At 33.7% G+C, this 72,089-nt stretch overlaps 4 protein-coding genes across 4 annotated transcripts; 3 read left to right on the top strand and 1 right to left on the bottom strand.

Moving 5' to 3' along the window:
* The first annotated feature begins 1,445 nt into the window (after positions 1-1,445).
* Positions 1,446-2,795, top strand: LOC132747601 (uncharacterized). Its single transcript, XM_060737021.1, has one exon. The coding sequence runs from the start codon at positions 1,446-1,448 to the stop codon at positions 2,793-2,795; it is 1,350 nt and encodes a 449-aa protein (XP_060593004.1).
* A 15,279-nt stretch (positions 2,796-18,074) lies between these two features.
* LOC132747600 (uncharacterized) lies at positions 18,075-19,718 on the top strand. Its single transcript, XM_060737020.1, has one exon. It carries the CDS (start codon positions 18,075-18,077, stop codon positions 19,716-19,718), a length of 1,644 nt encoding a protein of 547 aa, XP_060593003.1.
* Positions 19,719-24,878: 5,160 nt separating this feature from the next.
* On the top strand, positions 24,879-38,704 carry LOC132747602 (uncharacterized). The gene is made up of 2 exons (XM_060737023.1): positions 24,879-25,029; positions 33,734-38,704. The coding sequence occupies exon 2, from the start codon at positions 33,735-33,737 to the stop codon at positions 35,820-35,822; it is 2,088 nt and encodes a 695-aa protein (XP_060593006.1). The 5' UTR covers positions 24,879-25,029; position 33,734; the 3' UTR covers positions 35,823-38,704.
* A 5,290-nt stretch (positions 38,705-43,994) lies between these two features.
* On the bottom strand, positions 43,995-71,342 carry LOC132747599 (T-complex protein 1 subunit beta-like). Its single transcript, XM_060737019.1, has 15 exons — positions 71,237-71,342; positions 61,147-61,215; positions 60,733-60,798; positions 60,057-60,168; positions 59,587-59,663; positions 58,997-59,109; positions 57,356-57,482; positions 56,803-56,878; positions 56,260-56,360; positions 55,631-55,758; positions 54,187-54,338; positions 53,202-53,342; positions 50,518-50,621; positions 49,795-49,894; positions 43,995-44,586 (listed from the first exon to the last, which is right to left on the bottom strand). The coding sequence occupies exons 1-15, from the start codon at positions 71,237-71,239 to the stop codon at positions 44,414-44,416; spliced, it is 1,542 nt and encodes a 513-aa protein (XP_060593002.1). The 5' UTR covers positions 71,240-71,342; the 3' UTR covers positions 43,995-44,413.
* Positions 71,343-72,089: the final 747 nt, after the last annotated feature.

Here is a 72,089-nt window from a genome sequence, read left to right as displayed (position 1 = left end):
TTGCTAAGGACGTACTGGTTGGTTCCAGGAACGGATTCGAAAGTGTGTCTATAAGCTTATAGCTTCCTACACAATCAAACTTAAATCAATTCTGTATGAACCAAAGGTGAAATGTCCTCTATATTCAAAATTTGAAATTTCGGCCGGGGGGAGGGTGGTTTAGTGTCTTGTTCCTTTGCCGATATACCGGTCCGGAATTTTGAGATTTGTAAAGCATTCTGTATGCATTTCTTATAAAGTCATAACGTCCTACGTAGGAAATACAAACTCCTAATTAGGATTTTTATCTCCTACGTAGGAGTTATAAAGTCCTACGTAGGAGTTTAAAAGTCCTACGTAGAAGTTATTAACTCCTAATTAGGCTTTTTTATCTCCTACGTAGGAGTTATAAAGTCCTACGTATGTCCTACGTAGGAGATATATAGTTCTACGTAGGAGTTTAAAAATCCTACGTAGGAGTTATAAACTCCTAATTAGGCTTTTTTTATCTCCTACGTAGGAGTTATAAAGTCCTACGTAGGAGTTAGATAAAAATAACCTAATTAGGAGTTTGTAACTCCTAAGTAGGACTTTTAAACTCCTACGTAGGACTTTGTAAGTCCTACGTAGGACTTTATAACTCCTACGTAGGACTTTATAAGTCCTACGTAGGACTTCGTAACTCCTACGTAGGACTTACAAAGCCCTGCGTAGGAGTTTAAAAGTCCTACGTAGGAGTTATTAACTCTTAATTAGGTTTTTTCTCTCCTACGTAGGAGTTTATTTTTTTATAGAACATTATGAATTGGCACCAAGACGCTTCCGTACATGTTAGCAAAAAAAATGTAAATGGTAATAATACAAGATGATTGTATAAAACAATTTACATCAAACATGACACTTACACACAACAAACAAACTTAATACCAAATACAAGTTTTCCACTGAGAAATCAAATAAGTATATAATGTCATGTAACCTGCCATCAGGGAAAAATCCCATTTACGCGTACATCTTCCTACACAGTTTGTAATATAGACAACACCGATCTAGTTCATATCCGGGTCATTGTATAGACGCATATCTTATGGATTTAAGTGTTACTATCTAATAAACAGTTTTGGATATTTGTTTTCGCCTGTATTACATATAAATGTGCAAAGAATATAGCTGGAAAGAATAATAGTTCACAAAATGTATGTTCGGACGTTAAAACATATTTACATCATGTTCGAAATGTACTAGTCTGGTTCCCGGACATTCTCTAAGACTATCGTACAATGCATTTAATGTGAACACTATTTATTGTGCCTTTAAATTGTTACCGTCGTAACGAATAAATATTACATAAAAATCAAGATATAAGTTGGGTAAATTATCTGAAAAAAACCCACCTGATTTTGGATTTAAATAAATTCCAGTGGTCTTAAAATTATTCATATTGGTTACAAAACATTAAACATAAAATGGCAACAAGTAAAGATCACGGAAAGTCGGTGTTAGCAGACTTTGATGAAGTAAGGGGAGTGTACTGTGAACCGTGCCTAAATGATGGTAATCTGATCATAGCTGAGCGATTCTGTATCGACTGTTCAGAATATTTATGTGAACAATGTTGCAAAATTCACATAAAATTTAAAGCTTTTAAACACCATGTGCTTCAAGATAATGATAAAATGTCACTTGACTCACGAAAGTCTCGTGCTCAAGATGTTTGTGTAGAGAAATGTGCTAAGCATCCGACCAAAATTGTGGAATATTTTTGTTTTTCATGTGACATGCTTGGTTGCAGTGCCTGCATAACTGTTAGCCACCGTCAATGTGAGAATGTCGACCATATACCTGACATCGCTAAGAACTTTCACACGAGTGAAGAATATAAAACTGTTTTAAGCGAACTTGAAAGGAAAGATAAAGCAATCAAAAATAGCAAAGAAAAGATTCAATTCAAAACAAATATGTATTATGATATAAAGAAACGGGGAAAAGCAGAACTGAGAAGACAACGTGATGAGATCAACACATTCTTTGATCACATAGAGGCTGACATGGATAGGCGAATGGGGTATATTAACAAAGCTAACAAGCAATATTTAAAATTTGCTACCCACACCACTGACTTGATCAATGATGATCTTTCCAAGATTAAAACCAAGGTAAAATCAAAGCAGGAAGCAGAACAGAATTGTGAGCTTTTTATAGCAATAAAACAATCAAAACAAAACTTTGATAAATTAGACAAACGATTTGAAAAGTTAACACAGGACAGTAGAATACAACCGTTTTATCTTGCACCTTCGAATCAAATCCAAAATATTAAAGAAAATACAACAGAAATTTGCAGACTTCGGACAGCAAACATTGTAACAAAAATTGATGTTAGTAATTTTAGAGAAAATGATTCAATCTTGATGAAAAGACTAGCCACAGTTCAAACTTGTTTTCTTGCATTATTGGAATGCGATGACAAAGTAGTTAAAGTGATTGATGCACGGAATACACAAGTAGTGGGAGTTATTGCCTTAAAATGTACATATGTTTGGAGATTGACTAATGTAAATTCTAATCAGATAGCTGTGTTGATTTCATCTGATTACCAGTCTAAAATTCAGTTACTATCAGTGGACTTGTCAGGTCACATAAGCAAAGATACAGAGATTGAATTAGATCGAAAGTTTCGTTTATTTAGGTCATTTATTTTCAAAGGTGGAAAGTTCTTTATGGTAGGCTTCAAGGAAATAGTAATACTTGATAAGGTTGGAAATCATTTGGAAACTTTCTCGACACGTTTTGCTACCGATATTGGCATATTATGAATAATATATAGTAAAGAAAAAAAAGCCGAGATGGAGCAAAATGAATAGTTTTAAATAGTATAATTAGACTGATATATGGATAATACTGAGAAATGTATGCCAAACAATAAAAGTTTTTAGAGCTTCACATTCATTTAATAAACGTTAAGATATTTTTATAAATACAAGCTCTGGATAAATGACACAATATTAAATTATCTGTGAACATCATAAGGCATGTAAAAATAAATGCCGATTTTGATATAAACCCATTTATTTATTCATTAGATTTTTAAAAATATCTTCTATTTTAAACATTTTTACTATGTCAAAATAAATTGTAATATTATGTTTTTCCAGTACAATATACGAAAGCACTAAATGTGTCTAGAGCTCCTCACATATTTATTTTCAAGTACTGTTGTTTATCTTTGAACGATTAACAGTGTAAGATGATTGTAATTACATGTACTTTCATTAGTTTAAAGTATATGATATTGACAGAAGAAGAAATATATTATGAATAATATAATCTAAAGAGAGAAAAAAAACGAGATGGAGCAAAATAAATAGTTCTGAATAGTAGCAGAACTCTGAATTATATAGACTGACAATTCAGATATCATTACCTAAGTGCAATAACGGGTTAAGTTTTTATCTAATTTAATAAGATTTAACCCGTTGCTGTACGAATGTGACGATATGCAGTTTAGTTTAGCTCTATAGAAGTGCTAGTAATAAAAGAATTAGGTTAATAATTACTCGAAACAATACATGTATATGGTTCCATTATAAAAATAAACATTGACAAAGTTCTATCAAACTAAATTAAATAAATGTACAAATATTTGTATAGTTGAAATAATTACAATACAAACGGTTTTGTTCTGAATGATCATTCGTGAGAATGACGACTTGGCTAGCGTACCGAAGGCGACTTTTGTGTTTTGCATATCGATATGTATGAATATGAATAATGTTAGAACTGTATATTGCATTTTTGTTTGCTATACTTGTTGCTATTCAGTATACAAAGGCATTTTTCAAGAATCGATTTTTCATTTAAAGATAAGCCGATTTCGCGAAGAATACACCGAAACTACATTGATAACCTCACAAAAAGTAAGGTCATGAATAATAGTTTATCTTCTTCCTTGTACAATGTATTTGGTTTATACAGAATTTGTATTTAAGCTGATTGTGTAGAAAGCTATAAGCTTATAGACACACTTTTGAATCCGTTCCAGGAACCAACCTGTACTGCAAAATGTGTGTAAAATTGCTTGCTCAAGGAAACAACGACTTGCCCCTTACAGGTTGGAACCCTTGCGGCTAGCGACCATTAGTTTACTATTTCGACGTGTTAACCACTCGGATATGCCGAGTATCTATATGACTAGTATTTTTCAACTGTCTACGGTATACCGAAAATAAAACCATAAAGTTATTGTACGAACATAAAAGTTGCATTCAAAACGGTAGTGTTAACAAGAGCTATCAGAGGAGATAGCACGCTCGACTTATTAAATACTGGATGCATTAAAGGAAGACAATACTATGATAATTATAATCAATTATAATATAAATTTATTTCTAAATCAATATCAAGAAAGCACTGAACTGCTTAAAGACTTATGCATCACATACTATGCATGTGACCGTGCCAATAAAAGTTAAACAGACATTTCTATGCTCTTATGAAAAAGCAATACATTATATGAAGTAAATTTCTTCAGTGAAAACAATACGAGCGAGAAGTATATAAGTTTTTAAAGTAAAATTGTAAGTTCAAAGAGTAATTAACTCTAGACATAAGGATGATATGAACGTTGTCATACATGATGTGAGTAATTAAAAAAGTTACTTATCTCAATATTTTAAGACTAAAGGAGATATCACTTATAATAATTAAGATAATACTAGGTGCTTTAAAAGAATATTGATATCAACTCAATTCCAAGTTCAAAAACTAATGCAGATAATACTGGAAATGCAGGAGTATGCATTATGAATCACATAATTATGTAAAACATGTTAATAACATATTTTTGAAATGTGAATTAAATCCCTAAAGAAATAATATAGATATAACCTACTTTACATCGTGAGTTTGAAATTTCGTAATCTGATAATGGTCTGGTGCATGTTTTAGATGAGTGCTATTCCATTATAGCAATGCAGCCGGGTTAGCAGTCCAACTATAAAATGACGGTACTGATATTTGTTAATATCATCTGTATTTAGATTGAATCTTACTAAATATTCCATTTACCGGATTCAGGATATACTTGTACGAATGTTGCTATATTACTATACTTATGTTTATATGTTTATATTACTATATTTGTCTCTGAGTAATTTGATATTTTCTGTGATACTTGTCCGTCCTGGATTACATTCTTTTTTGTATTTATTTGAACGTTATTTACATGAATTAATTATGTATGTAATGATGGAAATAAAATAGTTTAGAAAACACGTTTTTCTCATACATCTTTAAATTTATAACATTATGCTGAAGTTGAAGTCCTATGATTGTCCCATGTACAATGTGTCTTTTGTCAAACAGTATCATTTGTTTGAAGTTACAGATGATTGCATAATCTTATGGAATATTTTAGCATGATAATTTATGTACCTTGTTTGTAATAAATGAATAATCTGCAACAAAAACAAGTTAACCTTCATATGTAGTGTTCTACCTTTACTAAATGTATAGTTTATTTCTACTATTTTCAATATGCAATATGATGCCTTATAAACGGTTATGTACTGATGACAGTTAATAAACATTATCTGAGTTTGAGGACCCAGATAGTCATGTGACCTGAGTAAAAAGCATCTTGGTAGACATGATCAACAGAGGCATTTATTTTTTGCTAGAGGCATATTTCTGGTTTGATAAATTTTCATTTTCAAACAATTTGAGAATTTGGTTGTACCCAAGATAAAAAAATCACGTGGATCAGAATACACCTTAGTAATCCGTTTTCCCAGATTTCTCACCTGTATCATCTTTATAAATATGGGTCAGAATACTCCTCAAGATAAAATGCACGTCAATTTTGAAGGTTATCTTTACATATAACAGGTCATTTAGATCACATAATAGAAAACCATAAGAATTTGATCTCTATTTAAACTTGAATATTGGCCATGTAAGGTAAAAAGTAAATAGTCACTTTGAAAAAATCAGTTTGAAATCAATAAGATAAGATACTTAGGCGCGTTATGCCTCAGAAATCCATATATTTCTTTCATTATTTAGAAATGTGAAACATGTGTTTTAAATGTTAGCATGAATTTAGAGCATGTTAGATGTTTTGACATATGAAGAAAGTAGGGTTGAATGTGCGGCAATGTGTCATAAATTTAGCGAAATGTAAACAAAGTAGTATTTTGACTTTGCAATACAAAATACTATTTCATTATAATTATACAAATTGCTTATACAGCAGAAGAAGCAAATGTTAGTTCATTTATACTGCAGATAAGTAATGTTTTGGAAACTGTAAAAAGATGCCAAAAACTAAAAGAGAACTAAAAATGATCTGCGTATCTGCGGCATCAATGGCCTTTAAATTGTACTCTCAGAAAAGAGTCATTCCTAAGATCAAAGCGAATGTTTATTGAACAAAGGAAATGTCCCAGCAAACACAAGACGTCATACTGACGTCAGATTTAAGTCAGGTACTGACGTCGGATGACGGTCGGAAAAACGGTTGGATTTGAAAGTTTTTTTGACGTAATAATCTGACGTCAGGTAGATGTCAGAATCTAACCATTATTTAACCTTTTTCTGACCAAAATCTGACCATTATCTAACCATTTTCCGACCTCAATCTGACCATTTTCCGACCTCAATATGACCATTTTCCGACCTAAATCTAACCAGTTTCTAACCATTTTCCGACCTCAATCTGACCATTTTCCGACCTAAATATTAACCCTTTTCTGTCCTAAATCTGATCATTTTCTGACCTTCATCTAAACATTCCCCTAATCTTTTTTGTTTCACCACGTCATAAATATTTTCTGGCTAATCCTAATTTGATCGAATTTAATGTAACTCATTCTATTAAGTAACTTTCCCTCCAATAAAATGTATAACAGTAGTATATGCGTCTCTTTAGGGCCACGAATGCGCATGCGCTGCGGCCATTTTGTTTTCTATAAATAGTAACTCATTTGCATAGAAGAAATGACCTTACTACACATGCACGGCGGCCGTGTTGAATAACAGACGTGCGGCGGCCATTTTGGATTCTTTTTTAAGAATGACATTATTACGTTATAAATAGAAATAATATCTCCCGGAAGTATACCTAGCTGACTTGTATACACGATCTTAGGGCCTGAATCGCGGACATTGAAGGTCAGGTCCTCGGCCCTAGACGGGGAGATAATCACCATTATTATAACTACAGATAACCTTTGTATAAATACGTGCTTAACTACACATATCAATTAATAAAAATCATTGTTCGAATAAAGTCTCTTAAAAAAATGCAAACGGCTTGATTATATTTTTAATTAGTAATAAAAACTGACTAAATATTAATATATTATTTTTAATGTGTTTTTCTATAAACATTCCAAATAAAAGAAAAATACATAAGTTAATAAGATATAATTGAAAAACCGACTGACTAATTGACTCTCTATAATACTATAAATAAGACAATTAATTTATTACTTTAAATTTGTTTCTTTATAAAATTCTTAACATATAACAAAATATGTGAAATTTATTTTCAATTTAATTCGATATTATGACTCTGTCAAATAATGTTTCTATATAAAATAATAATAAGGACATTTACTGTAAAATAATTCAATAAATATCTGCGTAAAAACTGACTTAATATTAATATATTATTTTTAATGTGTTTTTCTATAAACATTCCAAATAAAAAAAATACATTAGTAATAAGATATAATTGAAACCCGACTGACTAATTGACTCTCTATAATACTATAAATAAGACAATTTATTACTTTAAATTTGTTTCTTTATAAAAAATTTAACATATAACAAAATATATGAAATTTATTTTCAATTTAATTCGATATTATGACTGTCAAATAATGTTTCTATATAAAATAATAATAAGGACATTTACTGTAAAAAAATTTTTAATAAATATCTGCGTAAAATACATACATACGATGTTGACTCCTCGGCGGTCCGAATCCAAATGACACAAATCATCAGTGTATTATTTCTAAATGCTCTGATCACGAGTGTAAAGTCGCCACAATGTATGGCGTGTGTTAATTTTAGGGACGGAAACACTAACAATGGCCTATTGAAATGTTAAAGTTAATCCCTTTAAAGTAGCCACTTGGTCTGGCGTATGTTTATTTAGGACGGATATGCGGACAATGCTCCATTCAACTGTCAGTGTTTACCCGTCTAAAGTAAAAAGCGGGTAATTAATTATTTATTGAAGTGTCAGTTTACCACTGGGGCATAATTTTAAAACTCATTTTGGAAAAAGAAACGTTTTAAAACTGATCATCACGAATGTGCAAAATTATAAAAAAAAAAAAACTATCATAACCGAACAAAAATACAACAGAAAAAGCGTTTTTCGTCTTTTGTGCAACATTTTACAATATACATTTTGATTTTTTTCGCATCAAATGATAGACCTGACAGAATGCTTCAAAATAAACCCTAGGTTCTCGATTCGATTTTTAACCGTTATCGAGTTATGGCCCATTAGTGGTTTTTAAACCATTTTTTTTAAAGTTCATAAAACCTTTAGATTTATATGCCGTTTGAAAGATCTCTGCCAGTAGATACAGAAAATGTATTATTATATAGATCTATCTTTTTACTGTTTCTGAGATAGGAGAGTTTCAATATGGCAGACAAAATCACTCATGCGGAAAAACGCGCATAAATTTTTCGTTTATGAACGAAACATAGTCATGTTTGTTATTAAATTGAAGGTCTTGATGAGTACATTCTGACGCTGGCGATAGTAAAGTTCATACTGGAAGTCAAAATCACTCATGCGTAAAAAATATATATTTTGGTTACTAGAGCAGCCGAATCCGATATGATTTTTAATTGTTGACTACCAATTGAAAGAACAGTTCATTACCTTTTATTTACACCCCCATTGTCGATTCGATTTTCAGCCGTTTTTTGAGTTATGACGCAAGAGCGATTTTAAACCCTAAATTGCGAAAGTCATTAAAAACGTTACAACTGTTTACCAATCGATTTGTCTCGTCGCGCTGATTAAGAAATTAATATAGTTTTATGGGTTTTTTTTTTTTATCTTTTTACCGTTTTTTTTTGAGTAATTTTTCGAGTTTAAAAAAAAAATTCACCGGAAGTGACGTCACAGAAATTTTCAAAATCGATTTCTTCGTTATTACTTGACCGATATATACGTGTTTGGTATCGTTTGGAAAGGCATTTTACCCACACCTGTTACCTGACGCTATTCAAAAAGCCATTGGACCGGAAACTGAAATCACTGAAGCGTAAAAAAAGTGTTTTCTGTACCAGCCTGGACCGATCTAAGGCGTTTTTGGTATCAAATGAAATGTCTTCAAGCCGCTCTTTTATGAATAAGGACTTAAAAATCGAAATTAAAATCACTCATGCGTAAAAATCATTAAAATAACTAAAATAAGCTTACCCCCAAGTCTTTTACTCCTCGCAATCTAAATCGGAAATGAATGAATCGCTACGGTTAATCGTAATAAATGGAATAAAAGAAGCGTTCTGATTGGTCACTGATAAGACAGTACTTGCACATTTTCATTAGTCTAACTGCAACATGATTGGACTAAACAGAGAGAGGCGGGGACTAGTTGTCTTGTATTTACGGGGGCAATAGCAGTAGCATAAGGCTATATTATGGGAATAAAATAAAAACAAAACACATGGTATTTTATATTTTATTTCATACAGAACATTGTTTTTAAACTAGTGATTTATACTTGTTTTGTCACTTCTTTTTTTCTAATTAGTTTCTTCATTTTAGACACTACTGAACGATCATTGTGCTTCTTCTGATATGGATCAAATTTCTTTGACGATGTTTTTTCAAAGTCTTTCCCTGATATCGTTTTTTATGACATAGTATGCGCAGTAGAGGCCGCACACATTAGACGAAAGTTGTTGTAGTTGGCCGTAATTTCTGAGATATTTCTTGTTAAGTATCTTCTCAAATCCCACGCCATTAGCTATTTCTGGACTATTTCCAACCGAGTCGAAATATTCGTAAGGTCCGTGTCTAGGAAAATAGAAGGCTACCCAATGTTTTCCCGGTCCGTTACTCGTATCTAGACTGTGTTTGAAATCACAAATCTTCCGTTTTGTTTACGAATTTCATCAGCCGCACACACTGTCACTGGGGTATCTTTTCAATATATTTTCTAGCTGGTAATTATCCATTTTTAGAAAGTTGAAACCGGAGTCCAGTCAATATCCGTTTTACGCTTCTTAGGCGCCAACGTTTCGTATATTGGAATCACGTAATCGTTTTACTTCCGACTTTGCCATTTCAACCGCTTGTGTTACTGGGCTAACCATGTATTAACCCCACAGGCTTGTGCATTTTTGAAGCTTTCTCTTTCTGTTTCTTTTAAGCTTTTTTCTCCGTTCTTTTGAGCTTCGTTTCTAGTGTCAACGGAGCCCCTTCTACGCAAAAATTACCGCTACCTATAATGTACCGGCCTCTATGATTCGGGTGTCACGTAACCGTCTCTCAAATCTTTTTTAAATGCTGATACCATTTATCGGGTCATTTTAATTACGGCACCCATTTTTGTTGTTTTGTGATCGTTACACCTCTATGGAACCCATGAGTTGGTCTGTTTTGAAAGTAAAGGGAGCAAAGATCATTCTTACGGTATTTTTATTCTCCATTCTGATATGTGATCTTCATTGTCATCATCTTTTATTATTCTCACCATTAAAATTCCTTGATGTCGTGATTGGGCCATAACATCTCAAACCGGTCTTTTTCTAAGTTTAATGGCTTGTCGGATAGATTCTTCAATGGTCATGTTTGTGCTGATGTCTAAGTTTCTTCGCTGACTGGAGAATTTTTGCTGAGTGAGTGGGGTCCTCTTGTAATGCGTAAAAGGTCAATCAGAAAACTGGCATAAATTTTGTCTCATCTTTCTTTCTCAAATGTGGCAACGCATCATTGGCAGTGCGAGCATAAGCCTCATCAAAAGAGTACTCTTGATCTATGTAATTGTTTAGCCCGTCTTTAAATTGTTTTTTTACAAAGACCTGTCGTAAAGGCTTTCTGAAATTCTTTATCCCCATATGTCATGACGTTTGCGTTTTTCTTCTGAGCTTTCCCTTTTATACGCTTACCAGGAAGGGTTTTCACCGTAAAGAAAGACTTTCTTTCATTCCATTTTTCGTCTCCGATCTATTCCATCTCCTTCCTCCATAATCATCATTCAACATCTATTCATTTAAAAGTATTGTCAGGACAAGTTTTCTTCTCAATAATTCTCATTTTCGGAATCATCCGCAGGCTGTCTTTCCTGTGTCCTTGACTTTCAAAAATGTTTTGTTTCGCGTGCAAATTTAACGGTCATTGTTCTGGAGTAGAGGATTTCAAGTCTACCAACTAGAATAACCGTGCGGTCTTTCGATGTGCGGCTCGTTCGAAGCGTTTAATAAAGATGTTATAATAGGGAGGAAGGAAATTATATTCTCCCTCCGCAACGTAGCCACCTGTGTATCTGTCAATCTAGGGTTAAATTGAATAATACTGATCCTGCGTATTCAACCGCCCGAATATCTCTGCAGTTTTTCCTTGAGGAAATAAATTTTGAGTTAAGAACCCGGGTAGAAATTTTCCCGTTGATAAGTTTGACTGCCTTTTGGAAAAAGATCAAGCCAATTTCTTTGATCGCATTATTGGCTTCTGTCCATTAAAATCGTCAAAAAAAATCAAGTTCCTTTTTCGGGGTTTTAATATACTTTTGCTATTCAAGTTAGTCGGGGATACCTCGTACAAATTCTATCCAGGGTATTTCTTAGTTGAAGTTCATCGTACCAGCAGGGCTGCCCATTCTGCCCGTAACACAATTTGGGATGCGCTCTTGGTGGCCCGGATTTACTAGATCGGAAAAAAAGCGGGGTTTTTCCATTCATTTTTTCCATTTCCCCACTAGCCCGGAGACGACCAGGGAAAAAAGGGGGTTGTTAAAAATTCACCCTTTTTTTGAAGTGTCCCTATAAAGTGATTTGTTTGCGATAAAAAATCACATTTAAAAAGTGCCCACCCACCCCCAAATGTCCCATAATTTGATGTCTAAACCCAAACGCCCACGTCTTGAAAAAGATTTGCCCCAAACAAAACCACTGATTCTTTAATTAAAAAGTGGTCAAAAAAGGTCCCTTTTTGCGTTTTTCCATTTATTGTTTATATCATCCTTCTTACGCTTTTTAGACAGTTTTCTTTTTTGTGTGGCGCGGGTGGGAGGTGGGGGCCCCCCCGGGGGCCGGGGCGGCGGCGGGGGGCGGCGGGCGGGGGCGGTTGGGGTTTAAATTAATTCATTAATCACTCCGACGGGGGTGAGCTTTTTAAGTATTTTTTAATTTGTTTTTTTAACGCATGGTGTTTTTTAAATTTTCGATTTTTGTCCGTATTCATAAAAGCGGTTTTGGAGACATTTCATTTGTCCCAAACACCCCCTTAATCGGCCCCGGGCGTGGTACAGAAAACATTTTTTTTAAACCTTTCAGTAATTTAAATTTTCCGGTCCAAGGGCCCTTTTTTAAATTTTGGTCGGGGTAAAGGTTTTGGAAAAATGTTTTCCCAAACCCGATCCAAACACGTTTTATATCGGTAAAAGAAAATTTAAAGAAGAAATCGATTTTAAATTTCTTGTAAGTCCCCTTCCCCGGTAAATTTTAAAAACTCAAATTACTCAAAAACGGTAAAAAAATAACCCAAAAAAACTATTTTTATTTTCTTAAAATCAGCGCGACGAGAAAAATCGATTGGTAAACAGTTTGTAACGTTTTAAATGACTTTCGCGCAATTTAGGGTTTTAAAATTCGCTCTTTGCGTCATTAACTCAAAAACGGCTGAAAATCGAATCGACAATGGGGGTGTAAATAAAAGGTAATGAACTGTTCTTTCAATTTTGGTAGTCAACAATTAAAAATCATATCGGATTCGGCTGCTCTAGTAACCAAAATATATATTTTTTACGCATGAGTGATTTTGACTTCCAGTAATGAACTTTGACTATCGCCAGCGTCAGAATGTACTCATCAAGACCTTCAATTTAATAACAAACATGACTATGTTCGTTCATAAACGAAAAATTTATGCGCGTTTTTCCGCATGAGTGATTTTGTCTTCGCCATATTGAAACTTCTCCTATCTCAGAAACAGTAAAAGAGTATAGATCTATATAATAATACATTTTCTGTATCTACTGGCAGAGATCTTTCAAACGGCATATAAATCTAAAGGTTTTATGAACTTTAAAAAAATGTTTAAAAACCACTAATGGGCCATAACTCGATAACGGTTAAAAAATCGAATCGAGAACCTAGGGTTTATTTTGAAGCATTCTGTCAGGTCTATCATTTTGATGCGAAAAAAATCAAAATGTATATTGTTAAAATGTTGCACAAAAGACGAAAAACGCTTTTTCTGTTGTATTTTTTGTTCGGTTATGATAGTTTTTTTTTTTTTATAATTTTGCACATTCGTGATGATCAGTTTTTAAAACGTTTCTTTTTCCAAAATGGAGTTTAAAATTATGCCCCAGTGGTAAACTGACACTTCAATAAATAATTAATTACCCGCTTTATACTTTAGACGGGTAAACACTGACAGTTGAATGGAGCATTGTCCGCATATCCGTCCCTAAATAAACATACGCCAGACCAAGTGGCTACTTTAAAGGGATTAACTTTAACATTTCAATAGGCCATTGTTAGTGTTTCCGTCCCTAAAATTAACACACGCCATACATTGTGGCGACTTTACACTCGTGATCAGAGCATTTAGAAATAATACACTGATGATGTGTCATTTGGATTCGGACCGCCGAGGAGTCAACATCGTATGTATGTATTTTACGCAGATATTTATTAAAAATTTTTTTACAGTAAATGTCCTTATTATTATTTTATATAGAAACATTATTTGACAGTCATAATATCGAATTAAATTGAAAATAAATTTCATATATTTTGTTATTATGTTAAATTTTTATAAAAGAAACAAATTTAAAGTAATAATTGTCTTATTTATATAGTATTTATAGAGAGTCAATTAGTCAGTCGGGTTTCAATTATATCTTATTACTAATGTATTTTTTTTTATTTGGAATGTTTATAGAAAAAACACATTAAAAAAATATATTAATATTAAGTCAGTTTTTACGCAGATATTTATTGAATTATTTTACAGTAAATGTCCTTATTATTATTTTATATAGAAACATTATTTGACAGAGTCATAATATCGAATTAAATTGAAAAAAATTTCACATATTTTGTTATATGTTAAGAATTTTATAAGAAACAATTTAAAGTAATAAATTAATTGTCTTATTTATAGTATTATAGAGAGTCAATTAGTCAGTCGGTTTTCAATTATATATCTTATTACTTATGTATTTTCTTTATTTGGAATGTTTATAGAAAAACACATTAAAAATAATATATTAATATTTAGTCAGTTTTTTATTACTAATTAAAAATATAATCAAGCCGTTTGCATTTTTTAAAGAGACTTTTATTCGAACAATGATTTTATTAATTGATATGTGTAGTTAAGCACGTATTTATACAAAGGTTATCTGTAGTTATAATAATGGTGATTATCTCCCCGTCTAGGGCCGAGGACCTGACCTTCAATGTCCGCGATTCAGGCCCTAAGATCGTGTATACAAGTCAGCTAGGTATACTTCCGGGAGATATTATTTCTATTTATAACGTAATAATGTCATTCTTAAAAAAGAATCCAAAATGGCCGCCACACGTCTGTTATTCAACACGGCCGCCGTGCATGTGTAGTAAGGTCATTTCTTCTATGCAAATGAGTTACTATTTATAGAAAACAAAATGGCCGCAGCGCATGCGCATTCGTGGCCCTAAAGAGACGCATATACTACTTATAACAGAAAACTAAAAGCAAAAATATGTTTTATGCTTTTTTAATTTAAGATAAAAGTTGCAATTTTAAGCTGATACATACAATTTTAGTAAATTCTGCAAGGTTAAATAATTTTCATAAATTAAACAAAATAAAACATAAAATAAGTTAATTACAAAACAAAAAGTATTACAAAAACAATGACATAAATGAAACTAAGAAAACATGTACAAATATTAAAGAACAAAACAATGTATGCATATTTCTATCAAAGTTTGCCTTATCAAATAAATTAATGAAAATATTATAATTTTAAGAAAAGTTAAAAGATTGTGATAATAATGTTTCAAACAATTAATGACTGATTTTCAGTATTTTAACTATATTTCTACAGCATTTCTAAAACATTAGTGCCATTTTGCATATTTTGACCTCCTTTGATAATTGTCAGTAATGTATAAATTGCTGCCTTTTAGTTACTTCACAAAGTTATACTTTTAGATATCCATGAGAATTAGCACGAATTTTGAGGTGTGATTCTTTAAGATATGACCTTCTTTCAGCACCCCTCGTCTGTCCGGAGGATATGGTAGCGTTTGTAGCGTCCAATAGCGTGTGTGTGACATCATTTTCACTGAAAAAAAAAGAAATTTATGAAACATGTAAAAATAACAAGCAAAAAATGTTTTCATGTTATCTAAACTTAATGAACAATTTTGCCAACTTTTTATAGAGAGCTTTAACAAAAATTAAAAGTAAACATAAATACTGAACATTTAAAAAGCCGCTTTTAAACTCCAGTTTAGTATGGATTAAAGTATGTAATAGAATTTACAAAAATCTTACTTTCATATGTTTCTTTTTACATATTCATGTGTTTCCGTCCCTCGGACCTTTGAGAGCATGTCCAACACTTTAACTACCTGAAAAGAAAATTATATTCTAACTAATGTATATATTCTACGTTTGAAATAGAACAGTTACGCAAGTCTTCAATATTTCATAGTTTTAAATTAAAGATTTAATGCCGAAATGTCTGGAACCTAAACGTCTTGGGTTATTTGGGACCGGAACGTTTTGGGTTATTTGGGACCGAAACGTCTTGGTCCGAAATGCTCGAAATAGTACAAATTCATTCTCAATTCTCAGATTTTAACTGACAAAAACATCACAGTTTAAGAAAAATATGAAAACTAAGCATTCTCTTTGGTAGTACTGAAAGGCATATTATAAACTCTTCACAAGCAGAGTTAAACATGTCAATTTTAAAAAGATTTATTATTAGACTTTATCGCGAATTTGTGTGATATTTTACTTCAGCTGTTCAAATAACGATAATTAAATTTAAGAGTGCTTGCAATCATGCAATTATTTATCAAATACAAAGTAGAAATAAATCTAAATAAATTGAACTGACCTTTTTGTTCAAGAAAATCTATAATATTCACTTTATCAATGCATCCCGATTCCTGACCGACAGCCAAAACGTAACGCCTACGAATTTGAATTTCCATCCACGTGACTTTAGATTCGAATTATAGGTTAATTATGTTTTCTTTCCCTTTACTGTCACTATGATTAAATGTTAAAGCACCATTAAAAAACTCGTGATTTTGATACATATAATGTACCGCAGATGATAAAATTATAACGTTAAATGATTGGAACTTGTAAACAGATCTGTGGCTATAAATAGATTTCATAAGAATAACACATGTAACTTGCCTATATACAGCGCAACCTATAAGTTTTATTAGGTTGCAGCGCCGCGATCTTGGTCTGTATTTATATAAGAACACTTCATATGTAATCCAAATAACATTTGAAAAAAAGTTTAAATGATTACAACAGCGAATAAGGATTATTTTTTGTTATTTTTTTTCCTACCGTCAGGACACCGACCAGAACCTGACGTTAGTACGACGTCAAAAAGAAACGTCTATTAGACATCGGTATTTTAACGTCAGATTTACGTCGTTTTTTGGTCGCCGACGTCGTTACCAAAATCTAACATTAATCCGACGTTATTTTAACGTCATGTGTTTGCTGGGGTTACTCTCAACAGACTGAATCATACTAAAGCAAGAGTTGTCAATAGAAATCGTGCTCGACTTTTCTCAGTCACAAGCGCCTGGATAATGTAGGAAAAGTGCCATAATTATGATCCCTCATGAATCCGTCAATCTGCGAGATTCTGAATTATTATTATCAAGACTGTACTCAACGGAAGTAAATTGATACAGTATACATAAAAGTTCCAGGGATGACTGGCTAGATAAACAAAAATGTATCTAATCTACATATAAGGCAGAATTTCATAAAAGGGTTATTGGAATTCATAAGGCACATAAACATAAACTTCAATTAATTTTTAACAACGGTAAAAAAAACCAACATTGGGCAAATTGTATTAAGTGATTATCAGCCTATGAATCTGATCATATGTTCAAAGGTCGCAGGTCTTGTTTATTTCACAACAATTTCAAAAAAAAACACACATTGGTATCCTTATATTATTCAAAAAGTATTTTCTCCTATGTCAACTGTACCAGAACCTAAAGGATGGGAGGTCGCATAGCATATTCTGTTACAGTCATTTTTGACCGTAATAGCTATTACCGTTGGTTTTAATTACAGTAGTTATATGGGGAAGTTGGCAATTACTTTTTAATTACTGAATAAAACCAGATTATTCTGTAAAAACCATTTTTGTTAAACTATCAAATCTGTTAAAAGTATCAACTCAATCAAATCATGGCCTAAATCCCTTACCAAAGTTTAGTTTACAATTATTGGAAAACATTGACAAGTACATTACTTTTAAGACGTTGAAATAATATGAATTTACAACCATTTTATACGTGATATATCATTTTTACGTTTAAACATGAAAACTTGTCTGGTTCCCGGACTTTCTCGTAGATAACAGCGAGTAAACAGAAGTCCAGTCTAAACAGAACAAGGAAGTTGTGATTGTTTCTAAGGAGAGGGTTTATTTGTCGAGCCTTAACAAAGTAAATACTTCGCTTAAAAGTGTTTCTTACAATCGGATAAATATAAAAGTACCATAAAACATTTACTATGTTTGTGAATTTCCTATTAAACGCTAATGGAAATGAGGGGAATCTGGATTTAAAAAGAAAAAAGTCAATGGTTTATAGGTAATCGACTTTGATAGAAATTTCAAATGGCAACCTGTAAAGATTTAAGCAGATCTGTGGTAGCAGCATCTGATGAATTAAGGGATATTTACTGTGAACCATGTCTAGATGGTGGTAAGCAAATCGAAGCCGAGGGATTCTGTGTGGACTGTGGGGAATATTTATGTGGAGAATGTTACAGAATTCATACAAGGTTCAAAGCTTTTAAACACCATGTGCTTAAAGATAAGGGTCAGATGCCACTTGATTCACTGAAATCTCATGCTCATGATGTTTGTGTAGAGAGATGTGGCAACCATCCAACCAAAATTGTGGAATATTTTTGTAGATCGTGTAACATGCTTGGTTGTAGTGCCTGTATAACTGTCAGTCACCGTCAGTGTGAGAATGTCGACCATATACCTGATATCGCCAAGGACCTTAACTCGAGTGAAGAATTCAAAACATTTTTAAGCAAATTGGAAAGCAACTTTGGATACATTGATCAATACATAAGCAAGATTCAATTAAATACAAATATATCTGATGATATAACGAAACAGGGAAAGGCAGAGTTAAGAAAACAACGTAATGAAATAAACAAATATTTTGATCAATTAGAGGCTGATGTGGATAGACGAATGAGAGACATTGACAAATCTAATAGAAAATCTTTACAAGCTGCTAGTGGCACTGCTGACTCGATTAATGATGTTCTTACCAGGATAAAAACCAGTATAAGATCAAAAAAGGAAGCGAATCAAAATTGTGAACTTTTTATAACAATGAAACAGTCAAAAGAAAGCTTCGATAAAATAAACAAACAATATGAGAAGTTAAGCCAGGAAAGTAGAATACAACCGTTTTTTCTTACTCCTACGAAACAAAAACAAAATACGATAGAAATTGGCAGACTAAGAAAAGCAAACTTTGTATCAAAAATTGACATTGGTGAAGATATTGGTGCGAGCTGGATAAACGGAATGGTCATAATTCAAAATCATTTTCTTGCACTTCTTGAAAGCAATTCCAGAACAGTTTATGTTTTTGATACACGGAATACACAAGTAGTAGATCAAATTAACTTACAATGTAGGTTAGCTTGGGAAATAACTAATGTAAATACTGATCAACTGGCTGTGTTAATTACTGGCCCTGATTGCCAAATTCAGTTACTGTCAGTGGACCAGTCAGGTAAGATAAGTAAACATATGGAGATAAAATTAAATAAAAAATATCATTGCATCAGTCCATTTCTTTTCAAAAGTGGAAAGTTCTTTATGATAGACCAGCAGAACATGATAATATTTGATATGGGTGGAAACCATGTAAAAACGCTTCCGACACGCTGTGCTACGGATATTTGCACTGGTATTGCAATCAGCCCGGATGAAAAAGTCATATATCTTACGGAACCAACTGAAAACAACGTGACATCTTTGACATTAGATGGCAAAGTTAACGCAGTCTATAGAGATAGATACATGTCAAAACCAGAACAAATAACAGTAGACAATGAAGGCTACATTTATGTTTGTTGTGAGGACAATATATACCAGTTGTCCGGAGATCTAAGCTATGGACACATACTTATTGACGATAGGGGTATGACCATAACGTATTGTAATAGTAATCATAGACTTTATTTGGTATACGTAAATGATGTTAACGTATATAAAATTGACAGTTGAAAGAAGAAATATATAATGAAGAATATTTGGAAAGAAAAAACGGAATAAAAAACAATGTATATAAATAGTTTCAAATAGCATATAATCTATAAAATAATAGACTGATAAATTGAAAATTAAGACTTGTTAATTCATATATGCTTATCCGATAAAAGTTACTAAAACTTCACCTTTGTGGTTTTTTCCTGTTATCTTGTTATATTCACAATTGTTAGTCATTGTCTTATTTGCTTAAGTTTTTTTAACGTTTAGAAAACTTATGATTATAACACCAAGACGAATACTACTGTTTTTGGCAAATATCATAAGTCATGTTAAGATTAATAATTTTAACTGTGGCAAAATTAATCTAGCTGTTCTGTTTGTCTAATACAACATTCAAGTGTTGCCAGATCGAGACTTTTTTGTTTCTCCAGGACACATCTCTATATATGGCAAAATTAATATTGTTTTTCGCCATGTGGTTCTGAAGAAGCAGATGTTTAGGTTTTCACTGTAATACCTCTGTTAAAGAAGAGGACAAAGTTGACCCTGATATCGCTCAAACGATTGTAAAGGCTCTTAATGACAGGGACCAATTAATATTGTAAACTATGAATGAAAAGTAAATATAAAGTCTAGTCTTCAAACTGATATCACAAAGTTCATATATACATCTGGAATACTAGTAGTGCATTTTTAAAAACGTCACTGAATGCTATTGCTAAGGGAAATCAACAGTTACTATAGAAGTCACTGTTTGCTATACAAATTCAATGATTGCTTTGGTAGTCAGTGGTTGTTATGAAAGTCACTGATAGATTCACCCGTTGCTATGGGAAATAAATGTTTTCTTATGCAAGTCACTGGCTGCCATGTATAAAGTCAATGCTTACTAAGGAAGTCACTACTCTTTTTTATGTATTTTTTTTGTCATGAAGTTAATATTAGCCGTGAAAAGTCAATGTTTGTTATGAAATACAATTGTTCCTATGGAAAGCCATTGGTTGCCATGTAAAGTCAGTGGTTGCTAGGGAAAGTCTATAATTGCTGTTAAAATACAATAGTTCCAATAAGAAGAAGATAAATGCTTTTGAAGTCTTTGGAAATCACTTTTTGTAAAAGAAAGCCAGATTTCACTGGTTGCTCAGGTTTGCCAATGATTGTAGAAATTACAGCTTGCTTAGTAAAGAATTGGTTGCTTTGGAAGTCACTGGTTTCTATGGAAAGTCAATGGTTGCTATGAAAGTCACTAGTTGCTATGGAAAGTCTGTGGAATTGACTGTTTCATATGTAAAAAGTCAATAGTTGTTACGAAAGTAACTTTTTAAAATCAATAATTGCTATGAAATATGATTCAACAGAAAGACAATTAATGATGTGCAAGTCAATGGTTGCTATTGAAATGCAATGGTTACTTTGGAGAGTATTTGTTGCTATAGAAAGTCAGTGGTTGCTTTGAATTCCACTTGTTGCTAAGGATAGTAATGTTTGTAAAATTACAGGATGCTAAGTTAAGTAAATGGTTATTATGGAAAGCCATTTTTTCTAGAAAGTCAAAGGTTGCTTTGACAGTCACTGGTTGCTTTGTTTGTTTGTTTGGATTTTACGTCACACCGACACAGTATATGCCATATGGCGACGTTCCAGCTTTACTGGTGAAGGAAGACCTCAGGTACTCTTCCGTGCATTATTTTAGGCACGAACGGTCACCTGAGTAGAACCACCAACGTTCCGTACGCTAGCTGGATAGCTTCATCACATGAAAGAATCCAAAGTCCCTGTCGGGATTCGAACCCACAGCGGTGAGGGGCAAGTGGTTTGAAGTCAACGACCTTAACCACTCGGCCACGGACGCCCTTGTCACTGGTTGCTCCGGAAAATAAATGGTTGTTGTGAAAGTCACCGCCTGCTTTGGGACTCGGAACTTGCTATGGAAAGTCAATGGTTGCTATGGAAGTCACTGGCTGCTGAGGAAGCCACTGCTTTCTTTGCAAAGTCAATGGTTGTTATATCAGTAACTGGTTCCTACGGAAGGTCAATGGATGCTACGGAAAATTAATGGTTGCTAAGTTAAGTCCATTGTTATTATAGGAAGTCAAAGTTTGCAAGTCTTCATGGTTAAAGTTTTATGTTTTACATACATGTAAAAGCAAAATGTGGGACCAATTTAGACCAAATAGGGCTATAATTTGAACAAACTCGATAGAGGTTCGTTGGGCAAAGCTTCGTGCCAATGTCATCTGCTTAAGCTTTCATAGATTCAAGGAAAATTTCTTCTTTTTTTGCAAATGGCATATTACGACCCATTTAATTTGAACGTTTCACACCAAATATCTCAGCTCTAACTCAAGGTTTCAGAGAAGAATGTTTTTCTTTCGGTTACCATGTCAACCGGAGTTCTGTATATAAATGAATTCTGAAAGAGATTCATGCCGGGGTCATTCCTTCTCAGTTTTAAAAATAAATAGCCCAATTGGTATAGGAGGCGATGCTGTTTTAAGAAAATGTTTGGCGCCATTAACGGTGCACGACGGATGCAGAGTGATTTTAAGCACTTTTCGTCAGGTGAGCTAATATGTCCCCCAATGTCAGCCCCAATTCGAAAAAGTGAGTCATGATTCGAGTAAATTAGGTCTATAAGGTTATTCTGCAGATATTATGTAGATGGAGTTTTTCTTTTGAAGTTTTCTCTACAAATCTCTTAATCATAAAAATATATGCTTCAGTAGCGAGATCAGGGACCAAGATTTGAACACATGTCTTAGAGGTTCTTAATGTAATGCACCAATCAAACCCCATGCAGTTCTGAAGATGTTTTAAAAATGTCCCAAAATATCTGATATAAACTTATGTGCCCCCGAGACAAGTTCAATAGGGCCCCAAAAGCCATGATTAGGCTTTCCTATTACTTCTTTTACTTGCATTGACGACTTGATTTATGCATGGAATTATATCCCTTGAAAAACTTTGAAAGTCTTTCACCAAAAAACAAAATCTCCCAAATTTTGTTGGAATCGGACTTATTAAATTTTACAGACGGTGTTCATAAATAGCTTTCAATAAAATCCCATGCTGCATTATTGAAAAAGAACTTAATAATAATGAAATAAGTACTGTAAATATCATGTTAGAAAAGTAATGGTTCTTAAAGAGATAAGTTGCAGGTAAAAACTGCACTTACCATGATAACGGATGTATTAAAGATAAACTATAAGTTCAATTATCTAAGTGGACCTGGACTTTCAACATATTGACGTAGGTCTTGCACATGAAATATACTGTACTAATCTTAGACATGTGTACCAATAACTTAAAACACACGCACACGCACACATGCACGCACGCACGCACGCACACACACACACACACACACACACACAAATTTATGGCCCTAAACATTCAGACCTAACATTTATGGGAAATACTCTAAGTTATATACCCCGCTGGACTATGACGCAATTCATCAACTTCTTCTGAAGGTCGTGTGAACCAAATGATTTTGAAATTTAAACATTATCCAAAACTGCGCTGAAGAATCAATGAGAAATATACCAGGCCTAAACCCTTGCAGTAACTTTGGCCTTAGACATGGTGGCATGTTTTTTCAGGATAAACATCATTTACTGAAGGTGGTTATGTGCATCAAATAATGATGAAATCACCCATGCAGACGGTATTGCCCAGACACAATCTGCAACATCGTAAGGCTATATATGATAAATATGTCAAAATCATTGGTAAAACTTTTGTACAGAGCCATTTGTCTATCACCACCTATTAAGAAATCATTTGGGATTTGCTGTCGGCTACTAACGGATATATCTTTATACTGGTTATTCATCCCTCGCCGATTAATGACTATACAAAGTTAAATTCGAAGTAAACAAAACCAGAAATAAAAAAGAATACACTTTGGTTGATACAATTTTACGAAAAAAAGCTACTAGACTTCGTATAAATGCACTATAAAAGTAGGCATGTTGAATGATTGTACAAATGTACTGGGTATCTTTTAAAAAAAGATGGAATAGTTTGTCACAATTATTTTATGATCAGATAAATGATTTTTAGCTCCTTCAAATTACTATATAGAATGCTGTCATCTTTTGAAAGAATAATCATGTCCATGTACATTTATATCAGTGACGTAAAAATTAGAAAATATCAAATGTCTGCATTTGCATTAAGGTAGATTTTGTCGACAAAAGTCGATAGTGTGGCGTTCATTTAAATAAGAAAATTCGTGTCAGATGTTATCTAAATCAAGTAAACGAGAGTAAACTATGGTGGCTGATTTGTGCCATTCGTGTTTTCGCCCCGCGACCCCGCCGAAAATTAACGCTAATTAGTGTGTTTTCGCTCCGCGACCCCGCCGTTTTATTTCTTAAATCTCGTCCCGAGCCCGCGCGGTGGCGAACTTTTATTTATTAAACTTCGCCCCGCGCCCTCGCTAGTCCCGCGACCTCGCCGTTTTAAATTGTTAATTCTCGATTTATCGCTTGGCGGGGGGTCGCGGGGCGAAAACACGAATGACACAAATGCATTTTACGTACGTGGCCTTAATTGATACATGTTTTGTTGAATAAGCGCATACGGCAAAAATGACATACCTTACCAAGATGTATATGTATACTTTTTAAGATGATGCTGTTTTCAAGTTTTCTATGTTAATGAATAGCACAGATAGAGTACACATGTATATTGTTAAAACTTGCAGTATTCTGTAAAAAAATATATATCAGCATTTTAGTAACTATTTCATAATGTAACACTTTCGTTTTTATATATCTGCCATGCAGTTCATTAGTATATTTCGTGGAACTCTATGATATTTCATATTATGTATATTATTGTATATGTGACTCATGCCTCTAAGAGGCCCAGCATTTTCAATAAACTGTTCAAACTGTTCAACACAAGCTAATGGCACACATAAAAGTCGCCTTCAATACGCTAGCCATGTCGTCTCATTCGCGATCGAATGATCTTGAAAGAAAAAAAAAACACTTTCATGAAATGATTTAAACATGTATTAGCAATTGTATGCGCATTTCTTTCAATTTGATTTACTATGTGTGGTACTCGTTTCGGCTTTTTTGTGTTACCGTTGTAATATTTCCATTCGTAACCTATTACACACGGTGGTATTACATGTATTAGTCAAAATAAACCAACGTGTTTGTTTGTACTTTCAGTTTCCATTCGTACTTCCAGGTTTTATTTATCTCTTGAACTTTCAGTTTCACTATGGATTTCCGGACCTTTATCTTTGAGCTGTCTACTTATGTTTGCTTGTAGATCTGGAATGTTAATGCTTTGATACAAAAAGGTAACTTTAACATTATTTAACATTTTAATCAGACATTTTTTTTCTTCAGTTTTACAATATATCATACAAAGAGTCATACAAGTATAATGGTTTCCTGCGGTGAACATTTTAATGATTTAAATATAGTTCATTTAACTTTTTCCAACATTATTTGGGGTGGGGGGATAAATAAACGTTTGTATCAGGAATATAGTTGACAATTGAATAGAAGAATGTCTTTGGAAACTGGTGACCGTTGAAGACCGGAGAAGGTCGAACATAAAACAATTATTTCTTTTTAAGAAAATGATTAAATAGGCCTTCTCTTTTTTATGAATAATTCCGAGCAAAAAAAATAAATAAAGTAAACACACAAGTTTACGCAGAAAAATATCTCTATTTTATTATGGCAGATGCCACTACGAAATATTTTAATTTTGTATATTTTCAGTATAAACAATTTATTGTTTGTAAAATTTGAGATAGATATTAAAGAAACATTGATAATTTTCAAACACATCATTCAAGTTTTTCCACCTTAAACGGTAAAATAATTATAGAAAATTAGAAATATCAAGTTCTTAATTATGTGTAATTCGGACTAATTCCCTACAGGGACTCGGCCCTGTGAATTTTCGTACTATTAGTTCTATAGTAAATCAGTCAAATTTGAGGTTTAATTCTGGATTCCACTGTTCTTGATGAATTATATACTGTCTTCAACTTTAAACATTAACACTATCTAAGTCAAATGATGCCCAAAATATAATAGGTTAGCCATCTACTTTTTTCAGAAATCTTCATTCTGTTGTAACACTGTTTAAATTCACCACATTAAAAACTCCTGACAGCTGGTGGGTAGTACATCTTTAATCCTTCCACCAACAAATGAGTTCCTGGAGAATACACAAAAAACAACATTTAAAGTCATCATATAACACACAAAAACTACACACATGCAATAAATACACTTTAATTATGACCAATCTAACTAGAGATGACTTAAATTGGGGCCATTTCATAATTTTAAAAGAACTACTTTCTAGACTACAATGGGTTCGGTCTAATTCCGTACCGGGTTGAGACCTAAATGAATCCAAAATTTAAGTTAAGCCAAACTTTATACTCATTTCCTAGTAATTTAGTGTTATACAAAATACAGTCATATAGGTTTGACATGTCTCTAACAAAATTACATTAATGCGGTACAATTTCTTAAATATGAACCTTCATGCGAAAAGTCAGGCTCGGCCAATAGAATTTTACGCAAAAATTTATATTACAAATTCTGTCATATCTTTTGATTCTGTAAATGGATTTTCTTTGAATAAAGTTTAATGTTACCGGCTAATGTCATACTGTTACTTTTATGAAAGAATAAGTTTTTATTGCTTAAAAATTGTAATAGAAACTCAATTTCTTTAAATGAGAGCATGAAATTTTGGGTTAAAATACAAGTAATCACAATTAAATGTGCTTTTTTCATAACTTTTTCCTTCAATATTGTAATAAAAACTTACTGATTATGGTTTTTACCTATATACCATGGTAAATAAAGTAAAGAACCAACATACACACCCGTACATTGTTTGCTTAAGATATCAATAAAGACAAACAGAGGTAATCTTAAGGTTAGCAAGAGGTTACCATATCACCATGGCTATGTCTACTGACAAAGTAAGATTAGCCAACTCTCACACAAATTAAGGCTTTAAAAAAGATGACACATACGTCTCCCACTTTAAATCATTGAGAAGTCTTAATATAGTCAGAATTTAGAGAAATTTTCTCCTGAAATACATCAAAATAACTACCAAATATTGTCCGAGCATTGGGAGGCGCTACCGTCAATAGCTTGAAGTTTCAAACTAGACATAAGTTATTACCTTCTCAATTGTGTCCTGACAAAAGCTGCTGCCCAAACAGAGCTGAAGGAGTCCTTCCATAGATCTTTACCAGGATAAGGTAAGATTCATATACTCAAACCCAGGGCTTTGGTAACTGCATGGTCTGAAAAGATATGCAACACTAGTACATGCCCCTAAGGAAAATTATAAGGGGCATTTTATGCTGTAATTCTAATATCTGAAAAAGAAGAAAATAATGTTCTTAATTAATAAATGGCTAGATTTGCTAATTCACACAGGAGAGCTTATATAAATATTGTGTGCTGAAAAATGCATGCCTGCATGAAAATAGCAGTTTAGACATTATAAACCTAACCTAATTTAACTGCTGTAGCAGCTACAACAACAACAACAATCATATCAACTGTGTTATTCTAAATGAGCCAATTATCCATAAAATACACTGTTTAATGACTAGAAAATCTTTTATGTGTATATATTACTAGCAAATACATTCTGCAAAACACAGCAAAACATCAAGTTTCACTACACTGAAAATGCCTATATTTCCAAAATATAAATCACATTTGTCCTGTTCAATTGTAAGTTCTTCTTCATTTAAATACAGGACAATAGTGAATATTTACATACTGATTACTACAGCATCAATCCTTTGCTGAAACATCAAAACATATAATGTGTGGTCCATATGAGCAATAGGCTACTATGGTGCTTGTTTCGAATTCCATGGCCGGTGAATCTTGGGCCCCTTAGAGATCTCTGGAATGAGCTTGCCAATCACTTTTTTTTACAATGTAACCAATCTGAAACCACACACTCCCCAATTCCTTCAATGCATAATTTATCCATAATTTAAGATGCATTTCTCTAAAAATTATCATTATCTAATATAAATCTTATAAAAATAAGCTAGATTAATTTATAGTATATTGCTTAACACAGGGGGCAAAAATAAAATTTATCAATTTATAAACTGCTTTTACAAAATTTAAATTTCATTTTTTAATTCTAAATTTATTTTTACAGTTTTAATTCAATAAAATGTGGTTAATCTTTTCATGCAAAAGCTCTGTACCCTTCTCCCTGCTTTACTGACACAGTAGCAGACATCTACATTTGAAGGGGAGATAACAACAACAACATATGTCCCAATTTAAAATGTCAAAATTTAAAATTTGAAATAAAATTTAAAATGTTCAAACCTGTCAGTAATCCTTTATTTTCCTGACTTCTATTCATAAACACAACACTGATGCAAAGTTTCATCCATATCCATCAACCAGTTCCCCTTTTGACATTTCTTATCTTGGACTCGGCCCTGTGAATTTTCGTACTATTATTTCTATAGTAAATCAGTCAAATTTGAGGTTTAATTCTGGACTCCACTGTTCTCGATGAATTATATACTGTCTTTAACTTTAAACATTAACACTATCTAAGTCAAATGATGCCCAAAATATAATAGGTTAGCCATCTACTTTTTTCAGAAATCTTCATTCGTTGTAACACTGTTTAAATTCACCACATTAAAAACTCCTGACAGCTGGTGGGTAGTACATCTTTAATCCTTCCACCAACAAATGAGTTCCTGGAGAATACACAAAAAACAACTTTTAAAGTCATCATATAACACACAAAAACTACACACATGCAATAAATACACTTTAATTATGACCAATCTAACTAGTGATGACTTAAATTGGGCCATTTCATAATTTTAAAGAACAACTTTCTAGACTACAATGGGTTCGGTCTAATTCCGTACCGGGTTGAGACCACAGGTGAATCCGTAACGTACCGGCAAACGGTATTTAGCTAGGTTTTCGAAAAGGTCAATTAACCAATCATGTACGGTTTACAGATCACATGCTCCTCCATGTACCGAAAACAGGTCACGTGCTCCTCCATGCCTCAAAAGTTAAACGCGTACCAATACCCTGCGGTCTCCAGACCGCAGGGAATAAATAATGACATAATGACACAGAGCAAAATGAAAATTTAATGCAAAATGTATCATAATTAGAATAGCTGAATAACCAAATAAATAAAAGCTTAGTGTCTATGCATCTTTTTTCGTGCATTAACATCTGAAGAAGCAAGGAAACAAATTTGAAGACGGTGAATTTAAAAAGCAGCTTTACCGTTTACTAGAAATTTTATTTTATTTTAGGTCGTCTGCTTCAAATAAAAAGTCTAGCTATAATGATCGCTCTTCGTCATCGTGCAAAAACTATAATGAAGACAAGGTGTATTATTCTTAAGAGCTTTTGCCCATTTTTACATAGAATTCTTGTCAATAAAACTTATATAGTAGAATGATCCTCATGAAACTTGAAATACTTGTCATGTCATGACAACGTTGAAAACAAAACAACATCATTCTGAAAGCTATACTGTATATCTTTATAGTTAATATGCCCATTATTTACTTCTTGTTTGTTATAATAGCTTACTTTTAGCAGGATAATTTTAAAACTATCAAAGCTATAAACTTGAAACAACTTGTATAACTTAATTTTCATGATAAGAAAAATGTGTACGACAAATTACAACACCCTATAGGCAATTTAGTAGGAGTTATGTCCCTTTATAATTTGTGGCATTTATATAAAAAAAGGTAATTGATAGTGGTTGCCCTTTTTTAACACTGACGAACGTTTACAACACATGTGGCTCCCTTTTTCGTTTTACCATCTGGAGGCGTGTGGCCTAATCTTTTAATGCAAGAATGTAGAATAAGGCCGACATTTACTAAAATAATCAACTGGTTAAAGTTGAACATACCTCACAATATTGTATGATATACCTAAAATTAAATTCTATCTTCCTATACAAACATTTTAGCAAAGAAAAAAATATAGGGATTGTTAACATGCCGTCATATCGGCGTTGCCGTTGCCGTCCCCAAAGCTTTAAAGGATAAAAAGGACAGACCTTGACCTTCATCTAAAAAATGACCTTGACCTCAAATGTTTATATATTAATGTCTTAACTATAACTGACTTTAACTTTGTTATGTATATACTTAGCTGATACTTAGTCCCCTACCGGTTTACCGGGGGGGACTTTAAGTTTAACCTCCGTCCGTCTGTCTGTCCGTCAGTCAGTCAACAAAACTGGATCCCGCGATAACGCAAAAAGTACTGAAAATATTTTTATGAAACTTGATATATGGATAGATGGCAGTATGGAGATTATGCACGTCTTTTTCTGTTCTTCCTATGTTGAAAATTCTGGTTGCTAGGGCACGAACAGACTGAAAATATGGCAAATTATACACATTAAATGGATCTAGTGATAAGGCAAAAAAGTACTGGAAATATTTTTATGAAACTTGAAATATGGGTAGATGGCAGTATGGAGATATTATGCTTGTCTTCTTTTTTTTCTATCTTGAAAATTCTGGTTGCTATGACAACAAATAGACTGAAAATATGGCAAATTTATCACATAAAACTGGATCTTAGTGATATTGCAAAAAGTACTGAAAATATTTTTATGAAACTCGAAATATGGATAGATGGCAGTATGGAGATTATGCATGTCTTTTTATTTGTTTGGGTCGTTAGACCAAACAAATAATGGTAGCGAAATTTCAGACTCTGATGCTGTCAATTGCAAATGCCGAAAGTAGTCCGCTTTTTTGAAGCGGTTACTTCCCTTTATATGTACACTAACGCCGAAAATTTCAGGAGAGATCACTGCGTAAAGGTGGTCAAATGACAGACGCATTAATTTTCAAGCAAAATAGTTCCCGAATGGTCAAAGATTTCTAATATTGTTCTATTCTTTATAGATATACATGCTTATAGTAAGCTCCATGAATGATTAATTACATCTGTGTTAAACAACAGTTAGTGTCGAAATAATAAGGGATACAAACCTTTATTTCGAATAATATGGTTTTCTTCAGGCCGTTAACATATAACTTCACCTAGGTCGAGGGGTTTGCGCGCTCGCTTAGGAAGCGAGAGGTCTGGAGTTCATATCCCAATTAAGGCAACACATTTTTTTTTTCAATTTTTTTTAAGTCAAATAAACATTGAATTGAATATTAGTGTTGCAATTAGTCTTATAGCCAGTTTACTACAATTAAAACGCTGGAAAGCATTGGTGGCACTAGACAAAAACAAATTGTTTTATAATCTCACAACCTTCACCATTCTGAGGCCCAAACAAATTCAGCGCCTTATGTGCTTTAATTTTCTTTTCTTCCTATTTTAAAGAAAATGGTTGTCATGGCAACAAATAGGCTTAAAGCATGGCACATGTAACAATATTTTGTGATTTGTCAAAAAAAGCTGAAATTTTTATGAAACTTAAAATATGGATAGATGGTAGTATGGAAATGAATTATACACATCAGTTTAATCTTGACTATATGGAGTATATTGAGAGCTGTCAAAAGTTGGCAACATCGTCAAGATTTCTGATTCTAGTTTTTAGGCTTCTTCACTATGACGTATTTATTTCAAACTTCAAACATAAGTTTCTGGTCATCAATCACAACATATGTGACAAGGTTTGAACTTTAGCACAAAAAATATCAGAATTGCCTCCCTTGAACTTACCTGAAAAAAGTTTGTTTTTTTAATAACTTCTTTATTTCTTAATGTATCTTCTTCAAACTTCATATATATTTTTTATTACACTCAAATCATTTGTGAAAAGGTTCAATACTCTAGCGAGACTATTTCCAGAATTATGTCCCCCTTGAACTTCCAACTTGTTCATTATTTATAGGATTTACTTCAGAATTTGTGTCATTTTTACTTAAACTTTGAACTATTTTCATTCATTCTTTTAACTTTCTTTTACTTCGAATTCAAAATAAACATTCATTATGAACAGCTTCGTTACTAATTGTTCTTTGTTACACTCAGATCATGTATGACATATTGGACCTTTATTTCAAGAGTTATCTCCTCTTTAAGAATTTTGCTTTTAAAAATGTTATATATATTTTGGTAACAGGGATGTTTAAAAAATTATTTTTAGAGTGTCATTCAGTCTGTCTGTTCATAAGAACTGTTTCCTGTGATCACTTTTAAAGAACATTTCCAAGAAATTTTCTTAAAAAAAGAAAAATTGAAACATTAGTGAATGGCCAATGGCCCTTCAGAATGTTGCTGGGGTTCTATCCAGTAGGGGACTTATGGATTGCTTTCAATACTATGATAATTGCTTGTTAATTTTGTTATTTGCTTTATAGTAAATTTACTCTGTTTTACTTTGAATAGTGTGATACAATGTTGTAATTCTAGTCTAGAATGTGTTCAATGAATTAAATTTCACAGGGGACCATGTGCAATGGAAATAAGAGTATATTTGTGCTATCCTTGGTGCTCGTGTGCATGTTTATTTATTCTCATGCATGTAAATTTTTACGTATATGTTGTTTTTAATGTCCATGTATATGTATTCTATACTGTAATACTCCACCCCACCCCACCTGATGGATGTCATCAAAAAAAATTTTTTAAAAACCCGAAACCCCTTACCTTCACTCATAAATCCCCCGAGTTTTAAAGGTCAAATTATTAAATTTTTCATCTTCACAAAAATCTAAAAATTTTTTGTAATTAATGAATGGATTGATATTATATTATGACAATACATTCTTTATGATAAGACATTCATGTATAAGAAATTTTGCTAAAATCAACGGTTACTTGGTAATAATCAATGGGTTATCATCATCATTGGATACAACAACCTTTTGATTACTTGGACAAGACCTTCTTTTAGGTTGAACTGTCACTGACCTTGAGATTTAAATGACATTGACCATCAATTTTGTCATTTATGTACGGATTATATGTATACGTTGACAAAACAAGACTTGTTACCAAACAAATATATTTAATTGAACTTGACCGTCACGGTCAAATTAATGAAATTCTCTTTTTTGTCCTGTAGCTGGGTATAACTGTTATTTATAAATGGATTAACTTCATATTTAGACACACCATCAATTTTATCCAAACTTAATAGGAATGATTATCCAAGTCTAGTTGTGCATATCATCGGGTTTTTATGGTTCAATAATTTTTGTCGTAGTTATGGCCCTTTAATTATTTTGATTTTTTCAGTTTGTCCGGACTACTCCTCTTATACAACTTATGCAATTTCAAAAAAACCTTACAGGATATATTGATAGGTCAAGTTCTTGTGCAAATTACCGGTTGTTCTGCTTGAATGATTTTTTGCGGAGTTATGGCCCTTGAATTTAAAAGGTGTGTTCTGTGTTGCCAGCTACAATGAAGTTTACTGAAACTACTGGTGCAATTTCATCAAATCTTTAGGGTAATGATAAATACCATGTCTTGTTGTGCATCTCATCAACATTGTTCTGTTCATTTCCTTATTAGCTATGACATTTGGACCATTTGCACAGTTTAAGATGTAAATATCAGCAAACCTAGGTTTTGATGAAGTGACCTAGATAATTCAACGAATTGACTTACTTTCTTGTCCTTTGATGTATAGACCATGTGCACAGTTTAAGATGTAAAATTGAACTTTGATATCAGCTGACCTAGATTTTGACAATGGGACCTCCTTTCTTGGCTATGAAATTTTGAGCATATACAAGCTTAAGATAAAAAATTGATCAGTGAACATTTGGACAAAACAACAAGTGTGACTAAACCTACCTATTGAAATTTTGAAAAAGGAAAAAATATTTTTCTTCTTTAAATTTCTTTTTTCTGATTTGTTTCAACATTTATTTGTTTGCTTTTAGAAAAAGCAAAAAAAACAAAACAATAGTGCATTGCACCCGAACTTCAGTGGCTCTTTTTAAAAACTGTTTTCATACAAGTCTGTACAAACAAAAGCCAAATATTTATTTTCAGAATGACGTACCAGGCACCAAATTACACACAGTCTGTATCTTCAATACTGTCAGAAGTTCTGGCTGATATTGGAATGAATGAGAAAATAATACTGAAGAGGAGAAAATCACTTCTACTGAGGGAATCTGTGGCAAGCCTCAATAGTAAAGTTAATGATGGCAGTGGTCTGTTTTACTTTTTTGGCAGCAGATCTGAAGGTACAACAACATTGGAGCTTTGCTCAGACCTTGATGTAGTTTACTGTTTTAATGGTATTACTGTTATACAAGACTTGAGTGACTGGATACCTGGTGGACTTAGTCTATTAATGATTCAAGGTAATTCAGTATTACCTGGATATTGCTTTCTTCAATTCATAAGATCAGATGCACCTGTACCTGTTACAAGTGAAACTAATGAAACCCTTTTCAAAGACAGAACAGGAAAAGCTCTTTTAAAAAATTCTGGAATATTAAATTTTTCCCAAGAAGGTGAAATTAGACATGGCCCTGCAAGTTCAAGTCAAGGACAACCTGGTTACTATGATATGGACCATGTGTTTACTCTTCAGTGTAAAACTTGGCCACAACAAGCTGAACATTGGTTGGATCAACAAGGTGAAGGTCAGTGGCCCTCTGCTGAAATGATGCAATACTGCAGCAATTCTGGATGCTTTCTTGTTCCTGTTGGATGTAGAGGTAGTGCCAATGAGGATGTAGAATGGAGAATATCAACAGCTTTAGCTGAAAGGTGTCTTATGTTCAATTTAAATATTACACAGCTTAGATGTTATGTCTTGATGAAAATGATTATAAAAACATTCATAGATCCTCAGTATAAAGATGTGATTTCCAGCTACATGTGTAAAACTGTACTCTTCCACTGTGTTGCCAATTCACATTATAATATCTGGAAAGAAAATAACTTACTTTCTTGCCTATCGTTGTGTTTGCAACGCTTGCACGCCAGTGTCAGTAATGAAAATTGTCCACATTTTATCATACCAGGGAACAATTTGATGAGGGGGAAGATTTCACCTGCAGTCAAACCTTTTATCCTGGAAGTACTCAACCAAATTATCAGCTGGGAAGGAGTGGCGCTTCTTGGAATTAAATGTGATGGTCTTGGTAACAGGCTCTACCTTAAGTTTTATAACTTAAGTCCAGGCCGCTACAAGAAGACATGTGACATAATTTCAGGACAAATACTGATAAATTTTGCTGCTACTTTATTCAGCATTTCAATTCACAAATATAGCACTCCTGAAGAAGCTGTGCAAGGATTAAAGAGCACTATTTTAAGGATACTCAGAACTAAACATGAGGGACAGGATACGACACCCTTCCTTTGTCTGGCACAATGGTTCTGCACAGCACTTGGGTCTGTCCTTGCTTCGATGAACATAAATAAAAACAACACTGTATCATCAGATGCTCTCAAAATCATCTTATTTGGACTGAATACCGATGTTGCATCAAGTAAATTGAAATTAGCTTCAATCTTATATTGTGCACAAGAAATACAAACAGCTGATCTAGTTCTATGTGAGATTGAAAGAGGCTATGATCTACAAATTGTTGAGCCTGTCTGTATGTGCTGTATACATGGTGCGACACCACTGAGACCAGGGTTCAATGCAATATCTGAAAATCATTATGAAGATGCCATACAGTATGCTACAGCCTCATGTGTTAGATTCCAGGCATGTGAAATGCACTGTGTACCAAATGAACTTAAATTTGAAATGTTTAGATCTACCCAAGAGGACAGTGCATTCCGTAGAGAAATAGTCGATGACTGGATGAATTTTGCTGTGGTTGATTCCCTTCCTTACCTCTTCTTTCTGCAATATAAGGTAAACAATCAACTTGGGAGATATGAAGACAAACATACCGCCCTCTTCAAACTTCTTAGAACCATTTACAAGGAGCCAAACCTGGGACACCGGGAAACAGCTCTTAATCTTCTAGGAAAGTGTGTGGAACAAGAAGGCAGAGCGAGAGAAGCTTTAATGTGCTACACAATGTCTCTTAAAGAACGGTGGAGAAACAATGCTGCAAAGATTCACATTTGTACTGTAATGTCTGAATTAGTAAATGCAAGGGCATAGAATAATTGATAAGGTTGAAAAAAAAACTTACATAAAATATGTGTTTTATAATTAAACTATTTGGTGAAATCTTTAACAAATATTACATTTAAAGTGACTCTGTACCTTTTTTTATTGGCAGCTAAATTACCAGGCAGTAAAAGACAAACTATTTTAGTTACAATTAATCCTTTCATCATTTTGTTTGTAATGTTGTTGTTGTTGGTTTTTGTGATCTAACCCCAACTTGCTGGAATCTCAGGTGTACGGCCTTTTCCACCAGTATAAAACCAGGCAAACGGTGAAATCTGCAGTCAGACCAGGCTCTGTATTGTGTGTAGCCTACAGTATATTGATAATTCAAAAACTTGAATTGACTGTTTTAAATTCAAAGAAGGCAGGGCATATCCATTTCACAAATTCTGCAGTTCAAGGGCTAAATAAAATGCAACACCCTCATTGAATAACCCAGATATCAGTAAATATAACTGCAAATTTTGATATTTCAAATATTACACTTTGTCAAAATGAAACACTATTTATTTCTAAGTCGCAAAAATAAAATATCAAGTAGTAATTCAGAGTGAATTTATTTATTCAAGTTTTCAATTCTCATGTTAAAAAGTCAATATTACATGTTGCTTCCCTACACAAATCTATAGTACATACTGTAACTGTATAGTCTTCGTTCATGTGTCTATATGAACATTTTTGTCTCATTTAAGGGGGACGTTTTATGTATTTATTTTTTTGCAAGGATTTAACTCATCTTTCTACGATCATTATGCACCTGCTTCAATGAATATCATTTAATTAAAATTTTATCCATAGTGTAAAATACAAATGCACTGGTTATGAAATGGGATAGTATAAAAATGAGTGTTGTGAAAAACTTGTAAGAATAACACACTGTGACTTTGACCTATTTTTCAAGACTATTTCATACTCTGTATAAATTTTGTCATTGGCATTTATTGTTTTGTCATTGCTATTTGTTGAAATTGAAAACCAATCTGCTGAAATTAATAGTCACTATCCTGGTGCAAATCATTTTGACTTCAAATAATACTCCTGAATTAAAGTATGCGCAATAAGAGGGCAATAACTCCATAACTATATAAAAAAGTAATGGATCTTAAACACCACACTTACCTTAAATGAGATCAATTTAGTTTAAAGTTCTATTTTTACAATACAGTCAGACAAAAAGTATGCATGAAAGATAATTAAAAATGAAAAGAACAATAGCTTCAAGCTCTACTTTGACCTGTTCTGTTTCAGGAGGGAAGGGTTACGTTAATCAAAACTTATTTATAGTCAAATTCTAATCTCTGGCCACAGGGCAACATTCAAGCTTAACAAGGGAAACCTTATGCTTGAAAAGCTAGCTGGATAGTTCTTCATATAAAATATCTAAAGCCTGGTGGAATATACTGTATAGCCCCAAGATGGTCAGTCTCAACGACTTTATAAAAGGTTTGATATAATTACATGTTCCTATTTTACTGTCCAAGTCGTCACATAGAATTTGAAAATTCTTGTAGAATTTGGACCAGTTCTTTCACCCTTACTCTACTCAATTCTAAGCCCGTTTGAAAAACGGGTCGTATTATAGTTCCCTCCTGGCGGACGGGCGCGCCATTTAATTCTGTCCGTATCTTATCTTTTACACGCATGGAGGAATTTTAATGAAACTTCATAGAAATGTTCACAACTATGAGAAGGTGTCACGTGCATGAACCAGGTCTCTATGTCAAAGGTCAAGGTCACACTTAGAGGTCATTAAAAACTTCTACATAGAGTGATTTTAATATAACTTGGCACAATAATGAATTGTTCACCATTGTTAGGTGTAGTGTCGCATGCAAAATTCAGATCCCTGCGGCAAAATTTATTTAACCAAAGATGACCCATATTCGAATTTACCTAGAAATCATGAAAACAATCTTTCTGACCAATTTCGAGGATATTTGGATCAAAAATGTAGCATCCAGAGTGTTAACAAAATGTTCGGCTTCCCTGTTTCTGTACCCTTCGCTATTACTTGGTAAGTCAATTCCGAGATTGACAGTATCTCAACAGTTGTATCATCGAGAATATCACTCTCTAATAAGTCAAGTTTAATATCTCTCTCTGGTCTTGAAACGTCAAATGTATCAGTGTCGTTTTCGCGAACGTAATCACTAACTTCTTCTGACATGGAGACAGTTGAGTTACAGAGTGTTTTTGCCACGAAAAGATCGCTTAATTTTCACTATCGTCGATTCCTCTTAGTTTCCATAGACTCGTCCTCGAAACGGCAAATAACACAAATGAAACGAAGGTCAAGATTTGATACGGCTTCATCGTAGTCTTGTTAGGCTTTCTTAAGGAATTCTTTATTTCTCTCTTTTTGCTCGGAGATACCTGAATAAGTAGTATGTTTTAACAAAAAAGTATGTTTTAACTCCAAACAAAACATGTCCTTTTATTAATAATATTTTTTGTTTTAAGTAGTTTATGTATGAAGCTCAGAAGCAAACAATATATATTAAAAACGCATTATTATTTTATCATTTTGACAATTGTTTTTTATCATACTTCATTTTAAGCAAATCATACCTGTGGTTGCACATTTAATATGGTGTCATCTTTGACACTTGTCACATGTTACAGCATGAGAATTCCTTTAGATACGTCTAAAACAGAATGTACAAAGAGGAGCTTGCATGCTTATGATTTTGTTAATGTTCGTTTGTTTTTATACTATATTATGTATGTGTTTTAAGCTGTGCATACTCGTGTTTTTAAATCTTTTAAAGTGGCATTTATCGCTCACATTAAATTGTGAACAATCATATGCTTAATTGCCGCCTTGTTTTGAAATCTGCTCACATTCTCAGATATTCAGATAATAAAAGGAATATTTCGGGGTCAATTAAATATTTCTACAACAATCCCAAGATGATTGGCTTGTTTAAATTAAAGGTGTAACAAATGTTTAAGATATGCGTTCTTTAATTTATAATCAATTTTCATAATGAACGCAGGTTTTTCTTTTCTTAAATATCCATTTTTTTATATTTAACAAATATATATCAATAAAAACATTAATTGACATATAAGTATATGTTTAATTCAATATTCATTTCAACATATAATTAATTACTTTCTTGTAAATGTACTTAGGTTTGAAATATAATGTGTTAGAAATCATGTGCTCATTTCTCTCAATTTGATTGACTATGTGTGGTACTTGTTTCGGCTATACGCCGTTATAATTTTCACATTCGTTACCGATTATACACTGTGGTATTTGTCATCCAGGTAACTTTACATTCGTTACCGATTATACACTGTGGTATTTGTCATCCAGGTAACTTTACATTCGTTATACCGATTATACACTGTGGTATTTGTCATCCAGGTAACTTTACATTCGTTACCGATTATACACTGTGGTATTTGTCATCCAGGTAACTTTACATTCGTTACCGATTATACACTATGGTATTAGTCATCCAGGTAAGTTTGCATAAGCAAAAAAAACGTGTTTGTTTTCAAGTTGTAGTTCAAGGTTTTATTTATCGCTGAAACTTTCAGTTTCACTATGGATTTCCGGACCTTTATCTTTGTTCTGACTATTAATGTTTGCTTGCAATCTGGATTGGTAATACTTTGATATACAAAGGTAATTTTGACATTATTTGAACAATTTCATTAGATTTTTTTTCAGTTTTACAAGGAGGTAAATATTTTCTTTCAACTGAAATTGTAGTTATAGCTCAGTTTGGAAACCTTTGAACAGTTTTCTTTGTGAAATCCCACTTCAACGTGTTTGCTTTGTACTTTCAGTACCTCTTGGTTTTTGCCACAGGCGTACGGCACATTTGCCATGCCAATAATGGTCAATTTATCATAAAATTATCACCCCTTGATCATCAAGAACAAAATTACTATCCAGCACCCGTTTACTATATAAAATATATACTTTCTTACGAACGGCAAGCAGCTTAATGTATGTTTACTCATGGTAATTTTGGAAATTTCCGTGGCACAAAACATGTCGACCTCGCAATTTTAAGGACAATTTTTACGTTTGATAATTAATTTATCGTAAATGAAGATAGATGGCTCAATATTTTTAACGGTTACTGAAAGATATATCGATTGTGCTATGTTTGCACGTTTAAGTATGAAAATATGTCTTATATGTCGTATTAAAAAATGCGAGAGGAAAATGTTGACCGTTTCGGTTGAATTTGCTACGTCGAGTTACATACCTTGTATAAATTTGATATATACGGTGTGTACGCTACATGTAGTGCCCTTTTTTATTTTAACTATCTGCAGGCGTGTTGCTTAATACCTTTATAGCTCAGTTTTAATTCAAGAATGTAGAATAATACTGTCATAAACAAATAAGAATAAATGGGCTTAAAATTGAACACGTTTAACAATATCATCTAACAATATCGTATGATATACCTAGATTAAAAATGAAGCTAATATAAAGATTTTTAAAAACTATTTTCAGAAAAGTCAGTTTTAACTTTAGGCAAAATAGTTTACAATGTATTTTCAGAATGACGTACCAGGCACCAAATTACACACAGTCTGTATCTTCAGTACTGTCAGAAGTTCTGGCTGATATTGGAGTGAATGAGAAAATAATACTGAAGAGGAGAAAATCACTTCTACTGCGGGAATCTGTGGCAAGCCTCAATAGTAAAGTTAATGATGGCAGTGGTCTGTTTTACTTTTTTGGCAGTACATCTGAAGGTACAACAACATTGGAGCTTTGCTCAGACCTTGATGTAGTTTTACTGTTTTAATGGTATTACTGTTATACAAGACTGGAGTGACTGGATACCTGGTGGATTGAATCTATTGATGATTCAAGATAATTCAGTAATGCCTGGGCATTGCTTTCTTCAATTTATGAGATCAGATGCACCTGTACCTGCTACAATGGAAACTAATGAAATCTTTTTAAAAGACAGAACAGGAAAAGTTCTTTTTAAAAATTCTGGAATTTTAAATTTTTCCCAAGAAGGGGAAATTAGACATGGCCTGCAAGTTCAAGTCAAGGTCAACCTGGTTACTATGATATGGACCATGTGTTTACTCTTCAGTGTAAAACTTGGCCACAACAAGCTGAACATTGGTTGGATCAAAACAAGATGAAAGTCAGTTGGCCCTCTGCTGAAAATGTTGGCAATACTGCCAGCAGAATGGAATGTTTTCTTGTTCCTGTTGGATGTTAGAAGGAGTGTCATGAGGAAGTAGAATGAGAATATCCAACAGCTTTAAGCTGAAAGGATGCCTTATGTTCAAAAATTTAAATATTACACAGCTTAGAACTGTTATGTCTTGATAAAAATGAATTATAAAACTTTCATAGAATCCACAGTTATAAAGATGTAATTTTCCAGTTACATGTGCAAAACTGTACTCTTCCACTGTGTTGCCAATTCACATTATAATTATCTGGAAAGAAAATAACTTTACTTTCTTGCCTATCGTTTGTTTTACAGCGTTTGCACACAAGTGTCAGAAATTTGAAAATTGTCCACATTTTATCATTTCCCAGGAACAAATTTGAATGAGGGGTGAAGATTTCACCTAAAGGCCCAAACCTTTTACCTGGGAAGTATAAACCCAAATTTTTCAGCGGAAAGGGAAGGGGCGCTTTTTGGAAATTTAAAATTGTGAGGGGTTTTGGGAACGGGCCTCTCCCCTTAAGTTTTATAATTTAAAGTCCGGGGCCGCTACAAAAAGGACTTTGACAAAATTTTTCAGGACAAATACTGAAAAATTTTTCCCTTCCTCCCTTTTTTTCACCCTTTTCCCAATTTCCCCAAAAGCACCCCTTGAAGAACTGGAAAGGGTTTAAAAGGGGACTTTTTTGGGATACTAGAATTTAAAACCCTGGGACAGGATACACCCCTTCCTTTGTCTGCCAAAGGGTTCTCAAAACCACGGACCCTGCCGGGTTTTCCCCAATTTAAAACATAAAAAAAACAACCCCTTTCTTTAAATGCCTCAAAATCATCTTTTTTTTGGATGAAAAAACCATTTTGAAATCCAGTAAATTGAAACTAGCTTCAATCTTATATTGTAAACAAGAAATACAAAAGCTGATCTAGTTTCTATGTGAGATTGAAAGAGGGCTATGATCTACAAATTTGTTGAGCCTGTCTGTATGTGCTGTATACATGGTGCGACACCACTGAGACCAGGGTTCAATTGCAATATCTGAAAATCATATGGAAGATGCCATACAGTATGCAAAACAAGCCTCATGTGTTAGATTTCAGGCAATGCGAAATGCACTGTGTACCAAATTGAACTTAAATTTGAAAATGTTTTAGATCTACCCCAAGAGGACCAATGCATTCCGTACAGCAACAGACAATGACTGGATGGATTTTCTTTGCTGGTTGGTGGATTCCCTCCTTACCTCTACTTTCTGCAATAACAAGGTAAAAACAATCAGATTTGGAGACATGGAGACAAACATGCTGCCCTCCTCAAACTTCTTAGAACTATTTACAAGGAACCAAACCTTGGACACCGTGAAACAGCTCTAAATCTTCTCGGAAAGTGTGTGGAACAAGAAGGCAGACCAAGAGAAGCTTTACAGTGCTACGCAATGTCTCTTAAAGAGCGTTGGAGAAACAATGCTGCAAAAATTCACATTTGTACTCTACTTTCTCAATTAGTAAATGCAAGGGCAAAGAATAATTGATAAGGTTGAAAAAGAAAATACTATAAATAAGAGTTTATCATTAATCTATAGTTGGTGACATCGTTAAAAAATAATACATAGATAGAGACTCTCTACCTTTTCATTGGCAGCGAAATTACGAGGTATTGCAAGTGAAGAAGACAAACTATTTAAGTTACAATCATTCTATTGTAATGCTGTTGTTGTTGTTGTTTTTGTGATCTAACCCCTAACTTGCTGTAATCTAAGATGTATGGCCTTTTCCACCAGTATAAAACCAGGCAAACGGTGAAATCTGCAGTCAGACCAGGCTCTGTATTGTTGGTAGCCTACAGTATATTGATAATTCAAAAACTTGAATTGACTGTTCTATATTTAAAGAAGGCAGGGCATATCCATTACATAGTCTGCAGGTCACCCGCCTAAATGACTGAAATATTGTTGGGAAAAGGCGTAAAATGAAACAAACAAAACGGACAATCCAGACATCAGTAAATATATCTGCTAATTTTGATATTTTAAATATTACATCTTGTCAAAATGTTAAAAAGAACACATTGATTTCTAAGTCACAAAATAAAATATCAACTAGTAATTCAGACTGCCCCCCTCACCACTGTGGGCTCGAATCCCGACAGGGACTTTGGATTCTTTCATGTGAGGAAGCTATCCAGCTAGCTTGCGGAACGTCGGTGGTTCTACTCAGGTTTCTGTTTGTGCCTGAAACAATGTACGAAAGGGCACCTGAGGTCTTCCTCCACCAGTAAAGCTGGAATGTCGCAATATGACCTATAACGTGTTGGTAAGAACGTAAAACCCAATTAAGTGCATTTATTTTTTCAAGTTTTCAATTCTCATGTAAGAAAATCAGTATTACATGTTGTTTCTCTAAACAAATCTTTAGTACATTATGTATATGTTCTATGTTCATGTGAACATTTTATCATGTGTGTTTTACGATTGATATTGTTACTCTGTGTGTACCATACTTACAATAAATTATATATTTATATAATTATGCCAATAAAATTGAACAATATGTAAAATATGAACTGAAAATATTTTTGCACATTATATGTAATCAATTAATTATATGCTTTCATTTCTTATTGGAAAATTTGACTTTATAAGAATAAATTTCTAATTACCTCCCTTTATTTAGATGAAATGTTAAATTCGGTAATATATTAATAAATAATGCTTATTGGAACTTACAATATTGACAATTTTTAATTTGAGCATCATATTTATGAAATAAAACCATGAAAAAATGTGTTACAGGATCTTTAAGTTACTACCTTTTCTTTAAAAAATAAAAAAAAATATTGTGAAACAAATTATTCAAATGAAAATGTGTTTAGTACTTAGACCCATAACTCCTTACTGAATAATTAATTACACTCAGACAAATATTATTACATTCTTTCAAATAAGCCTAACTAGTACAAAGTCTCTAGTTTCTTGTAAATCAAAAGAAATCCAACCTTGTTTTTATCATTTTATTAAAAATGAGCACATGTAGAAAAAATTCTAATGAAATAAATATTGATCAAAATTAAAGGTACATGATGCAAAATGGAACCATAATGTTTTAGTTGAACACATCACAGTTTTAACATATAAAGACGTTAATGTCCTAAAGGATAATTGTAATTTTTGAGATAAATCCTAATAATTTCCTTGTTATAAGTTTTCTATTTGCTTTAATCCTTCTATCATAGCACTTTAACTTTCCAAAAGCAAATTTGTTCAGTGCATTTTTACAATAATTTAACACAAATAGTACATAAGCCGTAACTTCCTTCTTCATTGTCAGAAATTCTGACTAATAAACCAGGGTGGAATATGTTAATGTTACACGCAGACAATTAATAGAGCAGAACTTATATAATTTAATAGTCTATCAATGATCTCTCATATCTGGATTTCTCTGTCGAGGCGCCGCTTTCACGATGTCGTCAACACGGAGAATCATCTCTGCAGCTTCTGAGGCACTCAGTAACACTTGACGTTTTACTTGGAAAGATTCTGTAATGCCTAATTTCTCCATGTCACCCACTTCTCCCTCATCCATATCTAAAAATATATATACATTTTTTCAATTACAATCTTTTTTTTTTTAAATCAAAGTAGTGCTACAATGGTTTTATACAAAGCCTAGACAAATAGTAAATTAAATGATTTAATATACTCTTGAATGTAAAGTGAACTGTAACACTTCAAATGAGAAATCCAGAAAACTTTCTGGAGGAATCTTTGTGTGAAAGCATTGCTATCTTTAAATATTCCCTTTTAGGATTTAAACATGTTAAATAACTATTTTGTTTGTGTGTCTGTGATTTTTTTATGTTTGTTGGTAATAATATTCAAACAAAATTCAATTTGTGTGTTGTTAGATTCAAGGATTTCAAATGACAGTGCATGGAAAGAATAATGCTATAGCCATTGTTCTAAATCTTAACAAATGCTCTCTTTTCTCTGCTCAACTGAATAGGTTACCTCCCTTTTAAAACTATTTCCTTGCATTACAAAATCAATATGCTATAAGAAAAAAATAGTTTTTGATTGTAATTAACACACTGTATCCCTAACTTTCATTTAAAACAAGAGCCATGTCAACATGGCCATCCCCCGCCGAATGTGTTTGCTCATTGGAAGAATGTATATGTAGTACAGCAGAATAATTCCATTTTAAGAGGTCTTTTAGTAATGAAAACTGATGGCTATAGTGATTACAGATTTGAAACCTATGTGAATACTGATGGCTTTGTTTGTTTGTGTCATTTTACGCCTTTTTCCAACAGTATTTCAGTCATATAGGCGGGTAGTTTCCTAACCATCGTTCCTGGAGAGTTACACCAGTACTTGACTACCTTCCTCCGCGCTAAACTACCAAAGCATATCCCGGGGATCGAACCCACGCCAGAGAGGTAACTGGATTAGAAGTCATCGACTCTAACCACTCGACCACGGATAACAAAGGGCAATAACTGAAAAATAATGCAGGGTAGGTTATCATTCTTGTGTGCTGCATCCCTCCTCAGTAAAATCTATCCACCTATGAAGTTTCAAGTTGATACCTCAAATACTTTTTGAGAAAAAAATTGAATTGAAAAATTAAGTATGAAAAATAACAAAGGGCAATAACTCAAAAATTATAAAAGGTAGAGTTATCATTCTTGTGCACTGCACACCTCCTGAGTTAGATCTATGCACCTATGAAGTTTCATAATGATATCTCAAAGGCCTTTTGAGTTATGCTCTGGACAAAAATTAATTTTGAAAAATAAAAAAAGGGCAATAACTAAACAATTATGCAGAGTAGAGTTATCATTCTTGTGCACTGCACTCCTCCTCAATAAGATCCATCCACCTATGAAGTTTCAAGTTGATACCTCAAATACTTTTTGAGATAAGCTCTGGACAAAATAGCATGAAAAAGAACAAAGGGCAATAACTCAAAAATTGTATAGGGAAGAGTTATCATTCTTGTGCACAACATTCCTCCTCAATAAGATCTATCCACCTATGACATTTCATGTTGATATGTCAAACACTTTTTGAGTTATGTTCCACTCGGGTGAAAAATTAGGTATGAAAAATAACAAAGGGCATAACTCAACAAGAGGGCCATGATGGCCCTGAGGTCGCTCACCTGTATATAGCCCCCCCCCCCCCCCCAATTTTTACCCAAGGGCTTTTATTTGAACAGACTTGGTAGACACCCATAAGAAGATGTTTCATGCTAAACATCTAAGTTCTAGCTCATTGGGTTTTTTAAAAGAAGATTTTAAAGTTTTTACTATACACATATAGTTAAAAACAATGACACCCCTGGGGCAGGGCCAGTTTTGACCCCCGGGCTTTTATTTGAACAAACTTTGTAGATATTTACTTAAAGATGTTTCATGTATAATATCTAAACTCAAGCTATTTGGGGTTTTTTCAAAGAAGATTTTTAAGTTTTTGCTATACACATATAAGGAAAATCAATGACCCCCGGGCAGGGCCAGTTTTGACCCCAGGGCTTTTATTTGAACATACTTGGTAGACACCCATTAGAACATGTTTCATGCTAAATATCTTAGCTCTAGCTCTTTGAGTTCTTTAAAAGAAGATTTTTTAAGTTTTTACTATATGCATATAGGGAAAATCAATGACCCCCTGGGGCGGGGCCAATTTTGACCCCAGGGCTTTTATTTGAACAAACTTGGTAGACACTCACTAGAAGATATTTCATGTCAAATATCTTAGCTCTAGCTCTTTGGGTTCTTTAAATGAAGATTTTTTAAGTTTTTACTATATGCATATAGGGAAAATCTATGACCCCCTGGGGCAGGGCCAATTTTGACCTCAGGGCTTTTATTTGAACAAACTTGGTAGACACCCATTAGAAGATGTTTCATGCTAAATATCTTAGCTCTAGCTCTTTGGGTTCTTTAAAAGAAGATTTTTTAAGTTTTTACTATATGCATATAAGAAAAATCAATGACCCCCTGGGGCGGGACCAATTTTGACCCCAGGGCTTTTATTTGAACAAACTTGGTAGACATTCACTAGAAGATGTTTCATGCCAAATATCTAAGCTCTAGCTTTAATAGTTCTTTAAAAGAAGATTTTTAAAGTTTTTACTATATGCATATAGGGAAAATCAATGACCCCCCAGGCCGGGGCCAATTTTGACCCCAGGGCTTTTATTTGAACAAACTTGGTAGACACTCACTAGAAGATGTTTCATGCCAAATATCTTAGCTCTAGCTCTTTGGGTTCTTTAAAAGAAGATTTTTAAGTTTTTACTATATGCATATAGGGAAAATCAATGACCCCCTGGGGCTGGGCCAATTTTGACCCTAGGGCTTTTATTTGAACAAACTTGGTAGACACTCATTAGAAGATGTTTCATGCCAAATATCTAAGCTCTAGCTCTTACGGTTCTTTAAAAGAAGATATTTAAAGATTTTTCTTTCGGTTGCCATGGCAACCAGAGTTCTGCATGAAATGGAATTCTTTGAACAATCTTGATAGAGCTTCATACAAAGAGTATTCCTGCCAAGTTTCATTAACATTGGCCTTGCGGTATCATAGAAGATGTCCTTAGAATATTTAAAATGTGGACGGACGACAGACGACGGACACCATTTGGTTGGCCATCCTAAAAGCTCACCTGCACTTTGTGCAAGGTGAGCTAAAAATTATGAAAGGTAGAGTTATCATTCTTGTGCACTGCACACCTCCTGAGTGAGGTCTATCCACCTATGAAGTTTCAAGTTGATTACTCAAATACTTTTAGAGATATGCTCCGGACAAAAATGTCGGACGGAAGGACGGAGACTTTTTCTATATCCCCCGCCGCTTATTCGGCGGGGGATAAAACAAGAGGGCCATGATGGCCCTGAGGTCGCTCACCTGTATATAGCGCCCCCCCAACCCCCACCTCCCCCAACGTTGCAGAGCCAATTTAACCCAAGGGCTTTTATTTGCACAAACTTGGTAGACACCCATAAGAAGATGTTTCATGCTAAACATTTAAGCTCTAGCTCATTGGGCTTTTTAAAAGAAGATTTTTTTAAAGTTTTTACTATACACATATAGTTAAAAACAATGACACCCCTGGGGCCGGGCCAGTTTTGACCCCAGGGCTTTTATTTGAACAAACTTTGTAGACACTTACTAGAAGATGTTTCATGCTTAATATCTAAACTCTAGCTATTTGGGTTTTTTTCAAAGAAGATATAAAGCTTTTGCTAAACACATATAAAGAAAATCAATGACCCCCGGGGCGGGGCCAATTTTGACCCCTGGGCTTGTATTTGAACAAACTTGGTAGACACCTATTAGACATGTTTGATGCTCAATATCTTAGCCATAGCTCTTTGAGTTCTTTAAAAGAAGATTTTTTAAGTTTTTACTATATGCATATATGCATCAATGACCCCCCGGGGCAGGGCCAATTTTCACCCCAGGGCTTTTATTTGAACAAACTTGGTAGACACCCATTAGAACATGTTTCATGCTAAATATCTTAGCTCTAGCTCTTTGGGTTCTTTAAAAGAAGATTTTTTAAGTTTTTAATATATGCATATAGGGAAAATCAATGACCCCCTGGGGCAGGGCCAATTTTGACCCCAGGGCTTTTATTTGAACAAACTTGGTAGACACACACTAGAAGATGTTTCATGCCAAATATCTAAGCTCTAGCTCTTTGAGTTCTTTAAAAGAAGATTTTTAAGTTTTTACTATATGCATATAGGGAAAATCAATGACCCCCGGGGCGGGGCCAATTTTCACCCCAGGGCTTTTATTTGAACAAACTTGGTAGACACCCATTAGAAAATGTTTCATGCTAAATATCTTAGCTCTAGCTCTTTGGGTTCTTTAAAAGAAGATTTTTTAAGTTTTTACTATATGCATATAGGGAAAATCAATGACCCCCCGGGGCGGGGCCAATTTTGACCCCAGGGCTTTTATTTGAACAAACTTGGTAAACACTCACTAGAAGATGTTTCATGCCAAATATCTAAGCTCTAGCTCTTTGAGTTCTTTAAAAGAAGATTTTTTAAGTTTTTACTATATGCATATAGGGAAAATCAATGACCCCCGGGGCGGGGCCAATTTTCACCCCAGGGCTTTTATTTAAACAAACTTGGTAGACACCCATTAGAACATGTTTCATGCTAAATATCTTAGCTCTAGCTCTTTGGGTTCTTTAAAAGAAGATTTTTTAAGTTTTTACTATATGCATATAGGGAAAATCAATGACCACCCGGGGCGGGGCCAATTTTGACCCCAGGGCTTTTATTTGAACAAACTTGGTAGACACTCACTAGAAGATGTTTCATGCCAAATATCTAAGCTCTGGCTTTTATGTTTTTTTAAAAGAAGATATTTAAAGTTTTTTCTTTCGGTTGCCATGGCAACCAGAGTTCTGCATGGAATTAAATTCTTTGAACAATTTTTAAAGGTGACCACCAAAGGAACATTCCTGTGAAGTTTGGATGAAATTGGCTTAGTGGTTTATGAGGAGATGTCATTTAAAGTAAAAGTTTACGGACGGACGGACGGACGACGGACGGACGGACGCCGGACGAAAAGCGATCACAAAAGCTCACCCTGTCACTTTGTGACAGGTGAGCTAAAAATTATCATTTTTGCTTACTTACTTTTCAATTAAAACTGTAAGTTCAAGTTCATGTAGTGCTTTCTCTGCTTTCCCGGTGACAAAATACCTTTGGTGCTTATCCATGTATTATTTCCCATATAAGAACAGTATGTGAAAATACTTACTGATACCAAATGTATGTTTGCCTTCTGTATGTATAGCTCTCAGTTCAGATACTAACTGGGCACTGTCATAACCACCATTGTCAGCAATTGTTGCTGGAATCTAAAATTACAATTTATAATATTATAATAGCCATAAAACTAACCAAAAATGAAACAAAGTGGTATTACCACTTCCATACAATATACTCTATCACTGTACTATGATACAGATATCTGAACAGCAAACAAGGCAACAAATGGTTCAGCAATATAATAGCCAATGAGTATTTATTTGGAAATTTGTAGCTGGAAATCAAAACTGAAGTTTTAAATAAATGAAAATATTTGAATTTTGATAGCATAATGAACTTGTCATGTATTCATCTTATCTGCATATACAACTGTAGATAAAAATAGTTTCAATTCAAGGGGACAGAACAGACGTAATTATCTTGTACTACAAACACTTGTAAAACATACAAAAATTTGGGGAATACCTAAAACTGATAATAAGGACGTTTTCAGGGATTTTTGTATAGACATACCGACAGATTAAAAACAGTTAAATAGAATTATTTAAACTTGGAATGTTGTTTAAATATGATGACCGATATTTTAAGCAAATAAAAGTTGGGTGTAACCAATCTCACTCATTTAACAAGTCTTCTAAAGTTGACCTTCAAAGAAGAAATATTATCAAACTTGAGTGTTACAACAGTTTACAGGAGTAACATTATTCAGTACCATTCTTAGAGCTTTAGCATATGCTTCCATAGCAACAGCCTCCTTTCCAGGTGTCTTTGCTGCTAATTTTGAGACAGCATCGGACATCAACATCTCTGAACTTCCTGAATTTATTAAAAAGATGCATAAGAAAAAATTATTTGAAAACAGCATTCAACAACATCAATAAATTTCAAAATAAGTCAGGACCAAATGACAGTGATTTTTTCCCCTATATAAGTGGTACCGAATAACGGACCCATTCACAAACGAACCTTCACAATTTTCAGACTGGGTCCGACGGAGCCGTCGCAATTCTGATAAAATTTCACAATTCTGATTAATTAAGCCTTTAATAACGTATTATTTCCTCTCTTCTCATAATGATGCTAAAATTTTGCCTGTTGTGCTTTGTTTATCTTAAAATGCGTTTAGCCAACCATGATTTCCAGTGCATTCGCCCTTTAAATTTTCGTATTGTTTAAATACGAAACTTCTAGGGACGAATCAATAATGAAACAAGCGACTCTGGTAATTTCTGTAAACATCATTCAAAATGTCTCGTAACAGTAAATATTACGTTAACAAGAGGGCCATGATGGCCCTAGATCGCTCACCTGAATTATCAAACTCATCCAAACAATTACCTAGACAAGCATTCTGACCAAGTCTCATGACAGGTGAGTCAAAAATGTGACCACTACAGTGTTAACAAGGATTATCCATATTTGAGCAGTGCGACCTAGTTTTTTACCCAGGTGACACATATTCAAACTTGACCTAGAAATCATCAAAACAAACTTTCAGACCAATTTCCAGGATACTTGGATCAAAACAGTAGCAACTAGAGTGTTAACAAGATTTTTCTATTTTTAGCTCCGGTGACCTAGTTTCACACGAACTCATCCAAGCAATTACCTAGACAAACATCCTGACCAAGTTTGATGATAATTGAGTCGAAAATGTGACCACTAGAATGTTAACAAGGTTTTTCCATATTTGGGCGGTGTGACCTAGTTTTTCATCCAAGATGACCCATGTTCGATCTTGACTTAGAAATCATCAAAACAAACTTTCAGACCAATTAACAGAATATTTGGATCACAAACAGTAGCCACTAGAGTGTTAACAAGATTTTTTCTATTTTTAGCTCCTGTGACCTAGTTTTTCATCCGAAATGTCCCATGTTCGATTTATTCCCAGCAATGACCTAGACAAGTTTCCTGACCAAGTTTGATGACAATTGAGTCAAAATTGTGACCACTAGAGTGTTAACAAGGTTTTTCTATTTTTAGCTCCTGTGACCTAGTTTTTCATCCGAGATGACCCATGTTCGAACTCATCCGAGCTATCACCTAGACAAGCATCTTGATCAAGTTTGATGATGATTGATGCAAAAATGTGACCGCTAAAGTGTTAACAAGGTTTTTCTATTTTTAGCTCTGGTGACCTACTTTTTCATCCGAGATGACCCATGTTCGAACTCATCCAAGCTATCAACTAGATAAGCATCCTGACCAAGTTTGATGATGATTGATGCAAAAATGTGACCACTAGAGTGTTCACAAGGTTTTTCTATTTATAGCTCCGGTGACCTAGTTTTTCATCCGAGATGACCCATATTCGAACTCATCCGAGCTATTATCTAAACAAGCATCCTGACAAAAGTTTGATGATGATTGGGTCAAAAATGTGACCACTAGAGTGTTCACAAGGTTTTTCTATTTTTAGCTCCTGTGACCTAGTTTTTCATCAGAGATGACCCATGTTCGAACTCATCCAAGCAATTGACTAGACAAGCATTCTGACCAAGTTTGATGATGATTGGTTCAAAAAATGTGACCACTAGAGTGTTCACAAGGTTTTTCTATTTATAGCTCCTGTGACCTACTTTTTCATCCGAGATGACCCATGTTCGAACTCATCCAAGCTATCACCTAGACAAACATCCTGACCAAGTTTGATGATGATTGGGTCAAAAAATGTGACCTCTAGAGTGTTCACAAGGTTTTTCTATTTTTAGCTCTTGTGACCTAGTTTTTCATCCGAGATGACCCATGTTCGAACTCATCCGAGCTTTCAACTAGATAAGCATCCTGACCAAGTTTGATGATGATTGAGGCAAAAATGCGACCGCTAGAGTGTTCACAAGTAATTGTGGACGGCCGGACGGACGACGGACGACGGACGACGGACATTCACCGATCCTAAAAGCTCACCCTGAGCAAGCTCAGGTGAGCTAAAAAAATAATATGTTCTTACTGCTTAATAAGATATTAACAATCTTAATTAAAAAATTCACAATTTGTTAAGAAACAACGCTTTTTTTCCACAATTTTTATGGTACCCGACCCATTTACAATTCAGGGGGAAAAATGGCTGAATGATGTGTTATTATTTCCCTATGTTCATATATATATTCTAAATTCTTCACTAGAAAGCTACTTTGGTTTAACATCACACAAACAAAGATGTTATACATATGGGAACTTTCCAGCTTACTGGTGGAGGAAGATCTTAGGTGCCTTTCTGAACCTAATTTCAGACACAAATGGGTACCATAGTAGAACCAAGTTAGCTGGATAGTTCCACAGCGTTAAGGGGCAAGTGGTTTGAAGTCAATGCCCTATTCATTCTGCCATGGTCACCCCACAGAAAACTACTTGTTGATCTAAATAGAACAATTTATGTAAATATGCTGATACCTCCTCCATAGACAGTCTTGGTCTCCTTTACAGTTTGTGTGAGTACACAGAGGGCATCATGGAGGGAACGTTCAGCCTCATCCAAAATCTGTTGTGTGGCTCCTCGGAGAATAACTGTACAAGCCTCACCCATCTTAACACCTAAAATATTATATTTTACTTCTTAACATCTAAATATTGTTTTGACAATGTCTTAAATGTAAATACAGACTTTAAAAGAAATACACTTAAAGAATAATTAGTATTTCCATTTCAGATATTTAAAAATTATTTAACCTAATGCAAATATAATAAAAATAGCTATTCAGCATTCCTTAAATCACTTAAAGTTACAATAAAAACAAAGTCTCTGACATTTAAGGTTTACCTTAGAAAAAATTGCAAACTTATTTTAGTTATGGCACCTTTTTTGATTACCCAATAATAAATTCCACAATATTAAAGGGACTTCACTGAGGTTTTTTTGACATGATGGGACTGAAAATATTTTCCCCTGATAAATGTACCATTTGATGAAGGTTTAGACCACTAATCTTTGTGCAAAATTTCAGATCATTCGTTTAAACACTTTTCACTCAAATCGGGCTTAGAAAAGCATAAAAATACAATTTTCAATTTATTTCAAAGTATATTTCTTAACTATCTTTAAATATATTTCTGTTTAAATCGCCCCAGCCCATTTATATCAGAAATTCAAATGTTATGTTTTTAGGTTTTTAAACCTCAGTGGAGTCCCTTTAAGAGTTTGCACAATTTTAAGTGTTTTATGTGAGTTTGTACAGAATCATACCTGCCATTTTGTGACAAATTTCTAAGAAAGAGTTGTTACTCATATGAATATTTATTATCACTAATTTAAGATTTCAAGAGAAGGAAGTCACCAGATTACCCTTCCTTGAATTATTTCATACACAAACAGATACCCAAGTAGACGTCAACGACCTTCTGCAAAGAACTGGTATTATAATAATTGTATACAATGTACCTGAGAATTTGATAAGCCTATCTTCTCCGATAATAATTTCCTCAATGACATCACAGTGTCCTAGTTTACATGACTCGGGGTTGTCGAATGTTGAATAGATTTCTCCGCCTTTAAGAAAATAATACATTAAATACAATAGAAGGTAAATACACCTTTTTTGAGTATTTAACACTTGCCGAAGCATGAGGCTCTTTTAAAGCTAGTGCACACAGGGCTGTTTTTTTTTCCACAATATTTCATAGCAAAGAAATGGGTACACACTTGATGAATAGCATGTTTATAGTCATACAGATTCAATAAACACACAATAAAAATGCAGAAGTTTTCCATTTTGATGTCAAACATGATCACCTTTTCAAACACTGGCTTCATTACAGAGAACATGTATTCCTGTAAAATTATCTTATGAACAATATTAACTTTTAAGCAATAAAAGACAGAATTTTTTTGGATTTTACCGAAAAAGTCCCCAGCCCTCTCAACCCCCTTAAAAAGTCTGCAGCTTTTTTTTGCCAAAAACCCCCAGAATCACCCAAACAGCTGCTCTGGGAAAAGGTTTTTAAAATAAATTTGCCTAAAAAAAAAAAACCCAAAATTTTTGTGTCCCCTTTTTTCTTCATCTTTGAAAAATAAGATGTTTTTTTTTTGGGTAAAAACCAAAAATCTTTTTTGGTTTTTACATGGGGAAACATTTTACAAAAACCCAAATTTAAAATTTTATGTTTAAAACTAAACCCTAACATTTTTTCTCTTCTTAAAATTTGGGATCTTTTTTTTAAAAAATTTAGAAAAAATTGAAGTATGACCCCAATGAAAATTTAAAGTCGTTACAATAAACAGTTTTCACTTGAAACAGTGGGAAAGGCTACTTTCTTTTTTAAAATTTTTTTTTAAAAGGATTTTATTAACAGAAACGTTTTTTTTTTTTTTGGTTTGTTTTTTCCAAAAGAATTAAAAATTTAGAATGTCTGCTTTTTATTATTTCCCCTTTTCATTTTTACCCCAATCATTTCAGAATTTTTTTCCCCCAAAATAACTATAACTTTTGTTTTAAATATACATGAAATACCCTTTAAACATTTAAAAAAAACATAAATTTTTGTATAATTTGTCGGGGTTGGGGGTTTTCACTCAAGATTTTTTTCACTTTTTGGTTTCACAACTCTTAACCGGCAAACAATTTTTTCTATTTAAAAACAAACCCAGTTTTAACAAATTCAAATAAAATTTGGAAAATTCCACCAGTTTTGTGGAACTACCCAGATTAAGACAAATTTTAATGACTAAAAGACTCTTTGGGCCAAATTTAAATTTTTTTTTTTGCCCACCCAAAAGGGTTTAAAAAACCAAAAAATTCCGGGTCACGATCGATACCCTTTAATAAGCTTGGCAGACAGACATCAGTTTGTTTCACATGCAATAGAACAACATATAGTTTACTTACCTGTTGATGAAAACGTTACAACCATGTTTGAGTATTTTAGCAACTTTGTCTTTCATCTTTTCTTTCTCTGCAAGTTCTAAATCAGCAACCTTTGAGATAGCATCTACTTTCACTTTAGATCCAAAAACCTGAAAATATGGGTAAAAAAAAATGTCATTGACTAACTTCAATTAAATAGTCTTTTTTTTTTAAGTCATACAATTCTAATTTGTCTTTAGTTAATAGGCTGCGAGCTTAAATTCATTAAGATATAGATACTTAAGCAATCAATAAAAGACCTGCAAGGTTAAATTCATTAAGATATAGATATTATAGCAATTAAAGGGACCCAAGTTTATATTCATAAAGATATCTAAGCAATCAATTAAAGGTCAGCTAGGTAAAATTCATTAAGATATAGACATTTAGGCAATCAAAGGGCCACAAGGTTACATTCATTAAGATAAAAATATGTAAGTAATCAATTAAAGAGTTGCAAGGTTAAATTCATTAAAGAGGCAACAGAATGTGCCTAATTATATTTTGATAGACTAGGAATGAATTATATTTTGATATATTAGAATGATTTTCTTGCAAGAGTGTCACATTTTTCAAAATAAGTTGACAAAGATGGTTTTCCCGTGACATACCTTGATTTTATCTGTGTCCATTGGTGTGTTTGCAACGAGAATCTTGGCGTTTTCTATTCTTTTAGGTTGATTGACACCAATTTTCTTATCCAGCAAAAATCCTAGAAAGTATACAAAGAAAATTTGTAAGACTGAAATAAGATTCTCAAGATAATTCTGAGAAATTTCACATACAATTACATGTAATCAAATCTTGATTTTCAAAAGTATAGTATGTTATTTTGTATTTCATATTGATTGTTTAAACATAAATTGAGAAGTTACGGAAAAAAAATATCAATAAAATAAACAATACATGAAATTGTATAGCATGTTCATTATAATTCAATTTAACATCATATGTAACAGCTCAGAGAAATAACTAACTTGAATTTTGACCTGAATATTGCTAAATAAATGAAGTTCAGTATCTAATCACAAAATTTGAGCCGCACATGACTTCATACACTCTTCTTCGTCTGCATGGATAAGCATGCTAGCTTGATCCTATACTGGTTATATCGCCCTGTTTTATCATTGTCAGAAAAGAATAGCAGGACCTACCTTCATCCAAGTAGGAGTCCTGTAAACCACCTCCTAGTTTCTTTATAATTTGGATGGCATCCAGATTTCCACTTCCCTGTAAAACACATTTGAAGATGTAACAAACTTTACAAAAATTGAAAACTAGCATCAATGGTTACCATATTCAATGTTGTATAAGGAAGACTGGGACATTATGAAATTTAAAAGCCTATACTGAAGTTATGGAATTTGTTTGGTCATCATCCCCCCTGTCCCAAATATTACCATCTCGGGTGAAATGAAAGTTGGGAAAACCTCTTAGAATAAAGGATAATACAGAATCAAATTATGACATCTATTGTTTTTTAAACCAAGCAATTTCAGAAAAATAAAATTATTTTCTTTAAAATGTATCAATAAATTAATTTGTAAATTGTTGTCAATCAAATCAGTAGCATCAAAAAAATGTGTCCTACTGAAGAATCATAAATCTTTAAAATATTGAAATCAGATTTTTTTTTGTTTTCAGTGTCAAACCCCCATTTTTTGGGGGGACCATAACCACACTAAATAGAAATAGTAATCAATTTACCTTTAATCTTAATACAGCTTTTACAGCTAATTCTGCAAACATTTCCTTGTACTGTGTGAGAATCTTAGAGCTAATGGTGGTACGTGCAATGTTGATCAGATCTTGACGGAACTTGGTGGCATCGTTTCTGAAGACATAAACTCAAGTTTAGGATACACAGCAAAATTATCAGGGCTTCCATTTTCAAAATTTGGAAGTCAAAGACTTCAAAATCTCTGATATTGGAAATCACATTACATAAGTAAAGAAGGAAAAGTATTAGATTTTGGAAGTCACAAGCCAAAAATTAGGAGTAAATGACTCCCAAACTTCCACTAGTGGAACCCCTGAAATTATTCTATATTCCAGGAGGCAATATTTTCTTTCTTTATTTCTGTTGGTATGTACCTTATCATGTACTCCAGTTTGAACAATTATAGTTGAAATTAGAATTAAAGAATAATAAGCAAGATTTTTTTATCTTTACTTAAAAAAAGTATTGGTCTGAGAGAAAAATGTCCGTAACTGTAGACTGGGTACGAAAATAGGAGTACAAAACTGCAGGTGAAAAACATGTTTTTTTTGTTCCAACAACAAAAGTGAAAGAAATTAAAATATATTTTTGTTTATATTGAGGCATAGGCATGTCAATAGATACCTAAACAAACTAAACTCCTACGATGATTATCTGGCACAAATTTTATCAATAATTTCACAGGTTTATCTACGGGAGTTACCTTCTGTACTTCCTGCTACTTTCGTTAACATGCGTTGTTGACAACAGAATTTTTAGTTTTCAAAGCAATAATATAGAAATATATTGATTTTTATGCTCAAAACATCCTCTTTCTAAATATCAAATGTTAACACTTCTTTTGTTTTACGCTTAAATTTTGACATACAAGCGTATTTTCATTTTGTTGTGCGTAACTTTGACACCCGAATTTTGAAAGTGATGCGTATTTTAGATTTTCTATGCGAATTTCCCGCTGATACGCATGCTATCTGGAGCTCTGTAATTTTACTAAAGCACAATTTACAGATATAAGTTACCATGACTGAAATGTAGAATGCCTGCTGTTAAAAACTAGAACTATTTTTTTGGTCAATTTGCAAGTCACGCAAAACTTTAAAATCATATAGTGGCTTTCTTGCTATACTGGTGGGTAAAAACCTAAGATGCCCCTCTTACAATATTTCCGGCAAACACAGAAACATCTGAACCATCGAGAACATCTGCAATCAAGCAGGATAGCTTCCTTACACGGAAGAATCCATTGTCCCTGATGGGATTCTAATCAACTGTAAATGGCATGAGGCTTAAAGTGAGCTACCTTAAGCATTCACCCCCACTCCCCAACCCAGTGTATTTCCTTTCACTTTAATAACAGAGGCCTATAAAGGGCCTTTTCCGAATAGAAATTTCCTTTTCAATCATGCAGTTTTCCCAAAAATGCAAAGTTACACTTGCATTTTTACTTCCATATGCAGCAAATTTTAGCGGGAAAAACTTCCCAAAATCAAGAAGCTAGGGCCTTTTCTCAAGAAAGTGAGAAAAATCTCTGCCTTCTCATCACCTTGCCAACTTGGAACTTTTCCCAATTAAGTAAAAAAACCTGGAAAGGACAAGTGTACAGCTATCAATAATATAAAATCTCATACCCATGGTCCTTTGCAAAATTTTTCAGAGCTTTCCTGGCCTCATCTGTTGCCATTCTCCAGCCCGATATAATTGTCTGTGGGTGAATTCTCTTTGATACCAGAGTTTCTGCCTCCTACAAAATACAAAAATTCTTAAGATATATTTGTGGAAACTCAAAGAATAGAAAAAATTCTTCCTAGTTTAACTCATGATGTTCCAATATATATTACCTTATATTTAGAAGTTTGGCAATAAAAAAGACGTGAACAAACCACTTTTATCTCCATTTATATAACAGTCTTAGTCATTTAACAAATGCAATAAAGTCAATGTCAGCATGCCTGATTAATACTTATGATAATTTTGTATAATCAAAATAATATAAACAACCAACATTTTTCTCTTGAATCGGTTTAAATCACATTGCCAAGATCTTTGGGCAAAGTGAGCTGAAATTTCACCTATTTATAACAAACATATCCAATATGCACAGTAAAATTCTGAAACAAATCTACCTAACAGCACTGACTCACATGGAATTAAATGACTTAATTCAAAATAAGAAACATCAAAGGAAAAGAAAAATGACAAAATTGATATGGACAATTACCCTTAGAAGTTCACTAGCAAGTACGACAACTGATGTTGTTCCATCTCCTACTTCATCATCTTGTGTTTTTGATATATCTGCAATACAAGTACAGGAAATGTCAGGCAATGAAAAATATTTTCAGAATAACTCGTCCTGCAGGACTTCTAAATCCAATGTGCAGGCAACATTTTTCTTCTAGTCCTGACCAAATTCACTTAAATTCTACTCGTAATCACAAGCGGACAAGTGGAATTTTCGATCTCTAAATGTTATATTTTGCAGTAATCGTATAAGACAAGTTGTGTTTTCAGTTGCAAAAACAAAGATTTTGATAGACTAACTGCAAATCCATAGCACCTCAAAATCAACTCTGACGGTTGGAGTCATTCATGGCATAAAAGGTTGACTAAAAAATGGTCTATGAAGTCACTAAAGGGTTAGAAATTACCAAGATAGCTCATTGTTAAGATTTAATAGATCTATCTTACCAACAAGAACTTTAGCAGCTGGGTTATCTACTCCAATAGATCGCAGAATGGTGGCTCCATCATTGGTTACCTGAATCCTGTCACTTCTACCCATACTTTGTAATATCTTATCCTGGAAGTAATTAATTACAGAAAAAAATGTCATTATATTCCATACTTCAATATTATTTCAAATTATTAAAAATTTGGTATGGCAAATTACTAAAGACATCGTACATGTTATTGGTGTTTAGATGAATGTTTATTGGATTTTCATTTTTTTGCTACAACAGAAAAGTGAAATATTTAAAAATTACTCATAGACAAAAGATGTTATCAGGAACTAGGTAAATGTGCGCTTTTCTGCATCTTTTTCCGGGGTACTAACAAACTTTTTAAGTTCTACAATTGAGTGTTGAACCTGTTGCATGCATTATCTATCATTTTATGAAGTTGTAACTGTAAAAGTCTGTGCCCTTGAATTTAATTCAACTCCTTACCATTTACGCACTAATAATAAACAAGTTTTCCATCTCTTGAAAAATAACAAGTAAAATATTAAATTGTTTTATCATTGTACATAATACTACGGTAGAAAAAATATGACAATGGATTTAACCAGCAAAAACTTTAGAAAATTAATATACGGAATCATAAGAAGTTATTTTCCTGTATTAAACTATTATCAAACACTTACCATTCCTTTTGGTCCAAGAGTACTCTTCACTAAATCTCCAATTGCAATGGCACCAACAAATGATGACTGCAAAAATTTGTCAAAGCGAATTTTAACAAAACAATTCAAAACTTAGTACTTACAGATACCTCTTAAAAATATAAGTGTACTAAGTGAACTAGTTTGTAAGAATGTAAGCTGGTAGTTTAGAAATGCATAGGAAATTCGGCAAGGTCTGGGTATGGTCATTTTTTAAAACCCAAAAAGCATAATTAATAACAGTCAACCCATTTATTCAGCAAAATAATACAAGAATGTTAAATAAGCATTCATTTTAACATTGAATTCAGTAAAAACCACTACTGGCAATCAATAAATAAATGTAAAGGTTAAATATTACAATTTACACAAGTACAATGAAAATGTATGTATTACCAATCTTGCAGTCTCAGCTTTTTCTTCTTCAGCCCCACGGCTAAATATATTGACAGGAGCTAATGAAGCCTGTTAAATGGTAAACAATAAAAATTTGTAATGTTGCCTTATGCTCTGAACTTCAGAGATGAATAAATCTTTCATATGCATTACCTTTAAAGCTCTATCATATATTTACAGAAATAACCAAGCACAATTCTGGTTTTTAAATTACAGGGTAAATGCCTTTACAAAACTTGGTGTTTCTAAATACACCCATTGACAGTTTCTATATGAACTATGTAAATGACCGAGGTATATCGAGTGAAAAATGTGAGTTGTTTTCCTTATCTTCGAGTAAAATAAATATCTCTAATGATGAAACAATGAAAATTTAGCCGTTTTTAAACCGCTAGTTTGGAGTGATTTTATGTTCGATTTTAAAATGTATTACACCAATGAAAACACTGAAGGTATTTAAATCTATGGTTAAACCTACCACAAGTCAGACAATTTTACATATGTTTCATACAGTGAGATATCCAATCGGTTATCTTTACTCACAAGTCACAATAGTTTGGAGTTTGGAAACTGTCAATCCATGTATTCAAAATAAGTCATGTATACACTATAATCAATACATTTTTAAATGGATTCTACTTTTTACAAAAAAAATTTTGATAAATAAACTTAACATTAGCATATTATAATTTTCATCAAATTGTCTCATAGAAGTTATACAGATTGTGAACTTGTTAGTGAGGCAAATCAGTTTAAAATATTTTAGATTATTCATAATAATAAATTCTGCACCAGTCTACCAAGAAACTCTTAATGTTGCAGAATAAATTTATAATAAAAATTGTATCTCGAAACAACCAATTTTCAATCACAACCTAAATTCAAACACATTCTTAATTCTGTGGCACTGATGTCATGTTGGACTAAATTGCATGAACTCACATGTTGTATTAACTTCAAAACTTGCAGAAATGCCACACTTGATTAATTGTCAGATATTATCAGAAAAACAATAAGAAACTGTTTGATTTAAGTGACACAATATAAATTGTCCAACTTTCACTATATCAAAATAGACACTTGTTAAAATAGTGGTAAAAAATTTTCTTAGCTAGTTAATTTTTTTTATAAGGCCTAAAAAAAAAAATGTTGTGTTTCCGGTGGCCCGACCGACCCTATTTTTTAGCGCCGACCCAAAGTTTTTTATCGATGTACAAAAAAAAAAAAATGGCGCCCGTACCGACCGTACCGAAGACGGGTTTTAGTATTGCGAGTCGACAACGATGTGATGCACAGACGATTCGTGTTCCAATTACGTATTAACGCGCACCGGCTAATATGGCGGCACAACAAGCAGCCGAAGTGTCACTGCTGGCGATTTTCTTTAAAAATACGATCATAGTTTGGCAAAACAGGAAATCAAATTAATAGACCACAGCAAAACAGCTCAATACATTTTTCGGACGTGCATGGTCATGTTAAGAGTGATAATATTAAAATTGAAGCCAGTTGTTCGGTAAGAATAAAAAAAAATGAAAACGAAAGTCGAGTCACATGAGTCATGCCATTGGTAAAATTTATTTCAAAATATAAGATTGAAGACTAGGTTTGGTAGTCTAACATTTTTAAGTACTTTTATATGCTATAGAATGTAATTTAAAGTCCATATAATCCGTATCTGACATATCTACAATCATTGATTGACTTAAAAAAAAAAAAAAATCTGACCTACCGACCCTACTTTTTTTTGCCTAGCCACCAGAAACACATCAATTTTTTTTTAGGCCTAAAGTATTGGCTAAAGAGTTTTACCATTTATCTCAGTCCTAGGTGTATTTAAACATTTATTTATATGATGTACCACTTTAGATATTCATCAGTCTTTACATGGGGGTCCTTATTAATAAAATCTTATATTGTTATCAAATTTTTTCATGTGATGATTGTAGAAGAATTGTTTTGTAAGCGATACCATCTGGCAGATCTAGACAAGTTTCCATATTTGCTAATATTATAAAATGGGGAAGGTAAAATGGCTGTAAAGATTGGATGCATTTATCATTTTGCACCCCAAATAGCTTACTAAGAAGTAGGGATGGCAACGAATACCAAAATCAATACTCGAGTACTCGGTCATTTTTCCGATCGAGTACTCGGTTACTCGGATGATTGCAAGTGATCTTCAAAGTTTATCACACACGCGTGCTACTTTCGTTTTCTATTTAAATTCATAGAATTCTGTAGATAGTAAATAGGACTGCACGGGAGACAAATTAATTATAATTAAATCAACAACATAATATTTTACAACGTTTTGATTAATGCAATATCAAGTTTTAAACATGTATAACAGTTCATATATCTTTTTTCTATTTGAAACAAGAATTTGTAACAGAGTTACCAACGTCCCCCGCCCCGGGAGTTTTATATGAAGCATAAAATTGTGCTATTTCAAAAGATTGAGGTATGGATCTCAGGACATTCAGTCCAAAATTATGATCAATGCTAGATCTGCAAATGTAACAATAAATTTGTTAAAAAAATAAAATGAAACACGGAATTTAAAAATCTATCATGTTAAGCTTTGACCTCTAAGTGTGAACTTGACCTTGGAGGTAGGGGAGCAGGTGTTGTGCATGACATAACGTCTTATTATTGTGACTATTTGTGCCAAGTTATTTCAAAATCCCTTGAACTATGAAGAAGTTCTAGATTCAACACAAAATATACCCTATAACAGACTATGTTAATTTTTGACCTCTAAGTGTGACCTTGACCTTGGAGGTAGGGATGCAGGTGTTGCGCATGACACATCCTCTTATTATTGTGACTATTTGTGCGAATTATTTTCACAATCCTTTGATCTATGAAAAAATTATAGACCTGACACAAAATATACCCTGTAACAGACTATGAAAGTATTTGACCTCCAAGTGTGACCTTGACCTTGGAGGTAGGTGACCGGTTTTTGCGCATGACACATCATCTGATTATTGTTAACAATTATGGCAAGTATTTACAAAAGTCCTTCATAGATAAGAAAGTTATGGACTGGACACGACATATACCCTCAAATAGACAATGTTGACCTTGAATGAACAAGTACGACCTTGACCCTGAAGGTACGGGTCTGGCTGTTGCGCATGACACATCGTCTTATTATAACAAACATTTGTGCCAAGTTATCTCAAATTCCTTTGATAAATGACAAAGTTATGGACCGGACACGAAATATACCCTGTAACAGACTATGTTAATATTTGACCTCCAAGTATGACCTTGACGTTGAAGGTAGGCAACTGGTTTTTGCGCATGACACATCGTCTGATTATTATGAACAATTATGGCAAGTATTTACAAAAACCCTTCATAGATAAGAAAGTTATGGACCGGACACGAAATATACCCTGTAACAGACTATGTTAATATTTGACCTCCAAGTGTGACCTTGACCTTGAAGGTAGGTGACTGCTTTTTCCGCATGACACATCGTCTGATAATTGTGAACAATTATGGCAAGTATTTACAAAATCCCTTCATAGATAAGAAAGTTATGGACCGGACACGAAATATACCCTGTAACAGACTATGTTAATATTTGACCTCCAAGTGTGACCTTGACCTTGAAGGTAGGTGACTGGTTTTTGCGCATGACACATCGTCTGATTATTGTGAACAATTATGGCAAGTATTTACAAAATCCCTTCATAGATAAGAAAGTTATGGACCAGACACGACATATACCCTCAAATAGGCAATTTTGACCTTGAATGAGCAAGTGTGACCTTGATCCTGGAGGTAGGGGTCTGGTTGTTGCGCATGACACATCGTCTTATTATAATAAACATTTGTGCCAAGTTATTTCAAATTCCTTTCATAAATGACAAAGTTATGGACCGGACACGAAAGTGTGACGGACGGACGGACGGACAGACGGACGGAGCCTATTTCTATATCCCCCTTTTTTCTTCGAAAAGGCGGGGGACAATAATATAGACTGAGCGGCGGCAGCAAAAGTTTAACATGGTCTAAATTCTAGTTACCTTTATTCTTACATTCATGATAGCAATTGGTCCTTTGTTGTTTTCAAAACAGTAACTTCGGCTACACAATTAAAGGTAATTAATATCATAAGAGGCTGGATGACATAAGCGACACAGGTGCGCGTGTCAAACTGTTGATCGCCTTGTTAAATTTATGATATCATTTTCGCACCTCTGCAAGGATGTTTTGATTGCATTTAACGGGTATTTATGAAGATACATGCACATCTCCGGATTTCTGAACTAATTGGATACAACGATCTTTCTAAATCGCAAAAAATAGAAAATATATATTTTTCCCGAGTAATCGAATATCAATTTTGTTAACCGATATTCGGACGTTCGATCGAGTACTCGGTTAACCGGTTACTCGTTGCCATCCCTACTAAGAAGTGACACCTTTAACTGCCTTTTTATACACATTAACAGGGTTAGAATTTAAGCTGGCATACTGGCAAAATGCCAGTTAAAATCTAATAATGCCAGTTAAAATTACTCTAGCTGGCATTTATTTGCAAGTGACTGTTCATTTTGGACGTTTACTTTATTGTTCTGAGCTGATGATGATGCTTGGCAACTGCCTGCTGCAGAAACTGATGATGTTTACTGTGCCAGATGCAGTAACTGATGATGTTTACCTTAAAAACTTAAAAATCAATTTTTGGTTGCTTTATTTATTTTTTCTGTGACTATATTTTGATGGACTATTTATAGCAGCCAAACACTATTGGTTAGAGCATCCAAGATGTTTTATCAGGGTCCAATGTAAATGCGTAGCACTCCCCTGCAAAGTGTTTACTTTTCACTCCCCTGCAAAGTGTTTACTTTTAAGCTGAAATATTTATTTATTTTAAGTAGATCAGTACCTCTGAGTTTTCAGGCTGTTGGTGTCATCAAGTACAAAATATGATAAACCTAAGAAATTACATAACATGAAAAAGTTTATAACGGTATGTTGTCACCAGTGGATGTTCCTCTGGTATATCTAATCTGATCCATAAACAATTGTTTATCATTTATAAATTAATGCGTTGAAATATTTTTGTTTCATTACAAGAAGACATCTGTGTTTAACAGTGATAAAATTAATTCTAATACCGTATAAGTACTTATTTCTGCGGGTTTAATATTCTGCGATTTTTGTTAAAACAAGATATGTTTGTAAAACATGTATGCCCCCTATCAGCAGCCAATTAGTCATGTGATAAGGTTATTATGCATGACGTCTGACCCAGTGATCAAACAATTAATAAGGGTTATAAAGTATCTACTGGTCATGACCTTGACCTTTGACCCCTTGACCCAAAACTCAATAGGGGTCATCTGCTGGTCACGACCAATCACCAGACAAAGTTTGAAGTTCCTAGGCCTAGGCGTTTTTAGTAAATTGATCAGAAACCGTTTTTACCTACAAGGTCAATGTGACCTTGACCTTTGACCCCTTGACCCCAAAATCAATAGGGGTCATCTGCTGGTCATGACCAATCACCATGCCAAGTTTGAAGTTCTTAGGCCTAAGGGTTCTCTTATTATTGATCGGAAACCGTTTTAACATACAAGGTCAATGTGACCTTGACCTTTGACCCCAAAATCAATAGGGGTCATCTGCTGGTCATGACCAATCACCATGCCAAGTTTGAAGTTTCTAGGCCGAAGCGTTCTTAAATTATTGATCAGAAACCGTTTTTACTTACAAGGTCATTGTGACCTTGACCTTTGACCCCTTGATCCCAAAATCAATAGGAGTAATCTGCTGGTCATGACAAATCACCATACCAAGTTTGAAGTTCCTAGGCCTAAGCGTTCCGGAGTTATTGATCAGAAACCGTTTTTACTTAAAAGGTCAATGTGACCTTGACCTTTGACCCCAAAATCAATAGGGGTCATCTGCTGGTCATGACCAATAACCATGCTAAGTTTGAAGTTTCTAGGCCGAAGCGTTCTTTAGTTATTGATCAGAAACCGTTTTTACTTACAAGGTCATTGTGACGCTTGACCTTTGACCCCTTGATCCCAAAATCAATAGGAGTAATCTGCTGGTCATGACAAATCACCAATACCAAGTTTGAAGTTCCTAGGCCTAAGCGTTCTTGAGTTATTGATCAGAAACCGTTTTTACTTAAAAGGTCAATGTGACCTTGACCTTTGACCCCTTCACCTTAAACTCAATAGGGGTCATCTGCTGGTCATGACCAATCATCACACAAAGTTTGAAGTTCCTAGGCCTAAGCGTTTTTAGTTAATTGATCGGAAACCGTTTTTACCTACAAGGTCAATGTGACCTTGACCTTTGACCCCTTGACCCCAAAATCAATAGGTCATCTGCTGGTCATGACCAATCACCATACCAAGTTTGAAGTTCCTAGGCAAAAGGGTTATTAAGTTATTGATCCGGAAAGCATTTTTACCTACAAGGTCAATGTGACCTTGACCTTTGACCCTTAACGCCAAAATCAATAGGGGGTCATCTGATTGGTCATAACCAATCACCATACCAAGTTTGAAGTTCCTAGGCCTAAGGGTTCTTTTGTTATTGAATCAGAAAACCGTTTTTAATTAAAAGGTCAATGTGACCTTGACCTTTGACCCCTTGACCCCAAAATCTATACGGGTCATCTACTGATCATGACCAATCACCATACCAAGTTTGAAGTTCCTAGGCCTTAAGGTTCTTTAGTTATTGATCAGAAACCGTCTTTACCTACAAGGTCAATGTGACCTTGACCTTTGACCCCTTGACCCAAAATCAATAGGGGTCATCTACTGATCATGACCAATCACCATACCAAGTTTAATGTTCCTAAGCCTTAAGGTTCTTTAGGTATTGATCGGAAACTGTTTTTACCTACAAGGTCAATGTGACCTTGACCTTTGACCCCTTGACCCAAAATCAATAGGGGTCATTACTGGTCATGACCAATCACCATACCAAGTTTGAAGTTCCTAGGCCTTAAGGTTCTTTAGTTATGATTCGGAAAACCGTTTTTTGCTTTTAAGGTCAATGTGACCTTGACCTTTGACCCCTTGACCCCAAAAATCAATAGGGGTCATCTACTGGTCATGACAATCACCATACCAAGTTTTTGAAGTTCCTAGGCCTTAAGGTTCTTTAGTTATTGATCGGAAACCGTTTTTGCTTTCAAGGTCAATGTGACCTTGACCTTTGACCCCTTGACTCCAAAATCAATAGGGGTCATCTACTGGTCATGACCAAATCACCATACCAAGTTTGAAGTTCCTAGGCCTTAAGGTTCTTTTAGTTATTGATCGGAAACCGTTTTTGCTTTCAAGGTCAATGTGACCTTGACCTTTGACCCCTTGACCCCAAAATCAATAGGGGTCATCTACTGGTCATGACCAATCACCATACCAAGTTTTGAAGTTCCTAGGCCTTAAGGTTCTTTAAGTTATTGATCGGAAACCGTTTTTTGCTTTAAAGGTCAATGTGACCTTGACCTTTGACCCCTTGACCCCAAAATCAATAGGGGTCATCTACTGGTCATGACCAATCACCATACCAAGTTTGAAGTTCCTAGGCCTAAGGGTTCTTTAGTTATCACTCGGAAACCATTTGGTCTACGGACCGACGGACCGACAAGTGCAAAGCAATATACCCCCTTTTTTTCAAAATGGGGGCATAATAAGGGGTTTTAAATTTCTGCGTATCTTATTTCTGAGGGGTCATCATTCTCGCATTGATGTGTCTTAATTAAGATATTTTTGCAAAATTAACCTATAAAAACAAACAACATTTCAAAATTTGTTGACGTAACATGTTCCGGATAACCTGCAGAAAACAGATCATGTGTTTCGTCGTAATCATATTGTATCGATATATACACGTTAATAAACAAAAATTAAAAACGTGCTTTGGCAACAATTTTAATACTGTATTGAATAAATATGAAGTGTGAAAAATATATAATGGCAAAATCGCACGTAGTGTCCAAATACAAAAGGATATGTTTATTGCACCCATCAAACTAGAACAGTTTTATTTTACAAAAAAGAAATCAAGATAGGGTGAGCGAAAATCATACAAACATGATATTTATTTGGGAAAAATGAACAAGCAAAGTAACAATTTTTTTCTAATAATAAATTCACGACTGATACATAAAGAAAATTTCCCTTTTACAAAGGGTGATAATGGTACATGGTAATGTATTTATACAATACCGGTAGTTGACATATTTCGACATACCGAACAGGGAAAGGCTTAATTTTCTGCGGTTTTTAAATCTGCGGTGTCGTTATGAACCGCAGAAATAGCAGAAATAAAGTTCCCGCAGAAAAAAGTAATTATACGGTATTCAATAGACATTCAAGCTTATTATCATTTGTCATACCAGATGTTCAAAATACATTGTCATTGTGTATTATAATAGTAATAAGATATGTGATCATGGAAATGCCAGTTGACTATCTCATATTGCCAGTTAAACATTTGATCACTTGCAAAAATCTGCAAGTAGAAAATCTTGCTAGTCATACCAATGCATTGTGTTGTACATATGTTATAAGGCCTAAAAAAAAAAATGTTGTGTTTCCGGTGGCCCGATCGACCCTATTTTTTAGCGCCGACCCAAATTTTTTTATCGATGTACAAAAAAAAATGGCGCCCGTACTGACCGTACCGAAGACGGGTTTTAGTATTGCGAGTCGACAACGATGCGAGGCACAGACGATTCGTGTTCCAATTACGTATTAACGCGCACCGGCTAATATGGCGGCACAACAAGCAGCCGAAGTGTCACTGCTGGCGATTTTCTTTAAAAATACGATCATAGTTTGGCAAAACAGGAAATCAAATTAATAGACCACAGCAAAACAGCTCAAAACATTTTTCGGACGTGCATGGTCATGTTAAGAGTGATAATATTAAAATTGAAGCCAGTTGTTCGGTAAGAATAAAAAAAATGAAAACGAAAGTCGAGTCATGCCATAATTGCCATTGGTAAAATTTATTTCAAAATATAAGATTGAAGACTAGGTTTGGTAGTCTAACATTTTTAAGTACTTTTATATGCTCTAGAATATAATTTAAAGTCCATATAATCCGTATCTGACATATCTACAATCGTTGATTGACTAAAAAAAAAAAAAAAAAAGTCCGACCTACCGACCCTACTTTTTTTTCACCTCGCCACCAGAAACACATCAATCTTTTTTTTAGGCCTAACATTGAGTGTAAGTTTTTTAAAATCTGGAAAAAAAACTGTTGAAAATTGTTGAATAGACTATTGTGAAATTTTTTACAATTTTTAGTGGCCCTGATTAATCTTTTACAAATTTTCCAAGGTGATTTACCCTGCTGTTGAAATTTAGGTTAAAAAAAATTTTTTTCTGGGGGACTAACCCAAGTGGCGTCATTATTGTTTTTATTGAATTTCTAAGAAAAGATCAAGACTTGTTTGAAAATGTACCAACCTGAAAATGAATAAGTGTTAATAGATGCATTAATAGCTAAAATAAATTTAAAGTATAATTTCCCCTTCCATTTATTATTGGCTAAAAACAGCTTTTAAAACTGATTGAATATTGGTTGTCCCGGGATACTTCTGAGAAAAGTGAAGTGGTGACAGGTTGGTCACAAAATATTACCACAAAACCACAGCATGGCCTGTTAAGTCAATAATTAATTGAACTTAAGACCGATGGTCCAAGTGTACAAAAAATGTCACCATGATCCCTCACCCATTCAGGAACCGGGTGGGTGGGGTACTGTAAACAAATAGCGTTTCCAAGACTATAATTACAAGTGTAAAGTACTCAAAACGTATTTCAAATCGTCAAAATAAATTCTACAGCAGAAGAACTCGTCTACTTTTAAGTAGATGGATTTGGTCTAATATTTAGTCTATCTATGCAGAACATGTTGGTTCGTGAAATTCAGAAAAAATAAATTCAGGAGTCACATGGCGTTTGTGTTTCCGTGAAAAATTCACAAAATAATTGTTTTTATTCACTATAAGTGCTCTGTTCATCAGTTTATTAAATTTCAGTTTATTGAAAATGCTTGAAAAGTGAAATTAATTCAATCTTACCATTTTGAAGTTAAATTGTCAATAAAATTGCTGGACGCACGAGAATGTTCGACTACGGTGTAAACTTTCTGCGATGCAAAGTACCGTCGTTGCCATCTACAGTATGTTTTTATGAATACAAGAAATATCGTTGTCATCACGCAACACTTTTTTGTGGTGTTATACAAATATTGTATTATATCACACAGGAACTTGCTTGAAAATCCATTAACAGGCTAACAAGAGAAAATGTAGTAAATCAGGGCCTACTCTTGGCAGCCTGTAAAATATACCCCATCCAAACCTTTATGAAAAACTATTTCGGGTATTTGATTGAAAACCGGATTTTGTATATATTGCTATTGACAAAAGTTCATGCAATCGTGCAACTGAATGTCTGAATAGTTAGATGTAGTAACTGATATATGAACGTATGAATGGATAGATGTTTTATATGGAATTGATAGATGGTTGGATGGATGGATGGATGGATGGACGAACGGACGTTTTTCTCTTATCGACATTTCAGGGTTATTTCTATACCGCACCTTTTCGGGCCTTTTCCGTCAATCGATCTCTATTTAAAACCCCATATGCAACATTTTTTACTCCATGAAAAAAAAACAAAACGTTCGCTCATCAACTATACTGTAGCTGGGATGTACTATAACGTATGTTCCAGACTGTAAGATCGATGTTCCTGACGGACAGACAGACAGACGGGAGTTCTAACGAGACGGTAATTATGTGGCTACTCTAGATATTGTTCTCTTTATTGTTCTTATTAGCCACACAAAAGAAAATAGCCACATAAAAACATTTCGAAATGAATGACATCAATTAAAGAGAAAGAACAGTTACCTATTGTCCTTCT

Source organism: Ruditapes philippinarum, unplaced genomic scaffold, assembly GCF_026571515.1.
Source record: "Ruditapes philippinarum isolate M1 unplaced genomic scaffold, ASM2657151v2 ctg7620_1_1_1_1, whole genome shotgun sequence".
Lineage (NCBI taxonomy): Eukaryota > Metazoa > Mollusca > Bivalvia > Venerida > Veneridae > Ruditapes > Ruditapes philippinarum.
The sequence above is the reverse complement of the archived record's forward strand: the minus strand, read 5'-3'. Positions and strand labels throughout refer to the sequence as shown.

Coding starts and splice junctions, on each gene's coding strand:
- LOC132747601 (XM_060737021.1), top strand. CDS start 1,446: ATGGCAACAAGTAAAGATCACGGAAAGTCGGTGTTAGCAGACTTTGAT.
- LOC132747600 (XM_060737020.1), top strand. CDS start 18,075: ATGGCAACCTGTAAAGATTTAAGCAGATCTGTGGTAGCAGCATCTGAT.
- LOC132747602 (XM_060737023.1), top strand. CDS start 33,735: ATGACGTACCAGGCACCAAATTACACACAGTCTGTATCTTCAATACTG.
- LOC132747599 (XM_060737019.1), bottom strand. Junction 55,759..56,259: donor TGGACACAGATAAAATCAAG/GTATGTCACGGG, acceptor CCATATTTTCAG/GTTTTTGGATCTAAAGTGAA. Junction 50,622..53,201: donor CAAGACTGTCTATGGAGGAG/GTATCAGCATAT, acceptor TAATAAATTCAG/GAAGTTCAGAGATGTTGATG.